General features: G+C 41.3%; 2 protein-coding genes across 2 annotated transcripts; one reads left to right on the plus strand and one right to left on the minus strand.

Annotated features, from left to right (window-relative positions):
- Window positions 1-20,156: 20,156 nt before the first annotated feature.
- On the minus strand, window positions 20,157-36,781 carry fbxo15 (F-box protein 15). Its single transcript, XM_070986009.1, has 14 exons — window positions 36,454-36,781; window positions 35,176-35,279; window positions 34,766-34,795; window positions 34,245-34,279; window positions 33,961-34,039; window positions 32,504-32,625; window positions 27,356-27,460; window positions 25,272-25,511; window positions 23,469-23,672; window positions 23,238-23,367; window positions 23,025-23,107; window positions 21,831-21,976; window positions 21,474-21,598; window positions 20,157-21,185 (listed from the first exon to the last, which is right to left on the minus strand). Exons 6-14 carry the CDS (start codon window positions 32,602-32,604, stop codon window positions 20,919-20,921), a joined length of 1,401 nt encoding a protein of 466 aa, XP_070842110.1. The 5' UTR covers window positions 32,605-32,625; window positions 33,961-34,039; window positions 34,245-34,279; window positions 34,766-34,795; window positions 35,176-35,279; window positions 36,454-36,781; the 3' UTR covers window positions 20,157-20,918.
- Window positions 36,433-39,758, plus strand: cbln2b (cerebellin 2b precursor). Its single transcript, XM_070986010.1, has 4 exons — window positions 36,433-36,823; window positions 37,242-37,800; window positions 38,464-38,583; window positions 38,689-39,758. The coding sequence occupies exons 2-4, from the start codon at window positions 37,513-37,515 to the stop codon at window positions 38,884-38,886; spliced, it is 606 nt and encodes a 201-aa protein (XP_070842111.1). The 5' UTR covers window positions 36,433-36,823; window positions 37,242-37,512; the 3' UTR covers window positions 38,887-39,758.
- The last annotated feature ends 32,331 nt before the right edge of the window (window positions 39,759-72,089 follow it).

Genomic DNA, 72,089 nt, shown 5'->3' on the forward strand with positions numbered 1-72,089 from the left:
ACGAGCCGTGACATGTTTGCTGACATTTTCAGAAACAATGGAGGCAATGAAAGTTCAGTTTGGTGGATCCTAAATTAATGTTTTCTCCTTTTAGTCCTTCGGTGTTTTTCTTCATAATGTTATAATTTGTCTGAGGAATATGTCAAAATGAAGAATGACAAGAGAATCACGAGGAATCATTTAGCGTCCATGCTGCCAATGCCCAGCGCTCGAACGCCAAACACATCTTGCACACGACCTCCCACGTCCTAACCTGGAGCTCACGAGCTGCATTTGAAGGCAGCGTTATTCACATTCACTCAGTCACTCCTGGATTGACCTATGACCCTTCTGTTAGCTTAAAGCAAACTATCGTTTCATCTCCTAGCTGTAAATGTGACATAAATAAAGAGAAACATGTTGATGTTTGCATCCACCAGTTTGATGAAAATTGAACAGGAATCTAGGTAATTTGACATATAAATTAATATATAAAGAAATTGTGAGTTAACATTCACTAATTGCTGATTCAATAAGTATTAGCTCATCATTAGTCATAGCCTCTTGAACATCTGTTAGTAAGCCTACAGTATTATAAAGTGTCACCAACATTTTGGATCACTAATGCTGTGGCAGCTCCGTTCATTTGTGACCTTTTATTTCCACAATAGCGGGACTAAAGCCAGCAGAAGCAGCATTCATAGAGGTCATATTAATGCATCTTATATATTAACATACATATTAACGAATCATATTTTCTATTATTTGAAACTTGCTTGTCTAGATCAAAATCAAATTAATCTGATAGTCAGAAGATAAGCATAAATATAGTTTCTTATGAATTATATTGTATCAAGCATCAGCTGTTTCAGCCACTATACTGTGCACACACAGTATGCTGAACTTCAACGGGGAAAAGAGATTTGTATTAAAATTCGTAGTCTGACTTTTCTTTCTGCTTGCTTGTCGATGTTGCAGGGGATGTGAACTGCACACTCTGTGTTAACCATGTCATACCGGTGAGGTAACATTATTAAATAATCAGACGATCAATATCAATCACATTTTATCACTGCAGAAGCAGCAGAGGCGAATGGACAGGGGGTTATCTCCGCTCTCTTTCTGAAGAACAAAAAAACACCTAATCCTGTTTATGTTTCAAACAGTTCAATTTCACTGTCAGCCATCTGCAATTCAAACAAGGCCCCGGAGGTGCTGGGAAAATGTTTCAGGCCTGCAGCAGGCAGCCGCAGAGCTTTCTCAGACGTTAAAGGTAATCAGTCAGTCAAGCAGCAGTACACCTCTTTTGATTCAAATAAACCTGGGCAGATTTCACGCGGCCATAGCCAATTGTATGCTCAGTTCGGTAGACGTCTTGGTGTCAGGACTTTGCTGAGCTGCATTAAACTTCTGTCGAATTTAAAGTCTCTCCCCCTCTGTCTCTGCTTTTTAAATATCTCGACTGTCTTGCACATCTGCAGACTGCATCCTCCCGAGGAAGCTGACAGATTCAGACTCTGTAGTGATTTGCTGACAGTAATTCTCACTTTTTACCAACCTGCTGCTGTCAGAGAGGTATTGGCAAAACATTGAGTTTATTGTCTCGCAAACACAAATGGATACTAGAGTAAAAAGATATGCTGTCATTCAGGGTGTTCACACACTCGCTGTAATGCAGTATGCTCTTAGAGGCCATGTATTATTATTAAGGCAGTTTAAGTCCTCAGGTATAATTCGCCAAATCATTTTATCTGTGTAGAAATATGCAGAAGTGTTGATATGCCACTAAGTTTGTGTCAGTTTGCAGCCACTTTATTTTGAGTGTTTTGCCCGATGGAATAACTCCCTTTAATTATTCCATTGCCTGTTATTTCCTATCAGCACTTATTAGCCGTTTCCAACATCAGACTCTTGTTTGGTTACACTGAGGAGCTGAGGAAGTGGACTTTATTTATTTAGCTTTGTTTATTTAGCAATATGTCATATTTGTGGGGAATTCTAATCAAAGTATAAAGCGCTGTTTGAAGAGATTTAGTGAAGCCGTGCATATAATCACACTGTGAGAAATTTGACTTGAGCTCTCTAACGACGACATCTAAACTTCATTCTAAATTTTCAGTCTCTTTTCAGCTCTGTTTTGGTCTCCACCAGCTCCTTAACGTGAAATATCTGGCTTTTAAGCTACTAGATATTTTTAATAGGTTTTTCCTGCTAGCAGCGGTGATAATATTGTGTTTGGTCGTCACTACTAGAGACAGCTTTTATGCCACCATCAGCGTCGCAGGATCGTGCTTCAGGGGCTTCAGCCAGGACTGTTTTTGTCTTCTGACAGAGGCAAAAATCCATAATTATCACAAAACCAGCCCCAGCCCTTGCTGTGTGTGAGTGTGTGTGGATGCAGAGACTCAGGAAGTGATTTTTTTTAAGTAGATAGTACGTTGCAAGATGCCTATTTTGTTGGAAAACAAATGAAATATGTTGTCAGTGAACATTTTCGTGGTACGTTCAGCAACAACAGTTCTTAAGTTAACAGCATATCCTCTTCACTTTAATAGAAAACGTAAATTGTTCAGCATGATGTTTCCCTGAAAACACATTTGCTTTTGTAAATGAGTTTTATATAAATGTAATTTCTAGGAAACCGAGCAGCTCATTAGCAGTTTCAACACTACAGCAGAAATGTAAGGTATAAACAAAAGAACACTTGTTCACAGACTAATGTAAATGAATCAAACCCAAACTATCAGTGATATCTGCTGCTGGTGTGTTCTTACATTGTTGCTGGAGAACATGGCTATACAATGAAAAATTTTTAAGATAATATCTGATTTAGTCATGTAGGTATAAATATATCATCCAGGATAGAGGATACTCGAAGAGTTTGGAACATGATTTTGAGAAAATCGAGATGATAAAAGTACCTGAAAATCCCTAAATGGTTCTACAAATAAACAAGTGTTTCAATTCACTCTGCTGTCATCAGGCTGCTGATATATTTTATTTGTACAGCACAGAGTGCCAGACATTATAGCAGGCAAATAAAAATGTAAAAAGAAAGTATAAAAGTAAAGTACCAATTAAACACTGGCGCCTTAGGTTTGAGAGTCCTCAGATGCCCTGTGGATGTCCGTTTTATCCAGAGCAATTGTCTTAACATTACCACTGAGATTTAATTTCAAATGAAATATAAGGTCTGCAGTAGTCTTACAATGCAGTGAAATGAGATGAAATCTACATAGTGGTGTTCCAGGCAGAACAGCAGGGACCACCCAGATGGCCTGGACTTAGCCTCCTCCACACGCGCCTGCACGCCACACATTTCATGCTTCGTTACTATAAAAATATTGATTACAGCTGCTTTACACTATGACAGACCAATGACCGACAGTGGAAGGTTAGCTCAATGCTTGTCCGTACATTCGACAAATGATTAATAAAGAAAGAATCCTTAGTAAATGAGATCGTGTTCTTACTCCAGTGCTGTGTCTCTTACAGCACATTGTCTTTAGTGTCCAGCACATTATCACAAAAAAGCTGAAATGATTCTGCTCTCCTCGTCTGACTGACGTGCCGAGACAAAAGATAAACAATGCACAAATGACAGGCTTTTTGTTTTTCTGTCTCACGTTATTAAACTCATATATTCACCTGCTGTCTTCTGCGGCTTCTCGTTTCTGAAACATTTCCAGGTGTGCGGTAATACACTGTAAATCGTGTGTCTCTATCAACTAGATTTCTTTTCTTTTCACCAGTTGTTTTCTGACAAAAGCCAATTCGAAACCTCCAAACAATACCTCTGTGGGACACTGCAGCAGTCGTCTAGTGTTAACATGCAATACATGCTGTTAAAGTGGTATTTCACCTCTTCTCAAGGCTGTTTTCTTTTGTCCCTGTCAGAATTAGAGTTATTATGAAATGCATTCATCATTAGAGGCAAAACAAATGCACTTGACGGATGATTCTTTATGAGTGAAGGTTAAAGCACTTTATCATATAATCCTGCTCTGCAGGCCCTCGCAGGATGGAGGGAGAATAATAGCCTCCCCCTCAGCTCAGATCACTCATAATACTCCCCAAACAGTAAAAAAATAGACTTACACTAAATCTTGTTAATAATTTAACTTTGGGGGACCGCTGAGGCACAATGTGTGCTACATTTCAAAGTGAAATACTTTCATGGATTCAATTAGCAACAACAGGTTAAAATAAAGTGCCTTTGCAGCAGCAGCAGATAACACAAAAAGCATTTGTAAGGTGTCATGTAAAATGACAAAAGTGTGCTATTGCAATATCGGAGGCCGTTTGTCAAGTCTGTCATCATTTACGTTGTGCATTTACCGAGAGCCGAGAAGCTGATGGAAGAGAACAAATGATGACGCCTGAAAGAGGAAAGTGGGATGATTTAAGACCAAAATATACAGCCTAAACAAGGTCTCACTGTTACAAACTCCTTTTTTTTCTGCTGTGAACGTAATACATTGCAAAACCCTAGAGGTTGACAAAATATACTGTATTTGAGTCACGGCCAGCCACAAATCACAAGAACATAACTCTTGTGCTAATTCCCTAAGATCTTACGAACTTTATTGGCCATAATTTAGAGACTAAACAGGTTTGGAAAGTTGCCCGTCTCCTCGGTCTGTGTTGAAAACATACTGCAAAGTTACGAACAGCAGATTCATTCACTTATCTCCAATAGGGCATTTGAACAAGAGTCCCATGTGAAAGCTTTACTGTGTGCAAATCAGCAAAATGTTGATGAGATTGATGGAAATCTGTTTTCCACGACATTGTGGGGCGAATGTTTCCAAGCTCTCTACCCCAGCATGACCTTTATGGGTCTTTTTGTGTCGATGTTGTACCATCAGTTCAGTTAAGCAGCTGTTAAATTTCTTGTGTTTGAGCCACCTGTGTGCAATAGTGTTGCACCATACGGATGTGACTCATTTTTCTGGATGTTGGAGCTCTCCATTTGTTCTCACAAACAATGCCACCATCAGATGCATCCATAGCTGGCAGTCTCAGTTCCAAATATGCAACATCTGCCTTTGGATTCAGAAAACCAACAGCTGGGATTCGATTGTTCAGCTCTCTCAGTCACCATCCTCCTATGCCATGAAAGATTTCCAGTTTGAAACTCAATCAGGAAAAGTCTCAATTTATAACTTAATTCTTGAAAGACTTGTTTGATGGCAGTATGACTTAAAAGTTATAATCTTCACAATCTCTGTCCTGGCACTCCTGGTATGAGTGGTTTTGCACACATCAGTGCTAACCTCATTAGCAAATGCATTGCATTTCCTGTGACAGCTTCAAAATAAAAGCCACGCTGTGCTTCTTGAGCTAAGCTGCAGCAGTTTGAAATGTTCGGTTAGCATTAGCAGTTAAATATGAGTGTTAACAGTGGGACTAAAATCAATTACAGTAGCACTGACTATCATGCACACACTGAATCATGTGAAGGCAATCTGAATCCAGTGTGGGAATGACAGACTCCACCACTACCATCAACAGCTACTAGCCAGAGAGATAATTACTGAATGCAAAAGAATTTAACAGCTACTGCTGAAAAAAATGAATGAAAACAAGTTTTCTAGCATTTACACACAGTGTACCTCTACGTCTAACCTGTTCACAATGGAATAACATTTTAAAAGCCTTAGACTCTCTGACCTTCAAGACGACAACAACAACAACAACAACAACAACGACAAATGGAAAATAGTAAGAGAATAAAGGAAATCACTGGACTCTCAATGCCAAACTGTATATTCTCTGAGATCCATGTGAGAGATCCATCTCTCGCTGTGTTTCTGTTTCCCTCCTCCTTTCTTATTCCCAGCCTCCTTCCCTCCATGTCTCAGGTTTTTCGGTCCAAGGTCAGTGGATTACATCGAGCCTGTCATCTTCCTAAATTCCAATTATGGTTTTGACCTCTGCTCCGAGGGTGTTGTGTGGAGTCCTTGACAGGCCCAACACAATCACCCCTGGAGTCATTATCGTATATCAAACACATTGCAGCATTAGTGATAGTGTCAGTGCTCGAGGTGAAACCTTCATTTTATGAATCGCTGTCCTGACAAGTGTCACATTATTGTGAATACAAATTTAGTCATATCTACCCAATGAATAGGTCTTCGCAAATGGGTTGTAATAGAATAATGGGAAAGCAATATGGAAGACGCAACCGTGTTATGTCTTCTTAAAATTAAATTTTGCGTGCAAATGAAACGCACGTAAACGAATTATCCAATTTCACAGCGATGTGTGAACAAAAAAACACTGCTATAAATATCTATGGTGTCTTATATAGTACAGCCTGTTTTAAAACGGGTTTGAAAGGAGGGGCTGCACAGAGGCCTTAGCTCTGAAAGAAATCCTCGATCTGTTCCTTCTTATTTGCTCTTTTCCTCTATGTTTCTGTTCATCCATCTTAAAGCAAAGCTCACCTTTGGCTTTCCCTTCTGATCTGTAATCTTTGTAAAAACTACTGTTTGTACAGTTGGGTAAAAAAAAAAAAATAGTATTTTTACAGAACTGTTTTTTTTAAGTGTCCCTTGTTGTGTGAATGGTTCTGAAACTAGATTAAAGGAATAGTATCGCCCTGATGTATTTGCAAACTGCTATTTTAGTCTAAATGACACCATGCTTTCAGCAAAGTGAAGTGTACACGGGATGGAGCAAGGCATGTAATGACTGTTTGGGATGCCAAGAGCCTCTAGTGGTGCGTGTGTGTGTGTGTGTGCGTGCGTGTGTGTGTGCGTGCGTGTGTGTGTGTGCGTGCGTGCGTGCGTGTGTGTGTGTGAGAGAGAGAGTGTGAGTGAGATGATGGGGGAACCTGGCCGACAGGGACAGAGCCTGTAGCCAGATGCAGTTCATGCCAAGCAGCTCAGGTCCTGAAGTAGGGACACTGATTACACCTGAACATGCAGGCCATGAAATTAGAATGAAAATGAAACATCCTGTAACACCCACAAAAACAGGTCAGTAACTGGTTTATAAGTATTTTTGTTGCTCATACCTAGAGATAAGATAATGAATGAGACATATGTTTACTTCCCTTTATTCTTATGTAGATTCTGCAGGAAAGAGTAGGTTAATATATATTGTACATTTCACCAAGGTTGGCCATGTTTCATGTCCTTTTTGACAAAGTTTTTATTGGTTTACGGCCCAAACCACCTACATTACCATTTATACGCATCAGAGTTTGCCGTTTGTTGATGCTGAGATTGGAAAAAAAATATGACTTTCTCAAGCTGTTGATGGATTTGTGGATATTTTTAAAATGAATTGCTCAGATTTTTTGTCATCCTGATGCATTGTGCCTCGATACTGCACACCTCACCTTTTCAAGGACAGAAGGGGTCGAAGAAGTAAAAACTGCACTATCCAAACTTGGCGTCATGTATAGAAGTCACTCACACAAAGGCACAAGCACACCGTCACACACAATACATGCACACCCTTATTTAACAAAATAAATGCTTTTAAAGTCACACTTCGGAACAAGTGAGATATTAGTGAATATGTGACTAACCACAGTAGAATAAACACATCTTGCTGAACAGTAAATGCACTTTGCAATCACAGATAACTTTCCATCTCACAGTCCATGAACTGTGTGGCATAGGCGAGAGATTTTTCTGCCTTTGCACACACACGTCATGCGCTGGCCTATAGGCACACACACACATTTTGACTTTCTCTCTCTCAGTTGCATGTTCCCTCAAGGTCACACGTTGCTGCCAGGTTTACTTCAGTTTATAGTCAACCGCACGAAAAATTAAAGAACCATCAGGTGTGTTTGGTTTCTTACTGTGTCTGGTGTGCTCTGAGAAATCAACAACACGAGCCATTTTTGCCAACTGGGCCTCAGGATGGATGATTTAGTACACTTTCCGCTCTCAGTCATTATGTCCAATACTAAATCTGCTGCTGGTCTCACATGGGGAAGCATCCTGACACTTGTCTCCAGGGCTTCATAAAAAGCTGCAAACACTCTTAGTCTTACACTTCCAGTAACCGTATGAGACACAAGAAGTCCCCAGGGCAACAGGTTAGCAGGGTGTAAATGCTTGTGTGATTTGTGGTGTGTTGAGTAGGTGGTTGAGTGTTTACAAAATCTTGTGCTAGCAAGCTGGACAGGTATGTATACTGTGATTATCCCAGGCTTTGGGAAGTGCCCTCAGCAGTGACAGTGCTCCATTGATTTCTGTAATCACTTTGAGGTAATTATGCAGGAATACGCTGAATGAGCTCCTCGGGGGACACCGCAGAACACTTTCCGTAGTGCGACTGTGTGATCGCAGCTCCCCAGTGACACCCGCCATGCTCTGCAGCAACCCTCTGCCACTGAAAAGCTCCGACTCGACACATTAAATATGGGCATTGAGGGATGGATCTTAATGCAACAGAGCAGCATCAAATACAGAGGGGCTCGCATACATTACTACACGCTTTAAAGTTTACTTTGTGCTCGTCTCGCTAGCCCTCTTCTTTCAAGTCAGGGGAACAACTTCAGCACAGATAGTACACACTCAGCCTGGGGTTTGGGGGGTGCTGTCAGGCTCCAATTACATTGACAAGTTTTATTTCAATGATCCCAGAATGCAGAAATGAACCGAGGAGGAAAGCAGCATGCAAAATGTTGTTAAGCTTTGGTGAAGGAGGTGAAGCTAAAGAATACAGTTGGCATCTAAGAAAGGGACTAGTATACAACAAGCCAATTTGTATAAGCTGAGTCACTTCTTTATTACATGCAGTTAAATGACTGCTGACTAAACTCTGCCCCCGAGCAGCAATTGTGCAATTATAGCTTAGCCAATGAGGCTGGGTAAGGCAGGTCTGTCAAGCTTCACCTTTCTCAACATGTTGAAGCAGTATGTGCAAGATTTATCGTGAGAAGGATGATCTGCATTTAAGGAGTTTGGAGGTTTTTTGTTTTAGCATTTTACAAATCAAAAACAAAAGTGTAAGGAACAGATTAAACAGTGTCCACTCTGAAGCGAGCCGCAATCGTTACCATATTCAGCTAACTAGTTCACTACCTAGAGTTAACAGAGTGCGACTTCCAAAACCAAAGAGCATTTTTTCACACAAGTAACAAGGTTACAGGATACATTAAGGTTTAAAATTAAAAAAGCAACCAACTTATGGAGCTAATGTTAGCTTAATAAGGTGATTAGCTACATCAGATAAAACCTGTCAGCGACAGTCATCATTAATAAATAACTTGTCACTGTTATTGTAAACTTGTGTATCATGCAAGAATTTAGAGCTTGACAGGTGTAGCAACAGTTAGCAGCTAGCTAGCGTGAGCTAAGTGCTAATACTAAAAGTGTGAGCTTTTTGAAAATTCAGCCTTCAACTGACTTTTTAATGTTTACATAAATGATAATGAGCCACAAGACTAAAGCTTCATGTCTAAGAAAAAAGTGAGCATCATTATGATGGTATAAAAATTCTGTGAATAAATACGACTGCAAGATACAAAGTAAGCATTGTAAAAATATATAACAGCAACTATTCGGGGCAGGGCCAAGCAGATGATCAATTAAATCACAGAGGAGCATGCACATGGTTTTGTTTAATAATAATGATAATCATGATATAATAATAATGATGATAGATGTGTGCTGACAGGGCTTGACAGAGCATTTCAGGCGTATGTGATGAACGGTTTCCGCTCAGTAAGCAGAGGTGATTTTGAGATGAGGACTGAGGCTGTTCCACCCAAGCTGTCACAGGAAGCTGGCAGCATCAGTTCCACTGACACATCTGAAATTGGCTTTGGTCTACCTGTGTGTATACACCGGGATCCACGTCGACCTTTTTTGCTGCGCTGATCAGCTAGAAGAAAGGGCAAAGTAGTAAAGGACAGAAGGGGAGATGAGTTGTAGTGGAAAACAACATGCTTTATCATGTTGGCTCACAAAAATAACCCTTAGTCATGTGTCATGTTTATGTGTGACATTAATATTAGAAATAAAATGTACAGAGGTAATTATAATCCACCTGCAACCTGTTTTAATAGCTGCTTTGTTCATTCTTGTGATTTTCATATGGAAAGTCATTTTTTATACACACATTTTACAATCTCCCATCTGTATCTTTCATGTGCTTTCAAAGGAAACCCAGTGTAGCTCATTTGCATAGGCTGGGAGGCTTTTTTTGAATATCCCAGTCATATTTAAGCTCCCTCCGTTTATCATGGTCCAAACACTTTCTTTCCCTTTTGTTCCAAACACTTATTCAAGACTTACACCTACAGTGTTCAAAATGCCAAGGACGAAGCTCGCTAGTTAAATTTCAAACAATAAATCAGATGCCATGATTTGTGAACGCATGCTGTCCTCCTGGACAGGACATGCGTGTTTGCACTTCTTAAATCAAAGTGGCTAATGTGATTTCCACTGCACTTGTGTGTTGGCTCTTACGTGGCTCTCTCGGATAGTGGGATCATTGTAAATTCCCGAGGGTGTTTTTGGATGACTGTTGTTCTTAAGAGGCTCTAAATAACATACAGCTCCCAGAGCCTTGTTTATGCCATGCCTGCCTGTGCTGATATTATAAGTGATGCAATGCTCGTAAACTAAGTGGACTTGCCACTCAGAATGATGGTAATATTACAGTACATCTGCTCATGAAAGTTTAATGTGTAACCTGCTTTTAGGCATGTTTGGTGTTGTGTTATGCATACATTTATTGCAGCCGAGAGTGTTTATATTTCAAAAAGGCTTTGGGAAACATTGACACAAGGTGTGTTTGCTGCAGATTTTCCATCTGGAAGGGGGCGATAGCCTCAGACCTCTGAATGTTTCCTTTTTGGCTGAGCTTTGATGGACAGAATGTCCTTAGGGGCTAATTCACTTTATAGATTTTAGGATGTGGGACATGAGGTTTTGCATTTTTGTTATCATTTCTGGATTGTATTTACATGCTGATAGGGGTGTTTAGCAGTCCATCAGCTGTACATGTGCATTCAACAAATGATAAAGAAATCTTATCTGTTATGGGAGCCTGCAGCTGAGCGGGTAAGGCAGCCATTCGTGCTTTGGTGGAGATTTATATAAGCATAGTATTTCCCTTATTTCATTACACTGGCCCATCAGCTCAATAAATGCTGATCGCAAGGCTGAGATGATTTAGTCCTAAATATTTTTCATTGTTGTATTGTTACAAGACATTGTCTGTATGGAGGAAATGATGAGGCAAAGCATTAAAGACAAAAAATGGAGAGACTATCAGTATTTTTTTTTTTCAGTCAAATCTTGCAAAGTGTCTTTAATGCAAGAACCAAAGCTGCACTCACACAATAGATGGATGCACAGTGACAGAATATTAGCCAAGTAAAACTGATAGCAGGACATATACATAGTTCATATCAGCAGAAATGTAACACTGGAGAACCTTGAAAGAGATACTGGGTATGTACTGCTGAGGTGGCACAGGTCGCACAAGGTACCCTGCGTTGCTGCTGGAACAACTGAAATGGACTTGGGGCACCCACAGAAAGAAATGCACTGCTGGCAAAAGCCCCGTGACGTTGATAAATGTTGTCCTCCGAGTGTTAGGTAATACTCTCTGATGAGATGCAGGGTGTGCTCCGGCCCACAAGGTTGTGAGTGCAGCAAAAAGTGATGACGTGAGGGTGTGGGAGCTAGCACAGCAAGGCCACAGAAGGGGGGATGGACGAGTCACGAGAGCAACGATAGAAACGATTTATGCCATCACACGTGAAAAAGCAGTCACGTAAAGTGGTTCCTTTTCCTTGGGCAGATAAATTTAGAGCGTTTCTGCTGCACTGAACTTTATGCTCCAACCATTTGAACATGTTTTTGGATGAGTAAACAAACCAAGAGTACATACAGTATAGTAGTGCACTCGTTTTGGAACATTTCCCAACACTGATGTTGATGTTATCTCGCTATAGACTTAGGTAACAAACAATAAGATAAGCTACTTATACTCTCCAGCGTGGTTGCATTCCCCTATGAATTCTTGCAGCAGTGTTGCTGTCTTAATTAATTCCTTTTGCCTTCTTGGAGTTTGTGCAAGCAAAATTTGACAAATCCATTGTGTAAGGTGTTATGAACTGATTACAGCAACTAATGACAATAAACAGTGTTATTCCACATATCTGCAGATGTCAGAACAACAGCCTAACGTTTCACTAAGATAAAAACAGAAAGGATCATTTGGCAGATGCTGAAGCTCGAACAAATTATATTGCGCTTTAGTTGCAAAAAACAAAACTCAGAGTTGGATCGTCGTGAATCATCATTGTCTTGCTCCGGCCTAAAGTTGTCTGGCAGGCGAAGCAATTTTCCCAAAGGCATGACTGTTTGAATGTTCATCTTAAGCACTGGGTCAGTACCAGGGTGGTTTTATTGAGCGTGACCAGGCAATCCCTCAAAACAGGCTTTGAGGGAAAACAACCGAACAGATTATAAAGAAAACTTTCATAGACCTAAAAAAAAAAAAGATTCTGCCAAGAGTTGGTCTGTACAGTCCTCAGAATCTACTCTAATAACTATCAGTTCATGGAATAAGATGACTGATTCATTTATATGTGGTATTTCATAAGAAAATATGCAGTGGAAACACCGTACACAAGACCAGAGGCTTGTTACTAGAAAGCCCTCTTGGCAAGTGGAAAAGGATGAGAGAGTCATGAGGCTCTTCAGCGCCTTCTTGTGGCCACTCTCCATTTCTTCCTCTTTCTTCAGGGCTCCTGCTCACCAGAGTATCACTGTCACAAAACTTATTATTAAATGCCTTGTGGAATACTATACTGTTAAAGGTTATGCTTAGACAAACAGGCAAATCCAACGTTTTTCCCTGTAATGCCCATGATTTACTGTGATTAAAGATAAAGCCTCTTATCTCAGTGCAAAGTCTCCGCTCAGCTTTGTGAGCAACAGGGGATGTTTACAACGTGACAAGGTATGCAAACATGAAAAATGATCCCTACCGTTCCCAGCAATCACCATTAAGCTATGTTTCCTCTCTGTCATATTTTTCCTTCTTCCTATAGTTGCATTCACGTGCGCGTAAGAGAAAATTACCTCTCTGGTTCTAGACAAGGAAAGACCATTCATCTTACTAATACCAGAGGTGAGTGATCATGAAGTGTGGAGACTCAGTGAAAAAGTTAGGACCTAACAGTATCAATCATCATCATTTCCGTAAATGGAGATCTCTCATCACACGCTGCACAAAGTAGGAGAGACAAACGAAAGCGCTCACCTCAACTGCTAGGCTACTAACTGCACTCATTAGTCAGATGTGTTGGTCATTATTTAGCGCGGCACCTTGAGGATTGTTGCAGTGGTAAAATAACATTCATCAATCCTGTGCAGATCTGACACATTCAATCATGGAGTGGGTGACTGAGTAAAGGGATATGCATTTGATTAAGATGGCTGTATAATGAATTGATGTGCACCATACTTGACCTTTCACATACACTCCACTTTGGTGGAGTGTGTGTTCAGACTGAATTAATTTTGTCACCATGTACGATTCTAACTCCACACTGCTGACTTCGCTCCCTCACATGTTGCTCTTCTGGTTTTAGCCCTCTTTCACATAACAGGACTGCTCTGGACTTGTCCCGTCTGGTTGCTAAAGGCTAATGTCAGCATGCGAACATGCTAATAATGACAATGCTAACATGCTGATGTTTGCAAATGTTTGCAATATTTACCTCCTTGGTTTAGCATGTTAGCATTTGCAAATTAGCACAAAATGCAAGCTTTAGTTTTGCAGGTGTTTAATTGTAAACCAAAGCTTTTTTTTTTTTTTTTTTTTTTGACCTGATGATGGTGCTAGATGAAAAATGAGTGAGTGTCTGAACAAAATTCTATTGCAATCCTTTGTATAGTTGTTTAGATAGTTTGCCCAGAACCACAAATGTGAACCATGAGGTTTGTACAATCCTCTGGGAACCATGATAAATTTTGTACAGACATTTGCCAATCCATCCAGGAGTAGATCAGATCGTGATGGACCGACCGACTGATAGACCAACGTTGCCCTCCTATTAGAGTAGCTAAAAACCAACAGAGGATCTCTTTCTCTGCAACTGGTTAGTGTCATGTACAATGCTTAGTTCTCTGTTTGGAAGAGAGCAGCATATGTGCTTCACGTTTTCCTCTCCAAAGGTCAGTATTCTTGTGCAAAAGCCAATGGCCAATGAGGTCAGAAATACTCAGGTAAGGGTTATTGCCATAGTAACAGCAGAGGTGAATCTCATCAATTTAATATGCCTCATAAAGCCAGATCCTGGCAGCAACATAAAGCATGATGACAGACGCAGGAGTCAGTAAAAGAAGACAGAGTACCAAAAGCAAATAAACAATATTATGGTGCCACTGGAGTTGATGGAAATTTTACACTGTACATAGTGACGAAGGCTTGCAGCCTGCGTGGTACAGCGGTTAGCCCGAATCAAAATGTTATGACTCAGCGACATCCGGATGAATTGGCAGGTTTCCGAGGAAAGGCCCAAGTATCACTGTGGCAGACTGCCCACATATCTGTCTTAATTTGCTTTTGCGACAGGTGCAAGTATGTGGAAATGTTATCCCAACCACAGTGACTGCCATCATGTTTAATGGGTGTCACACACAGGTGGCCCCACAACAGAGATGTGATTAAAAGGCAATCATAGCCTCGCAGAAAGCTGGCTCGGCTAAATGTGTGTGTGTAATAGAAGTGGAAGAGGCAACTTTATTTCCTTGCGGGTTCATCTGGATCGTTGTTTGCAATGTGAAATGATAAAACAGAGACGAACACAAAAACTGAAGGACAAATCTGAATAAATAAATACAAACATCAATCCGTAGACAGCAGACATACTTTGTGTGCGTCTTTCTGTTTTAATGCTTTCAGGTGTGACAGCGGAGTGCATTTCTGGTTTTCTAAGCAGTGCTACTGCTACACAGATCAACATCAGTGACCTCGCATGACCCCAGACAGCCTCTTTAATTTTTCATTTCAGTCAGAACTGTAAGCTGCCAATGAAGAACTCAGCATGGCACTTCACACCAACAAGTCAGACACAAGCGATGAGTAATGGTCCGCTGGGAGTCTTTTCAATGTCAAAAGTCTAAACAACAAACTACTATGACATCGATGCAACTAACCACTGGGTTTTCAATAATTCAGAGCCTTATAGAGAGAGTTTACAGAGGAGATCAGCAGTGCATGGTTGGCTGGATTTGACCAAAAATATCACTGATACTTCAATGAAGCACCAGATTTACCATCAAAATACACAGCTGCAGGTGTTTGGTTTTTGCACCCATGTCTATGGAAACCTCAGTGCGCTACTTCACACATAATGAGAGAGGCTATCTTTGTATGTCTCCAAATATGGCCTGTCTGTGTTTCTCTCCCTCTTTGGTTGGCCCCCTCTCTCTCTTTCTCTCTGTCTATCCCTCTTAATGGTGGTTCAGATCAATAGACTTAGCCTCAGGCACAGACCTTTGCACTAAAACCAATTGTTCCAGGAATTCTGTACAAGCAGAGCCCAGGCTGTTTTCTGTGAAGCCTGCCTGATTTTTGCATCCAACAAAATGTGCTGGATTGACATTTGCCTTAGTTAGAAGGAAAACATGTTTATTTTGCTTAATGCCATGGTCTTGTCATGGATACACAATGTCTACAATAACAGCGAGCTAGTTAGATAAAGCAGGTGGATGAATATAAATGGTTGGACTCACTTTGTTGACTAGAGTCAGATGAGAAGTGATAACAAGGCTACAGCCGACACTCGGTTAGCTTAGTCAATAAACTCTTATGCACATAATTCCCAGTAAGACCACAACTTGTAATTTGCCCGTTTTCCACTCAATATTTAGATGATTAGATTAGCTCAGCTCAAAGACTGGAAATAAAGAGACAACCAGCCTGATTCTGTCTGAATTAAGGTAACAAAATCCTCATTCCAGCAACTAAAAAACACAGTTTGTCTTTAAACCTTGGTTTTTGCACAGATTAAGCAAAGATAGAACATATTAATTAGTGAGCTTTAGAGGCGCTGCCAGGTGGACTTTGCCAGCAGCGGTTTCCTAGGTTTCAAGTCTTTATGCTAAGCTAACCGGCTGCTGGCTCCAGCTTCATATTTAATGTACAGACATGAGTGTGGTGTCAATCTTCTCATCAAACTCTCAGTAAGAAAGTGAATAAGTTTATTTCCCAAACTGTCACACATTCCCTTTTGGACAAAAAGAAATAGAGCTTTGTGTTCAAATAACCAGCCAATGCTTTTTGAACCCTTTGTTAACTGCAGCAGGATCAGAAAGCAGTTTGGACTGTACCTGCCTACCAAACATCTGCTCTGAGACCAGACAGCCCCTCATGTTACAGCGAGGGTAATACAAACTAGTGATCTGTGTGAAACTGTAGAAAGTGCTTCTACAGTACACTGGATAAAGTGCTGACTCATGCCACTTGTCTCACTCTCTGGCACCCACTCTGAGTAACTTGTGTGAGGAACTGAGAGAAAAATAGTTGCGAGTAATTTATTCTATGACACAAAGAACGCACCATCCAATTATCCAAAATTAAAAATTATGTAAAGAAGAGTAAAGGACATGGAGACCCCTGGGAGCAGACACTGTTCAAGGCTGAATGCTTTAAAGGCTTTAAAATAAATGTACTGTAAGTGGTGATGTGGCAAAGCAGGGGCCGAATTCACTTTTAATTTTAGCAAGTGTATTTCCTCTAACATGCCAGGTCCTCATCCTAAGAAAAGGTAGTAATACCTCAGCGTATAAAGCTGTATACTGAACCATGAGTGGCTTCTAAACTAGATGTCGCAAATTATGCATATGTACATGTGTCAAACTGAGATTTAAGGCAAGCACAGAAGACCTTTGCTTCTTCAGTACATGAAGGTGACGAAGCCTCTTTGTGTCAAACTGTGCAGATACTGTACATCATTCTGCACGATGAAGGTCAAATATCAGGCTGAAGTAACAGTTTTTAGTGATGGGGAGACTTTAAGTAAAAGCAGAGACATATTATCAGTAAATTAAAGGTACTTACAATCCAGATTTGCTCCTTCAAGAGCAGTTTCTCATTGGATTTATAGGACTGATGCAGTTCCAAGGCAGCAGCATTTTAACGTCATAGTCACTTCCTTATTTTAGTTGTTGATTGTAGGTTTTGTAAATCTGTCAGACAAATGCAGCAAAGTACAATATTGTAGTGCAATGTGGTGAAGGTAGCAGTATAATGCAGTGGAAAATGGAAATACTCGAGTGTACTGCAGGTGATCATCACTACCTGGACGTCAGGAACATGTAGGAATATTACATTTGCTCTGCTGTGTGTCACTGCAGACTGAGGCGACGCTGGCATCCCAGTCATATTATTCATTGGGCTCTTGGAGCCACAGGACGAGCTGCAGCTTTGATATAAATGGATTTCTGCACTCCCGTCTGGCCGTGATGCACCATTGAAAGGGGAGAATAAAACGGGGATCTTACTGGGCATCATGAGTCTATTATAACACTGTCACCCCTTGAAGTTTTCCCCCACTATCTGGTTCTCCTTCCCTTCAGGGCTCAAAAACAGTGAAGAAGTAAAGAAGGCGACTCAGAGGGAGGAGAGTCGCTGCTGGTCAGTAGCACTGGCTTCACTTCCAGAAATGTAAATGCTTGACCATCTGTTTTTTAGTGGCCTCGACAGAACACATTTTCCCACATTGTGCAGTTTCTAATGTGGCTTCTTTGGCATAGGTGCTTCAGATAGATGTTTTTCTGATCATTACAAGCGTAATTAACTTCTATGGCCTACAGCAGTCACCCAATGGGGTAATAAACGGGGAATAGTAGGGGTTAGGGATTGAGATGGCTTTACGCTCTGTGATTATCTCCCAGTCTTTTGGGAAATATAAATTGAGTTCTAGTATCTTTTAAGCCAGAATGTCATTGTAAATGAAAAAGAGCATGTATGTCGACTGTGTACACACAAACACATACACACAAACACATGCACACATGCAGCACCCTCCCGGTGAAAGTCATTAGTTGACTGTTTTCCTCCAATGAGAGGACTAAATAAGGACTGTGTCATTGGCTTCTGAAGCAGAATAGTTTGCGGACCCAGCTGGTCACTCACAAGGGAGAGAATTAAAGGCTAAAAATGGAAGCAATTTTCTTCCAAGATTAGCCTGTGAGGAAACTAAGAAAGATGAGTTTAATGAAGCTTTATGTCACTAAATTTACCCATTCAGTGGTTTGGATGTGGATTCTCTCTTAATCGTTATTTGGTGTTAAAGTCTTTTAAGTTTTGATTAACACACAGGCTTGCAATTACTGTGCAAAAGAGCAGAAAAAGAAAGAAAAAACAATACAAGGAAGAAAGAGAGCATTTGCTTTGTAGTGCAAAATGACCCACAGAAAAGACATTAATACTGTGCTGATAAATCCATTGCTATAAGTCATTTATGTGGAAGTTTCTCAGAGGCTGAAAGGATGGAGAAAATGTGAGGCACTGTGCAGTTTAAGGATTCTCTCATTGTTTACTAAAGAGAGCCATCTACTGGAGAACTACCTATATTAAACTATATTCAAGGAAAAGTACACTTGCATGCCCTTACAGTTGTTTTTGTGTTTCTTATTTTAATTCTTCATAGAAAAAAAAAATCACTGCAAGAGCATAAAGTTAATTCTTTCTGCAACCTCAGGGACAGAATTCACATGGTCCTTGCCCCCCAAATCCATGTTCTTTGTTTAGCCATTACTCTGACTCAGATGTTTGGATAACTGGCTTTATGTTCTTGCGAGTCCATTACCTGACCCACAGTACCCTTGGCACCTGGTTTTTCTAATAAAATGAAGAATGAAGGATTGGCAGTTTGCAGCAGCCAACATGACAGCAAACAATAGTGTGAAGGTCACTGTGATGGAAATGTGTTGGAACACTCTTGTAACCTGAAAGTCGTACATGTCACACATCACTCAGTCCATGTAATGGCCAATTTCATGTAATTTGTCAGTGTGTTAAGTGCCCAAGTCAGTAATCCAATGTACTACATGGCTTTCATCCATATCGCCGTACACCAGTCATATGTCTGTTCAGCAGCCCTGATATGGATCGAGTTAGCGAACAGAAGGCCTGTGAAATGTTGAAAATGTGATGGCATGCGAGTCCTTATGATTCAGACAGTCTCTATCATCATCATAGTTTTTTTTTTTGTTTGTTATGTGTGTCAGTCATGAGGCTTGTAACAAAAAAACTATTTGTCACACATACTGTATCCCATCTTTCCCCCTCTGGCTCATTTCCCCAAATGATTTTTGGATCCAGTGCCAATGCAGTTGGTGATGTGTTTGGACAAATAAGCATCTTTTCAAGGTGATGATGACCCTCAGCAGAGAAAAGGAAGGGAAGCCTCTGAAATCCTATTACCCAGAGGCCTGGCTTATTTTATTGCCATCAGCAGTGCTGGCCCATCAGCAGCACAGCAACTCTTTCCAACAATTGCTCCCACACTAATTCTATCGCTGTTGCCACACTTGCCCAGGGTGTGGACATTAAACTCAAATTTCATCTTAAAGTGATCACATTATGGTGTTCAATGCAATCGAGGTAATGTGTGTGTTCAGGTATAAATGCCACGAGAAGAGTAAACAGAAGTTCATTTGCATGAATCACACAAAAACTATCAAACTTTCATTCAATTTGCACAAGTAAAGCATGCTCTTATTTTGTAAAAGCACAGTGGCAAATTTCCATAAAAGAGCAATTAAGAGTTAAAACTGTTAATGAAATGGTCCATGCATAAAAAATCATTGTGCCTGCTCAGGGTTGTGAAAACATTGGTCTTGGAAATGCAAATCTTGGGACAAGAAAGAAAAATGGCCAATACATGAAAGATAACTATAATAAGATGGTTAGTGATGAAAGCAGCGATGAGGGAGGATGGCAGAGATAGTCTTAAGCTGCTGTGGGCCATATTTAAGAAAGCATCCGTGATGGATGCCCGTTCTCCACAACCTACTCCTCCGACCATCTGTCCTCCAACATGCGCACAAGATTTCTATATGCAAAGTGACACCCAGTGTAAATGGACCATCACATTCTGTCCCCTGGTCAAAAATATTTTTGAGTTATTAGTGGAGTGGTATTACAGTATAAGGCTGACAGACTGCAACGACCTGGATCACCTCTAAGTTTTATTTAAATATAGAGTAGAAAATGTATTAGGTATTCAATGGGCATTGTGCTCGGGACAGATAGAGCCTATTCTGTTGTCACCATGATGAAGATCCACATCTGCATGGGTCATCCAGCAGAGTCCCGCTCATGTAGTAACCGCTGTTCACAGCTGCATGTCAATGCTTGGCATAGATATGAAAACATGTGTCTTATATTGTAGAAAAATAGCCACAAAACACATTTATTGAACGTAAACGAAATCTAAATGAATGAACTGATCTCAAACCATCAATAACTCTTTCATTGTATCTAAATGAGGTCATTCAAAAGGACAAAATGGTCATTAACTGTTCCAATCAGCATATTTATGCCACCGTTCTGTCTTTATGATGTTAATAGTGAAACATCAGTTAGTTAGCACAAGTGGGTAAAAAGCAGGAGACAAATAAATGACGGGATAAACAGAACAAAAGGACACATTTTTAAATTGGAATAAAGAGTTTCAAAAATCTCACAGCAGATCATAAATGATTTTATAAAACCATTAACAAATTTATTCATCTCTTCAGCATTGAAAAACAAAATAATATGAAAGAATTATTACTTTGGCAAATATGTGCTTGAAATGCAGCATTTTCTGTATACACAAAATAAATCTCTTAATAAACTGCTGATAACTAAAAAAATAACTACACATTAACGTGTTGTAGATATAATATCAGCATGTAACATACAGACATGTTTCATTAAAACAGTGCAGGTCAGTACTCTCTGCTGAAATGCCCGTTGACTTTGGTAACAGTCAAAAAGACGATTAAGCTTATGAGGTAGAACTGCTTTTGTTCCTTCACCCATACAAGCTCCATCTTCACCTCACCATCGGGGTCCTGGTAGTGGATCAAGAAGTGCTCGCCGTCGTAGTCATAGGAGACAGGCATCTTTACCAGCGTCATGGAAACAGGAGAGCTGACGCACCAGAAGGGTTTCTTGAACTCGTCCAGCAGAGTCAGACTCATGATGCAGCAATTCTAGAAAAAAAAGTTCAGGAATAAACAAATGTCAAGACCTCCTCACTGAAGTTCAGTGGGATTCTGTTAAATATGTACACTCCGGTGTGCCAACCTGTGATGCTAGAAGTCAAACTGTCAAACTTAAAGGGAGGGAGTGATTCTAAAGTGAACTTTTAAAAAGGTTTGTGAGGATCACATTGAAAATAGCACTTTTTAGACAGCAACATGCTGATGATGTTTTGCATTTCTTTCTCCCTCCAACACACAGTGACACAGTGAGCAAGAAGCCAACAGCACACGGTGTACCTGCAATACGCCCTGCAGGGCCTCACACCTCCAGGGCAGGACGATGCTGCCTGACAGACGCGTGTGCTGCGACAAGTCTGTCCTGCTAATGGCCGTCAGTTGGATCAGGCTGTCACAAATCTGAGCTGCTCAAAGACAAGAACAAGTAAGTCTTTGTGTGTTGTTTAGTGTTGGGCCCCTTGATTTGTGAACACTAAAAACATAAATTTAAAATGTTTAGTCATATCACAAACATGGTATTCTGCATTCAGGCAATCACGAGATGACTAAAAGCACTGTGATGTCACCTGGATTTGAATCTATGTGCAATAAAATAATCTTCCTATTCCAATTAGATTATGAGTAGAAATAAATTACTTCGCCGGCAGAAGAGTTGGGAGAAGCGTCTGGACATGATCTCGCATTCAGTGTCATGGAGAACAATGTGTAATTGGTAACCATGGAGACCGTATTCAGGGTCTATGTCATCAAAAGGGGGTTTGACTGTTGGCTCCACGTAAGGGCTGGAGGAAGAAAAAGCCAAAAGATAAACGTGTGTCAGAGAACAGTAAGAAAAGGTTTTTCATTAAAAAGACATTTAAGAGCCTAATTCCTGTTGTTGACTGTAATAATAATAATGGACCATAACACTGTGCTCTCACAAGAAACCAGGAGAGGGGGCTATGACCACATTGTGCTGGAGTTCAAGACTCATGCCTTCAAGACCATACAGCAACTCCAGAACTAAAATTCAGTGCAGCTATGATTCTTTGTTATTTTCAGATGCATGGAAAATAACGTGTACATTGTGTGGTTCGGCCCAGTGCTTCCCAACCTTTTTGGCCTGTTAACCCTTAAGATAAGATCTATTTGTGACCCCTCATCACAGGTCATGGCCTCAGTGTGGATAAGAGTTCAACCAAAAAGTGATTGGTCTCTCTCAGACTGTTTTGTTTGTAGGATTTCAATGTCTTAAACTTGAAACTGAAGAATTTGACAAGCAAAACAGCCAAATCAGAGAACACATACTGTATACTGTTTTAATCAATATTGTACCCTGATTTTTTTATTTCCTGGGGCCTTTTGAGGGGTCCTGACCCCCCTGGGTTGGTCACCGCTGATGTACCACTGGTTTCTAATGAATCAATTTAAACATAACAGAAGCAGAGTTCTTAATTGTATTAAATAAAAATTGATTGGACGTTTTAAGGTGAAGGTGCTAATGAGTTCAAGTGTGCTCATGAGTTCTGCTTGGTGCAAATTCCTGCACTGTACTGTGTCCTGAAGGCAAAGGACAAAAAAAAGCTGGTCCTGACACATGAAACGAAGAACATTCTATATATACTGTATATAGATAAAACGTGTTACAGTCACATTATCCACTGAGGCAGTGGAATACAGGTGTCAGTCATGCTGAAGCTTCAAAGCCCACCCTGCTGTGCATCATGGATCGGTCAGATCAGGGGCATCAAATGAATCCTGTAGTCATTTGAGCCCTAACCAGCTGATGGTGATACACTGCACGCCAATGTGAGCATGTGCATAAAAGGTGCCTATTCAAGTGCAGCCTACCAAACACAAGATCCCTGGACGCTTCTTTCCACCAGCCTGTGGAAATGGAGGGTGAACACGACAAAGGCAACGGAGCTCTGGCCCTGCAAAGAGAGCCATCACTTCAATTCCTCCTGCTTAATCAGTTACTGTTAGTAAAAAAAAAATCTCAATCTCAGCTAAATATAATGAATAATAATTTAAAAATTCCATAGCTGCCTGTGAAGTAATTACCCTCCAGAGGCCGATGATGATGCCAGGCTGCAGCAGCTTCAGTTCAACCAGCCTGTCCCGGCCAATGACCTGCGCGCTTTTAGTCAGAGCCTGCATGTCTAACTCTGCCATGAGGGACCTCAAGCCAGGTCTGACAGAGCAGGCAAAGAAAACAGTGGCTTTCACTGAGAGAAAAGAGGAACCAGAGGCATGGAGACAGAGAGTGTATGAATGGACGCCAGGCTGTCTTACTTCTTTAGGCCTGGGCAGTTGAGGGCTATCCTCTTGACACCGTGGAGTTGAAGGGTGGAAATCTGCTGGTAGTTGGGCAGGCAGCCTCCTGTGCTCCAGCACAGAGTCACAGACGTCTCGCAGAACCGGGACCAGCTCAGCTCATGTGTGCCCTTGTGCCCTGACTTATCAGTGGCTGTCAGCTCCCAGGTGACATGCAAGTTTCTGGAGTAAGATAACACAATGCAGCAACAAGATATGACAGGGTTTCGCAATAAAAGCATGTACAATTGTTTATATGCTGTGTGGTTTGGTGGGAGAGAGGGGCTGCTGGTTCAAACACCAACAAAGCTGAGATCAACACTTTATACAGTCGGATATAACTCATGTAATATTCCCTAATGGCCACATGAAGACACCAGTGAATTGCCACTGCTGATCACAAATCAATGTTTTAAACATTAATTTGAAGTTAATACAATGCAAATAACTGGCAGTGTTGGGTAAAGCCTACTCTTGCTCTTTAAATCAGGAAAACTATGAGTTTAATGGCTATTACGTTTCTTCGAACAGCAGTGGGGAGTATTATGACTCCAGTTAAGCCCTTCTTAATGAAATGATACACAATGAATGAAATGAAAATGCAGCTGTTGTGATAAATCTCTTGATCCAATTCTGTCTAAACTGTGATTCAGGGCTGCCCCTACTGTGATGCAGGCGGTGTCTCGCTCAGGCGCCATCCAATATCAATTAAGTGGAGGAACAAAGCTAAAAACTGGAGCAGCCCAGGAGGCCCCAGATGACCCAGGGGATTTCACTCTGCATTGTCTGTATGTGTGATGTCTTGTGAAATGATTATTACCAAGGTACATCGCATGCTCCTCAGTGTCTCTAACAGACAAACCCCTACAGGGAATTGTCTGAGCTGGTGGGAGGAGGAAGGAGGGGGTAGGTGTGTGTGCATGCTTGTGTGTGTGTGTGTTGTGGATGAGGAGTTGGGTGGGGGCTAAGTAATTTATTTCAACAATTCAGACAGCCTCTGCAAGGAACACAATTATTTCTACTTCCCCTCTGTACCACAGCGACTGCCACAGAACTCAAAATTGAGTGCTGCACAGCTTCTAATCAGAGGTTATAAAAACACAGCAGAAACCGCGGTGGAGGCGATGAGGGAGCTTTCCCCTGCGTGCTGGCTTCCCCCTGAGCAGACACCGCATTCAGACAGAGACCTCCGTTCTCACCTTTAATAAGAAAGTGTCATTAAGTGCGATATGAAAAACAAACCGCGCTTTGTTTTTGATTGCCAGCGGCTTGAACTGTCCTCTGGTCTCTCTACCCTTGAACTTTCTTGACAGCGAGGGTGCATCTCCAAAGTTTTAGTGCTTGCTAACTGCAAACAGTGCACGGGTTCCCATGACACCTCACAGAGCTGCTTCCAATCGTAAAAACAGCTTAACATACCAAACAGATGGCAAGTGGCAGATTATAGCATGGTTTACTAAATCCCATCAACACACCTCTTTTGAAATGATATAAGAAAAGCAGGATACTGTGAAATATAGAACTATTTGACTCAAGGATTCCCCGACAATTGAGACATTTTTCTCACCTCAGTAGCTAAGGGGTCCAATTGCTTGGAAACACACTGTAAGCATTCAATTAGCTTAACCCACAAGCAATACTTGTCAGGCTACTCAAGTGTTGGTAAGTGAAATGAAGTGCCTGGTACATTAAACAAATCATACACTTCAGGTGCTTCATCTAAGTGGGTTTTAAAAAGTTTTTTTTTTTTTTTTTTTTTTTTGGCCTCGTTCCATCTCTTACCTGAGGATCCGCTCTGTTTGGCTGGGCAGCCCGGTGTGACAGCTGATGAGTCCAAGATGTCTTTTCCACTTTTTCATGTCACACGCAGCTACTGTCCTGAAGTACAGCCGCTTCCAGTAACCAGCAGCCCGATCCTGCACCTCCACTGTGTCCTTCTTCAGCAGCAGCTCGTCCACACACTTAGGTTTCAGCTCTTTATTCTTGCCACACTCTGCTAAGTATATCTTGCTCCACAGAACACTGCATTGATGTATCAGAGGGTGAAAGGTGAGTGACTGCTGAGAGAAAACTGACTGAAGAAAAAATCGTTGCATGATATTAAACATGTCTGGTATGTTATTTTAATCTGTTCATAATGTTCATATACATGCACATGACAAGTCTGGCTAAGGCCTTTTTTGTCGCAGTTTTTGTATTCTCTAAAGTTGGAGTAAATTGATAAAGGCCCTGTGTTTTGTTCTGTCTACTGGAACTGAGTGTTGCTGCCTCAGTATCTATAATTTATTGTTCTAACTTGGTGAGTTGTGCACATTTAGCTTTCATTCTCGTTTTTCTATTATTCATTTTATTCCACACAAGAGCTATATTTGCTAAGCTCTCAGCTGCTCCCTAGAACAAACAGTAGGCTGCTCTGGTTTAAGTAATAAACAGTTGTCAATTCATGATACATTCTCATCTCTTCATTTTAATACTTCACATACATTATTAACAATATTTCAGTAAATAAATAAATAATACCGCATGATAAACAGAAGGCTTCAAATAGACCCAGCGATCAGTGATCGGCATCGGCCAATAAGCATCCAGTGATCGGAGCACCCATTACAATGGACCTTTAAAAACTTTGCATGACATCTCATCAGGGAGTTGGTTTCCCCAAAGTGCAGTGTGCAGTAGCAGGTGGCAGTCAGTCTGGGCAGTTGTCTTATAATCAGTCTGTGTTTTATTACTAGCTTTAGTTCGCATTACGCCACTTTTCCCTCATGGCGAATTATTGTGTTTATGCAGGACACAAATTACAACCTGTCAGGACATGGAGCTGATCCCTGGACATGAGTTTCTATTGTGAGCAAGCAGCAACCTCTGGGGCTGAAAAGCCACCATGGAAGTGCCAAACTGCAGTTCCTCAAATGGCCACTTGAGGCTGGCTACAGAAGTGAGCCAATCCCCATAGACTCCCATATTAAAATGATCCAATTTTACAGCCAAAATAAACATGTTTGCCCAACCTAATAGAAAAATGGTTTTATTCTCTATAGCTAACTTCCCCATTTATGACAAATGTGCAAGGGGTGAATTTTTATGTAACTCACTAATTTCAATTACATTAAGGCTTAAAGTTGTGCATAATTATGGGCATGACCACTTTGAGTGACAGCTAGTGCTAGGTTGCAGCAGCCAGGCTTCATTTATCCAGCCTCAGCTTCACTCACACTCTACCTCTGTTCCCATTTTGGATTAGCTGGGAGTTAGGAGGCACCAGGCACTGCCAAGATGGAAATGGCTGGAGTCACTGAGCTTCACAGTGGCTCTTCAGAAACTTATGGGTGACATCATGGAGAGCGCGTCCATGTTTTATACGGTGTGTGGTGATGAGTCCGTTTGAGACGTCAAGTCCAGTTTCCCTGCTTCTAGATGTACATGACATTACAAAAACTAGAACAGACGTCATTGATGAATACATTTTGAAAATCAAAATTCTACATATTTGTTTCCACACATTATGGATGCCCCCAAAAAGTTGCTCTTCAAGTGAGCCAAGGACAAAAATCTCCACTCAATTATAATTTGTCTAAACTGAGTCCGGAAAACCTTATTTCATTTCAAAAACGTGAACAAATCTGCCATTTCAGTAAAATTTTTCAACCTGTTTTTCAAATATTGAACATCTGAAACATTTTAGACCAAATGACTAAACTGATCAAGAAAATGAAATGTATGAAAAAAACAATTGTTAGTTGATGCACAGACTCAAGTCCAGACAAAAAAAAACTTCCTGCAGTGCAGTGTCTCCACTTCCTGTTGGACTCATGTATTTAATGTACTGTGCGTGTGGCATTAACAAGACCTGGACGAAAACTTACTTATAGTTGGCAAGCTGATGGAGGAGCTTACTGATGTGGCTGATGGTGAAAAGAGCAGAGGCATCCAGGTATGACAGAATCTTAATCAGGATCTCCGATGGCAGTCTACGGAAAAGGTAATTAAACATCACTGCAAGGAAGTGGCACCAGTGTTTTCGTGCCACCTGTTGTTCAGCATGCAGTTCTTTGGAGACACCGGTGTATGAGACAAATGTGCTCTCGACAGACTGCTGTATTTGGCAATCTTACACACTTCTGGCATGAAAATTAAACGACCCATGTCGATGTTCTCATTGAGCAGGTTTGGTGTAAACAAACACGATATTAACTTCAGGACGCGCTGTTTTGTGAAACATATTTTCATCTTTTTAGTCTAAATGACAAAACAACAGAAGAATGGGTTACGTCCTCCGTGATTGACGCCTAACAGATTTGCTCAGTTAAAACAGTGGTGGCTGAAAAAGATCTTTCTCAAGCTGCAAGAAGTGATGAATTTAAGTGTGAGTGAGACCCAAACTGTGAACAAGCAAGCAGAGCAAGAAGAGCTCATCTGTGTAAAATCTCAACTCAACAATCTTTTATCTTTCTTTAAAAAAATATGAGTTTGTTTTGAGATCAAAGCCGAAATCTGTAATGTTTTTGTTCTTATTTTTACACCTGATTTAATGTGCTAAAACCCTTTTTCTTGGTTTGAGATACTCTTCGTATTTATTATTTTGAAATATTGATCAGGGTTGCCTGGTTGCACCTGTCCTTGTTAATGATTCCAACGTGGTCTAATTAAATCTCTTCAGTAAGCAATATACATTCATGACATGTTCACATTACCTGACTGGTCAATCACTGACTTTCCACTGCATGCCAACAACGAGATGAAACAACTTCTAAAACGTGACAGTAAATGAATAAATCATCTATGGTGCAGTTTTAACATGGGGAATGTTGCAAATTTTTCTATCTTTGAAATTCAAAATACTCAAATAGTTAACCTCTCACTGACATTTGGAAATGTCAACATGCAGAGGCTGTGTTTTAAATCAGTGCTGGCATTTCTGAGAGTTTGGGAAAAGTAGATGGCCCACAAGTCACAAGTTTGACTTTGCAATATATCCTCAACATTACCAGTAAACTGGCTCATACAGACAGCACTATGTTCTTCTTAAAACAGTGCACCATGAGGCAATTCAGGATTTCAAAATGATTATTCCATTCATGGATCAACAATGAATTAATCAGCACAATTATAATACTTTAATAATTGTTTTCACTTGATCGCCAAGACTAAGAGTCATGTGTACTGCAGCTGCCCTGACAAAGTTTGTACTGCTGCAAACAGTATGCAAACAATTGGGACATACTACTTAGTCATCAAATTGAGCCTTGAACTTTGACCTTCTTGCTTATTTAACTATCGCAGTCTGTAGCGCAAAATTTGAAGCAAAAGGAAAAACTATGTCATTTGGAACAAGTGCAAAGACTGTGCAGAGGATTGTGGGTTGTAATAGCCAGAAAATCATGCTGGTTTGAATACTGCAAAATGCAACTGGATGCAGTAGGACTTCCTGGTATTTCGCATTTGATGTAGCGTGTATTGTGTACCATACTACATAATGGTAGTATGGGTATTGGAACACAGCTAATGTTTAACATATTCATCTTAGCATGCTAATGTTTGTTAATTAGCACTAACACCAAGACCAGCTGAGACTGACTCATATAGTTTTGTAGATAATTAGTCATAAACCAAAGTAAATAAAGTGAAACGCTGACCTGATGAAAAGGTAAGGGATCATTGCATAGTTAGAAGTCACACTGAAGGGAACATGAATGTGTCCAACAAATTTCATGACAATCCATCCATCACTTGTCATTTCACTGAAAGCCAAAAATGACAACTTTCTGATTGTGCTGCAGATAAAGTCAGAGAAAGCACAAAAGTCATTCAAATTCATCCTGTGGGGAACATGAAAATCTATCAGAATCTACCCAATGCCTCTTAAGATGTCTGAACAGCTCAAACTTCTGAACATTTTTCTGGTTTCACTGTCTCAGAGATGAGGATCTGCTTTACTTTCTCTTTGGGCTATCATTGTAAATTAAATATCTCTGAGTGTTAAAGTGTCAGTCACTGTCCTAGACTCAATAATTAATCATTTAATTAAAAAATCAATAATGAAAATAATTGCAAGTTACAGCCCTAATCTAAACCACAGACTATAATAACACTAATGTCCCATGCATTTTAGGGCAAGTGACAGCATGTTTGCATTGTTTTGCTTTATTTGTCGAGCAGCTTTCAAACAAGAATTGCTGCTCAAAGTGCTTTACAACACATACAGAAATGTACTTAGAGCCATTTGTGCTTATTGGGGTCTTGAGACTTGAGTGTTTCTAAAAATATGAATTGACAAATGAACTTTCAGGGTGCAACGTAAAACAATAACCTCAATAACTAGACAAATTCCCCTCGGCGGGAAATTTGGAGAGTGATACAGTGCGCAAACGCCGGGCCGTGTGCCAAACGCCGGCCCGTGTGGCAAACGCCGGGCCGTGCGCATGCCTAGTGCCATCATATTAGCACGGCAGCCCGATATCACAAGTCAAACCCGTTCATAGGACCCCATTTCAGCATCGGCGACAATGCTAAGCTGACATTAGCATGTCAGCAAACACATTGAGAAGGTCTCAAACACCATTAGAATGCCTTTCCCCATCATTTTAATGCATGTTAGCATGTTAGCATTAGTATGCTAACATTAGCATGTCAAATAACACATTAAAAACCTCTGAACCACCATTAGAATGCCTTCAACAATCATTTTAGCCTAAGTTAGCATATTAGCATTAGCATGCTAACATTAGCATGTTAGCACACCAAACCGACATCAACAGGTATACCTCCAGGCACCAACAAGTTCATAGGACCTCATGTTAGCATTAGCATGTTAGCATTGTGGCTAATGCTAACAGGCCAACATCACTCATTACCTCACTAACATATGCAAGTCACCAGTAGGTAGCTTGGCTGTGGCTGGTTACCATGTCACTATAGAGCTTAATGGAGAACTGATCATTTGACTGAGCTGCACAGCTGCAGCTAAAGCTACATATGTGTGTGTATGGGAGAGGCAATCAGGCTCAGAGGTTGCCATGGAAACTTGAGGTGGCCTGATCCATGATGTCACCCACTCAGACACAGGTGCAGACCCACATGCATTTGATTGGAGTCAATGAGGAGCAGACACAGAAATGTCTAAATTTGGCCTCTGCGCACCCCTCGAACAAACGCTTCTCACACGAAGACCGAAAGTCCTATTGCCGAGATTTCTTCACCGTGAGAGCCACAAGGCTTTACTGTACACACTGATCACTTTGTTTTTCCGCTGGGGTCAAAAAAGCGGATTTTACAGCGAGCTAAAAACATGGTCGGTTTCTGTCTCTCCTGTTTTTGATTTGTATTGGACCTTATGGGCGAGGTCAGAGGCGCTCTCCTCGCTCAGAGGCTGAGAACTCAAAAACCGTGAGTCCTATCGCTTAGCCAGGAACATCGTGAGAATCAGCGCAAGCGGCACTACAACCTCGGAAAGTCTCATGCACGTAGTGCGAAATTTGTGCTTTGGAGGAGCGTGGAAACAAAAAATTTCAGACACTTTTCAGAGCGTCTCTCCACTCTGGCAGTTAATCACCTCCACTCTAGCACAACATCCTGTGCAATACACACCCATTATAAACTCACAATTTCTCCCAAAACGCTCACGGTCATTGAACTGCGACAGCTCAACAACTATACGACTTATCAAAACAAGAATTAATACACCAATACCCGAGACATGTGTCTACGTTTTAAAGTTGGAATGGCGTCTCTAGGTGAACGTATGCCAGAGCAGTAGTCCGTTGAAAAAGGGAGAGATTTTTTCGCTTTTTTTGGCTCGTCCCATTCATTTCTTATGGGAAATCAACGAGATGAGTCTGAGAAACGTCTGAATTTGGCCTCTGCGCACCCCTCGAACAAACGCTTCTCACGCAAAGACTGAAAGTCCTATTGCCGATATTTCTTCACCTTGAGAGCCACAAGGCTTTGCTCTACGCTCTGATCACTTTCTTTTTTCACTGGGGTCAAAATTGCCGATTTTAGAGCGAGTTAAAAAAACAGTTGGTTTCTGTCTCTCCTGTTTTGATTTGTATTGGACCTTATGAGCGAGGTCAGAGGTGCTCTCCTCGCTCAGAGGCTGAGAACTCAAAAACCGTGAGTTCTATCGTTTAGCCAGGCACATTGTGAGAATCAGCGCAAGCGGCACTACAACCCTGGAAATTTTCACGCGCGTAGAGCGAAATTTGTGCTTTGGAGGAGCGTGGAAAGACAAAAATTTCAGACACTTTTCAGAGCGTCTCTCCACTCTAGCAGTTAATCCCCTCCACTCTAGCACGAACATTCCGCGCAATACACACCCATTATAAATTCAGCGGTTGCCGTGCAACGAACTTTTGCGTTTTTCGCGTCTTACGACGCGAAAAACGCGTATTCTGTAGAGAAAAATAATAGCACACCGAGTCCGATCGAGCCGCACGTTTTGATATATAATTCGCCTGGGTGCTCACTATCGTTTTAGACTAGTAGCGAATCAAAAAAAGTACGGAAGATGAATAATAATCGGAAGAAGAAGAAGAAACACGCAGAAGAACAATAGTGGTTCAGTGCTTTGCACTGAACACAGCAGGGGCTTTGCCCCTGCTGTGTTCAGGCAAAAGCACTGTATCACTAATTATGAACATTTGTCTGCTTTAATAGCGTAACACCCTTGTTTGGCAGTTCATACGTAAGAAATAACAGACACAGCTGGTTCGATATGTAGTGAGAAAAGCAATAATATGCTGACATGCTACTGTGACCTGCTGTTTCATTGCTGTATTTACTGCCTACATTCAATGGGGAACGAATGAGATTGCTTAATCTGAACATATGGTGAAGTGTCTTCCACCTGTATTGATTTCTGCTGCGCTTTTATTGTGTTTTGCTGCAAACACAGTCCATAAATCCTTTTACTTAAGGGGCAATAAAGCCTTGACTCGCCACACTTTCTGAACACTGCCAGGCTGAAGTGCTGAATGCCACGCAGGTGAAAATATGAGCATGTCCTGATAGATTACCTTTCCATAAAGTTCTGAGAGGACGCTGGAGATGATTTGTCAGCTCTTTTGGACGTCCTCGCTGCCCGCACTCTGGAAGTAACTGCTTTTGATGCCGCCATTTGTTTCACTGGTCTTGACCCCTTCGAGACAGATACAAGACAATTTATATTTGTTAGGAAGTTAAGGCCATGTACGGCAAGAGCCATGTTTGTTTTACAGCGTTTTTACGTACAGGCCGCGGGGAATAACGTTAGGATACAAAACGCTCCGCCGTCACTATGTAAACTCCATCAGTTAGCGACAAAAACAGGGTTTGTTCTCCTTTTCTGTAGCCAAGAAGATCCGTGAACTATCCGCGTCCAGTCGCCATGGTGACGTCCGGTCAAGGATCTTACACGCGCAGAAACAAGTCTTCCGGTGGAGAGTGGCGGAAGTTACATTCAAAATAAAAGCAGAGAAGCCGTTCATTAGAATCATAACCTGTTATACTATAATATTCTAGTGTACAAACTGCGATTTGAATCATACCAAATACTCTTTCACACAGTTTGCTCGGCTGTCTTTCACTGACTACGTCGGATTTCAGCAGTGGTGGAAAGTAACTAAGTACATTTTGAGGTACTTGATGTTACTTATTTTTAATTAATTATTGTACTTTTACTCCACTACATGTATTTGATACGTTTAGTTTCTAGTTACAACACAGATTCTGATTAATGATGCAAAATTTTTATCAAAAAATAAAATCTGATAGATTATTATAGATTAACTGTTTCCTAGCAGTCTATAAATCATTAAAATTAGCCCCACTTTTACCACCTGCAACATTATAGTGATACATTAAGCTACTGTATCAATAATTATAATCCAGTATTATATATGACAGTAAAATGGGCCATTCGTAATGAGTACTTTCACTTTTGGTACTTTAGGTATATTTTAATGTTAATACTTATGTACTTTTACTGAAGTAAAAATTTGAATGCATTACTCTTACTTTTTTCCTGTGAGATCTGAGTACTTCTTCCACCACTGAATTTCTGCAGTGTTGCTGTGGTTTGACGGCCATTGAGTTTAAGAGGTACTTCAGTGATTTAGTATCAAACCTCCATAAAGCCAGGGGATTCACAAGAGACAGTTTAATAAACACACTGGTCAAAATTGAAACAGCAAAGGCTGAATTATGCTGAATTTCAGTTTCTAGTATGTGTTGATCTCTGGAAACGGGGGATCCTATACGTTCTCCATGATGCATCTTGATTTGTCCTTCATTAGTCCCACCCTGCCTTTAAAATTCCTCGCCCCCTGTTTGTAATGCAGGCTTTCTCTTACAGATTTCTCTCTTCTCTTACAGAGACAACTCTAAAGACATCATCAGCGTTACTGTCACACACTTGACAAAATGCAGCCAGGGCCTCAGAAGAAATTAAATCTGCATTCAAAATTTTACTTCATTAAATGTACAAAAGTCTTACCGTGTGTTAGATCCTCAATTCAGAAAGGCTGGATAATGGCTGCTCACCTCCCTTTCTGCTGAGTGTTTAGGGTCAGAGGCTCAACCGTTTAAAGGCATACAGTAAAAACAGTAAAATTAGATGAAGTAGCAGTATGAAATATCATAAAATCTCTAGTAAAGTTGAGTACCTCAGAATGGTACTCAGGTACACTATTTGTGTAAACGTGCTGACACACATGCACACATGCACTGACTTGCCTTCATTTCCTGTAGACTTAACCCTAACCCTAATTCAAGGCTTACCCTCAAAATATGATGGTTTACTGTGAGGGAATCTGCTTTTTGTCCCCAAACACACACAGACACAGGGAGAGAGAGATGGTGGGAGAGAGAAAGTCATATTTCCATCATTTTGGGGGACTTAACATAGACTTACATTCATTTCCTGCAAGCTTACTCTGTAATCTTAACCTTGACCCTAACCTTAACCCAAGTCTTCACCCTCAGATTTAATGATTAACATCACAAGGACTTGTATTTTGTTCACACGAGGAAAGCAAGTCCCAAGATTTTGACGGTGTAAACAGATTTATGTGCCCACGCACACATACACAGAGTAATTCCAGTTACAGTAAGCTCTAGCAGGCACAGTACGGACTGCTCTAACCTTTCTCTGGGTTAGCAATATAACTCTTCATCAGGGTGTTAGTCCAGCACTAGCGGGGGAGGATCAGGCAAGATTGATGTTATTTGCCTCCTCACACATGCTTGGATAGAGGTCACATCTTAGTCATGTAAGACAAGAGAGACATAACACAATCTACCTTCCTTTCACTCAGAGGCTCCTTGCAGGGCTGCAGTGTGAGAGAGAAAGCGCAGTCAAATGAACTTGTTTGAGGGTCTGACCTCATTTCAGATACAAAGATACAGAGTCATTTATAGCCACACACAAACAGATGGACAGGCAGACAGATGGACACACAGATATCTATTTTTGAGTGGGTATTTTAGACTGTGTGGAGCATATGGTGGTGTGAGCACAGAGAGTGGGACTTTATGTATACTATTTGTAACAGAAGCATTAAGTATAGGACAAACTGTATTCGGTATGGGGACTCCATGACAGTGAGATCACTAACACATGACTCCTGCTTCAAGTGAAAGTAAATCTATATCATGAGGGGAATCATGCTAGTACAAATGATTTATGCAAAAAAAACCCCACAAAACCAACCAGACCGACTTTAAGTCCTCTTCTTTGCAACAGCAGATGGCTCGCTTTGAGACCCACCATCATAATCGACCTCTCCGTTCCTGGAAGCCAGTAGGCTCCGCTAGCTGTCAGGGAAAATAACCATAACACTGTTGTCAGTCTAGCCGATCAGCTTCCCTGATGGAAGTGAAGTCCCTTTTAGGGCAACGGCAGCCCCTGGTATGGTAATGCCATGTAGGCTACATCCCTTCCCCTCGCATGTTCTCCCATACTTGACATTTGATGTTTTCTGTAGCTATGTGTCCTTCTGCAGGCCTGGGGTCAGTTGTGGCTCTTGGATACCTGATGTCACTCTTCCGCTTGGTTTGTCAGTCAGCTCTGACAGTGCAGTGTTTGTCAAATGGGTGTGAGAAAGGACGGAAGGATCACCATGATTAAGTCTAAAATACCAGCTTCTCTGTGTACTGCAAGTCTTGGATCATTATATAAGGGCATTGCATTTATGGAAGCAGCTGGTGGTCACATTCTGTATTTGTGTCAAGGCTTTTAATGCCTATTCATAGTGACGTTCAGTATCTTCAAGTAAAAGATTTTTTCCTCTCCCCTCCGATCCATTTGCTTGCATGCATTCAAAGTACAGATTCCAGTTTTGATGAATTATGCTAATGGAGAGGCAGACTTTCCCTCCCACTATTTACTTGAGCTGATCAAGTTGAAGACAGTCCATACAGTACCTTCCCCTGTTAATGCAAGCGCCATGCATAATCTAGCCAGTACCATATCTTAAAGTATGAAAATGACAGCTCATTAAAGGTCCAACGTGAGGGTTCACCTCTTGTGAAGCCCACTCTCAGACTCTTCAGAGGCATGGAGCACTGATAGGGACCCTCTACACGGCTCTTCAAAGGATGATGACATGTCAGGAATTAAAAAGAAAGGCTAAGGGTGGTACAGAGAGGTGCAGGTCATTCTCTGTGAAGCAGGCGTTTTCTGAAGTGTCACCTGCTTTCATCTTGCTTACAGGGTGTTTGGTAAGTGTGATGTGCATGTGAAATAATTTGCTGATGTGCTGATGTGCAAGTGCACGCCCATTAATAAAACACGCAAGTCATATACCACATAATTTTAATCACTTTTATGCTGCGATTTTTCTCCGTGTCTCTGATGCGTAGATGCAGCACATTCTGCAGAAGTGAACTCCGCCACTGGATGGCGCACAAGTATCTTTATTGGACTCATAAAAATGCTCGTTTAAATCTCAAATTAGTAACATATACTGTACATGCATGCTGAACGTACCGTGCAACAGCAAGGGTATCCGCTGCAGCCCGTTCATTTCGGATTAATCCGGGAGAGGCATGAGAAACCCGCAGCATATAGTGAATGACAAACATTGAGTCCAAGTGATCCCTGCCGTCCTGAGGGGCCCTTGAGCTCATAACATTGAGCTGATTAATATGTAAACAAATCCATTAGTCCACGCATGTGCTCTTGATTTTGGGATACTTCTGATGAGTCTTGTTGCAGTGGCTACACACAAAGAATGGGCGTGAGTTGTCCCTCGAAAGGGAGCCCAGAGACTCTTGCTTTTTTAGCACCAGCGATCTGAGCGCTCAGTTCACAGTCTGCGAGAGACGGAGAGAACATACCAGCGGGATGGAGAGCACAGGTAGGTCGTGATTTACCTTTTCTCAACAGAGATGCCCGCAAAGAACTTGTTTCGCCGGAAATATCAGTTAAAACGAGGAGATTAGATGAATGTTACATAATTTTCCAAAGATACAGTAATTTCTTAAAAAGTGCTGCGGTGCACAGTTAGAAAACACTCCGCAGTAGCACAGATAGTTGGTTTGATCAGAAACAGACGAGACGAGATTTTTTTTTTCTTAACAACATCAACGCGATTTTTAGATTTTGGTATTTACTGAAAACGACTGTCTTCAATTTTACGCACGACATTCGTTTTACGCACGATTGTCATTTTACGCACAGAGAATATACTCAAATTTAATGACTAAACTATATATGATTCAATTCCTGCTGCTGTCTAACATGAAAACTCTCATTTCTTTCTCTTAAACCATCAGGATTTACAACAACAGTTGTCTGAATCCCCTCCCAAAATCAACTAAGACGCGCAGGAGGGAGGGGAGTCACAGCCGGAGAGAGTCTGAGTGCGTCTGTGTGTCAGAGGGTGTTTGAGAGAGTGAGAGAGCATCACAGATAGAGGAAGAGAGAGAAGGGAAGAGAGAGAGAGGAAGAGAGAAGGGAGTAAGTCTGGACCAGCTGATCGAGTACTAACAAACCTCCAAGGGGCTGCGGGGTTGTATCAGTGTGCACGGGATCAGCGTTCCGACCATGGTGCCCGCGCGCAGCCCGGGACCCTGTGCCATGCTGGCTCTGACCCTCCTGTTGGGATGCGGCGTGGCTTTCTGCCTCGGCCAGAACGACACGGAGCCCATCGTGCTCGAAGGGAAGTGTCTTGTGGTTTGCGACTCGAACCCTTCTTCGGACGGAGGGGTCACCTCCTCACTTGGCATATCAGTCCGCTCTGCTGGGGCAAAGGTGGCTTTCTCCGCCGTGCGTGGAACCAACCACGAGCCGTCAGAGATGAGCAACACGTCTATGACCATCTATTTTGACCAGGTCAGATGTCCACTGAATTTAGCACCAACACAGTCCAGAAAAAGTCGAATATTAATCAGATGTGGGCTAATGTCCTAGCTCCATTAGTGTTTTCTCTTTTTATCTCGCTAAATCATCTATCACATCTATTTCCTGTGGGCGAGCAGAACTTGTTTAAGATCATGTTTCATTGATTTCCTATCACTGCTCACATTGTGTGTGATCTGAGCCATGACTATCTGTAACCGGAAGAACATAGTGCTGTTCCTTTGCAAACGGTTCATTTAATGCTGTGCGTAATTGGCGTGACATAGAGATGCGTTGCCGAAGCGAATGATCATCCATGCAGGATCATTTATCACATACGCGTCTTAGGCCTCGGCCGAATTGACACGTGCATTGTGCCGCTTTTGGTCGCATGTTCCAATAAGTTTTCACGGCTGAGGTCTTTGGACAGCGGCCTGTTATACGCATCAAATTGGGAACCATCCCAAACTGCGGCTGAAGCGCAGCCAAAACATTTGGCATACCAGAACCAGAGTATGACTGATGCGCCTCTCTGTAGGCACTACGCTTGGCAGAGAAAAACAATGCATTACAATCAAAACCGCTGTTATGTTAAGTGAAGCATGCAGATCGGGGGGAAAAATGCGCTGTCTCATTGTGCGCCCTTCTTGGTCACAGGTTTTAGTGAACATCGGCAACCATTTCGATCTCAAAGCAAGTGTTTTCCAGGCGCCAAGGAGGGGGATATATAGTTTCAGCTTTCACGTGGTGAAGGTCTACAACAGACAAACCATACAGGTGAGCAATCGTGTAATAGTTGGTCTGCATTCAGCATTTAATCGATTACATTTCAGAACTGCACATGAGGATAAACTCTGAGACTGCGTCTCTCCTTCCCTGCAGGTGAACCTGATGCAGAATGATTATCCGGTTATATCAGCATTCGCCGGTGACCAGGACGTAACGAGAGAGGCGGCCAGTAACGGAGTACTGCTGATGGTTGAGCGGGACGACCGGGTCTATCTGAAGCTGGAACGGGGCACCTTGATGGGCGGATGGAAATACTCCACCTTCTCAGGCTTTCTAGTCTTTCCTCTATAATCTAATCTGCGATGATCCACGTCGCACGGGACTCTGCTTACGTTGAGGAACAGAAAAAAAACATTGCCATTTATTTTTAACTTAAATAACTGTCAGCCAAGGAAGCCGACGAATATCTGTATACCTACACTCGTCCACTATCTAGTCAAATATGAACGTTTCCTTGGAGTTTCATATATTCAAATCCATCAGTCAACTTTAACGCAATCTGGATGATTAAACGTATTGATCGGCCAGTGGCGTGTGCTTGTCGGGTATGTGGATTTTTTCTCGCTTGGAAAACAAACTTTGCCAAAAGACAAACGGGTGTACCTGGGCGAAATGGACACGGGAGAAGATGATGATTGGAGGAACTGATGTCCTGGACAGGCCGCGTGTGTTATGCTCTATTTTATGTTTGTATAGCCTTAAAGAATTTATGGTTTCCGTCCAAGTGAAGTATATGGAATTATGGACAACCAGAGAAGAAGTGCTTTCACGCCCAAGGCATTTTTCTTTCCTCTTTCTTTTTTATTTTTCCTTTTTGCACGAGTGGAAGTTTTTACTTTCTGTTTTGTGCTGTCAATGGTGTTGCGTTTGGATGCTGAACATACTGAAAATAAGCCAAATGTAGGCCGCCGACGAGTTTATTAAAAGAGAAAAAAGGCGACATATTTCAGCCACCGGAGACGACTTAGAGCCCTTTTATTAAAAAAAAAGTAATAATTATATAATTTATAAAGTACATATTCACATTATTGTGTGTTCTACATTTCGGAATCTGCGTAGCTTTGACTGATTTAATGTCCAGTGACGTTGCTCACCAAATGTACATTGTGGAAATAATAGAAGAATCCCTATATGTCCCGCTTAATAAAATATATTGTATTGTATAGGCTGAGCGCATTTATCGCTTTTTATTCACACGACTTTGCATTTAAAGGGAGCAGACTGAAGAAAACTCTTTGTTCATTAGAGGTGAGCGTTTTGTAAATTAAGTTAGACGAGAGCAAAGGCCTCAGGAGGGAGCAGACTGAGACCGGCTCGCGTTAGTCGCTGTCCGAGGTGCTGAAATATCCAACAGGACTCATGCAAGAAGTCTCGCAGCACCACTTGTTACACGAGAGGGAATAAACACACCTACGTCTGCATATAAAGGAACAGAAAAGCAATTAAACGAAAAAAACGACAACTTTAAAATGATGATTGAAATGTCTTTCTTGTTGTTGCTGATTGGCACATGTGGTATCACTGCCGGAACTGAGCACCAAGTTGCAGCACAACACGACACTGGCGCGTCTTTACGCAGCGCACGGGCGATAGAAACTGCAGAGAAGCAGAGCAGAGACGAAGCCCCAAGTTAAAAAAAAAAAAAAGAACAAAAAAGAAGGCAAAACGCGTCTATACTGTAGTTTAAGAGCGCAAAGTTCCCCCGCCCTGCGACGTTCGTTTGTTTTTGTTTTTGTTTTGTTTTTTTAATCATATAATTGGATGCCATCTTGTCTGAAAAATCAACGTTTTTGGATACTTCCGCCCACACACTCTCAACACCCCCACCTTCTTTCAGTCCCTCCTCTCTCTCTCTCTCTCTCTCTCTCTCACACACACACACACACACACACACACACACACACACACACACACACACACACACACACACACACACACACACACACACACACACACACACACACACACTCCCCCCGCACTAAACTCAAGGCCAGGTCTGAATCTGAATCAAAGCAAAGAAATCACTGTGAAAGAATCTCTTAATGAATGATTTTAAAAAACGGCTTTCCTGAAATCAGACATTACAGCACACAGTTAAAGAGAAACATGTTGACTCAGAGCAGTTTACCAATGATATATTCATCAGCACTATTTCAGTATTTTAACATAGGCGTTCTATGGGAATTATACACCAAATGTAGAAAATATTAGAGGCTCTCGTCGGCCTGATGTTGCACAGTGATGAGGTGAATCCAGGTGAAAGGCTTTATTGATTTCCCTTGTTATATCAGTGCCAGTCGCAGATGAGTTTGCGGCAATTGAGATGTGGACTGAAAGAAAAAATCAAAAGCCCAGTTGCAGCTCAATGTCAGAAAGGTGCCCCCATACTGTTTTAAATACTTGTGGAAGTTGTAGTTAAGTTGTGTGAAATTTTGCAGGTTAGCGTACCGTAACTGATCTCTCTGATGTGGGACCACTGGGTCAGCGGGCAAACTGCATTAACTCGTGCTTAATCATAGTTTAGAAAAGGTCATTTTACATTGAACTTGTTAGTGCTGTGGAGGCGAGTGCTGCTGTGGTTGAAACTTTGTTGTGTTAGCTCTGGAGACAAGCTCTGGGACACACCTTTAAACTTCCTGTATGGATGCTGGGCTTTGGTGTGCATGCAAATGTCCGTACTGAGACAGGTACATCTGCAGGAGGAGATCTGGAAAGCAAAAACTAAAGGAGTCACTGCTGAATTTAAAGCATAGCTTCTTAATTACTTGTAGAGAAGAGAAGAGAAGAGAAGAGAAGAGAAGAGAAGAGAAGAGAAGAGAAGAGAAGAGAAGAGAAGAGAAGAGACACGGCAGAAATTGTGAAGTTTCCTATTGCTTTTCTCAAGGAGCTTAAAACAGCTAAATTCAGGCTGCAAAGCTTAAAAAAGCCCTAGCATTTATTTCTTCAGCCAAAGTTCTCAAGTGACTTGAAGGAGACCCGCTGATTGGTCGAAAATCATGATATCCGAACAGAGAGTCATTCTGAGAAAAACGTCATTTAAAACAAAGCCAGCAGAACATTGAGTGAAAAAAAAGTTAGTTTATGAGTAATGTGGTAAATATGCCAGAAGAGTTAAGAGCCTTATTGCATCACTTTATGATAATCCTTAGCTTGTTGAAACACATTCAAACATTGTGCTGTGTCAAACACAAACATAAGAAAACATCAGTTTGCTCATGTGGGTTAAGAATAGAATCCGACAGCTGTTGAGCTCGGAGAACCTTTGCATTTCAAATTGATCATATCATACATGTGAGCATCTGGAAACTTGAGGTTGATGGGTTGCTTCTTCTGTGCAGCTCCTCTTTTTCTTAATGACTATACCTTCATCTTGTGTATGACAGAAACCAACAGCTGAGAACAAAGAGAAAGACCTGCTGATAGCCTGCTGCTGCCAGCAATAGGACTGCACAAAGCAGCACAAACTGCCAGCAAATCAGAGTGATTTGGAGGGTGTATTAAATTGGCCTATAAAGTGCTAATTGTGCCCATACTGGAATGAAAAGTCTGTTTCCCAATGATTCCCTTAGATAATTAAGATAGCCGTCAAACATGTACTCAGTGCACACAGCGAATGAGAAATGAGACAAAACACTTCTTGGTTATTGCGTATCGGTTAGGTCTGGCTAAACGTATTCCATCATGTAAAGAATCTCATTTCCATAGATGGCATTACTAATGTGCAAGATGAGAAATGCTTATCAGATTTGTTTAACCTAGAAAGACTTTTTGCACCTTTACGGGACACATTTGATCCAAAATGTTGCATTAAAGACACCAGAATGCCTCCAGCTTACTCAGCCTAACCAGTATTCTCTGTCTGTAGCAGTAAATACAGAGTCAAGCACGTTTTCTGTTATGTTGGAGGACAATTCGTCCACCCCCAAAGTACAATCAGTCTTCAACTATGGGGTCCATTTTTTATGGAGGCACAGATGGCATTTTACTGAGCTTTGTAGGCTGCATGCAGATAATTACAAAACTTGCAGATGCCATTAAAAAGCCCCAACCTCATATGGCCTTTTTCCCTTTTTTAGAGCATTATTTGTTCTTCCTCGGTCTCTTTAGAGATTATGTCCTCATGAGACACACCTTTTGAGGGCTGGCCCTTTTATATGCATGTCTCTATAGGACACAGGCCACACAGTAAGATCACAGCTGCACTGTGGGCCCCTCGCATTGGGAAGGTGCAGCAGTGCTCTGTGCACTGGAATCTAAATGATCTAATAGACTCATCACATGGATGTCATCTTTGGTTGCAGACTCTCATAGAGAATGTCAGTTGTTCATTAATGAGGTTGTGTTAGTGTGTAAACACCCACGCAGGCTCCAACACGCTTACACTTTTGAACCATTATGTGCACACATGCACACACATCACAGAGCGTAATTCCCGCTCATTCGGCCTTGAACAAAGTGGCTCGTGTTTGGAAACATCTAAACGCATGTTCATGTTCAATCCGCTGCAGACAGAACAACATTAAAACCGCTTCAGCAATAAAAATTAAAGTTGTCTGGTGTTGATTTGAAAGCTGTCCTCTGAAGATCAAGACAGCTTTGACATTCATTTCAGCTCCTCTTGTAGTCTCTAAACATCTAAACATTTAATTACGTTGCCTTTGCATATCTTCAGAGGGCACTTTGTTCAGTTTTAGCAAGGATGATAGTTGGCAGGTAAAGTGTCATCTTTTCTTGGCTTTTTTACATGTTAACAAGGAAAATGAATTTATCATTTGTGCAAACAAGATGAATGCCTACCCCCCTTCCTCCCCACCCTCCTGCTCCTCCTTGCATCAAAACATCATTACAGTTTGTTTCTTAAGTTCTAGGGAATTTCTTTGCTGAAAAGGGGAATTTTAAAGATTAAACCTTGCTCTTGCTTGATGCTGAAATAGGTCACAATCTTGCTTTTTGTGGTACAAACCTGTCAAAAGAAATTTAACTCTGACATGATGCACCATTTATTGCAACATAGATTGTTAATTTGGCTTCACACCAATGTTTTTTTTCCTCACACGTCAATAATACTATATAGTCTCAGATCCGGTGCTAAATATACCTAAAACAAATGACGCAATCGCTGATATTGGCTAGATTTGCTCTACTTTTTTTTTTCAAAAAAGTATAAATAAGTTGGCACTTTCACCTTGGAATATCTCTTCCCTCGTTTGAAGTGTTCAGTCTTCAGCGATTCCAGTGTCAGCACATACTGAGGATAACCTCAACTGGAGACTTTTGTTTTCTGTTATACAGTGAGAAGCTGTCTCCTCCAGACCCAACATTTACTTTTCCATTCACCTGAGGTCAAGAAAATATGTTGACACTTTTGACACACGGTGAGACCCTTAAGAGATAGTTTCCTGACCCATCTTGAAATCCCAACTCATAGTTTTAAAGCAGAGGACTTGAGCACTTTGCTCTACTTGCTTCCTCACAGAGCCACAGACGAGAAGTGTGGGGGTATCAACCAAAAACTCAACAATCTCCAAGTGGCAAACCTCTGAATGTGGCTGGTCAGTTTGACTAATGAAGCCACGTTTGATGCAATATTTGCGTTTGGAAAGTTCCTGAGTTTCTACACCTCTTTCTTATTTTCTCCTCCATTGGAAGCCAGTGTGAGGACGCACATTGACACACACTGCCAAAGGAGAGAGACCCTAACAAGATTTTCAACCTTTCCTTTTGATTGCAGATGAGCTAAATACATTGGTATGCATGAGGGGGAAAAAACCCTCAGAAAAGGTGTCTTTTACCATAGATTCATTTTCTCCCAGTCCTAGTCCCTGTTATGGCTGAAATTGCCTTATGTGTGATTGTGAGTGTGAATAAGCCTTTCACAGCATTATTTTTATTCAAGCTGTTCCTAGGCAAACCTACAGGCAGTTCCTTTTGGGTCTGAAATGACGCTTAGGGGCCCACTCAATCTAATATCTAATGTGGCTGCGAGTTAAAAAGGAAATGCATATTGAATGTCAGGATTTATCACCACTTTTAATGGTCCAGACCCCTTTATATCATTTATAAAACCTCTTTCCATAGGTTTCCTTCCAAATGAGCCCTGCTAATTTCATAGGCCACGGTAATGGCAGCATTTTGTCGGCAAAGCATGGAGACATAACCTGCATAAGACATAAAACCACCTGTGCCCTCTTCTACCTGGGTGCAAGACAGACTTTAGCATTTGCAAATAGGAATATTCTTTCCTCAAATATTTTTATTCTTAAATACAAGACGATATCAGAATACATACATAAGTCATATATCCTTTGAGTCAAATTTCACCTTAGGCTTCGGTATTACAGTTAAGGTTCTGCAGTGACCTAGCTAATTTGCACTTGAATAGAAAGACACTGATGCAAATGGAGAATATACTGAGAGGATAACATGTGGCAGTGGCTTGTTAATAATACATTTGTCTGCCAAACAAATAAATAGACGCGCAACACAGACAAACATCAGTCACAGAACCGCCTCTGTGAACAGGCCCATCCCTGAAGAAAAGGGGGGAGAAGAGAAAGACAGAGAAAGTCTGTTTATTCCTTCTGCCACAGCCTGCAATATCCATACTGCTGAAACACGCAATTCCCCAAAGAAAATACAACCTCGTCCAAGCCCACCCCTCAGCAACCCCCCCACCCACCCACCCGCTACCACAACCACACACAGACAGTAGGCAACACAGAGCCAGGCAGCACAGGCTCATATGAACAACTCCTTGATGTGATGGTTTCCAATACATCATCTGTCTACACATTAGATTCAGGCGCAGCAAGCCTGAGAGAAAGCATCCTGGACCTCAGCGCCTAACCAGTTTAACTACATTCATTAGAATGGGGGGAAAACTGTGCCTCAGCACAACTAGCTGGGGTGGATGAAAAAACACACACACTGAGAATTGTTGATCTTTTGAATCAGACACACACACACACACACACACACACACACACACACACACACACACACAGAGAAATATATGCACTTGTGTTGCATGTGCAAAGTGACAAACATGCAGCCATACAAAGCAGCAGCAGCAGCAGCAGCAGCAGCAGCAGCAGCAGCAGCAGCAGCAGCAGCAGCAGCAGCAGTATGATTATTTTTACAGGTGTGGGTGTGGATTCTGCTTATGGTAATTTTCTAGATCATTTGGAAGGGATATAACACTGGGTTTAATAAGGTTACATTTCTTGCCTCTGTAACTGGAAATAGACAATCACCAACCACAGCCAGGGAGCCAATATATGTCATATTGCTAATGGAAACCCATACATAACTCAATATTTGAGGGATTTCATTCACAGTTTGTTTTCTGAGCACGTGAGTCCAACCAGACCATAAATCAGGTGTCACGTGTTGCAAGTTTTTTTTTTTTTTTTTTTAATCTTACATGTCTGGATATTTGTAATAATTAAAAGTGTGCTTTTTGCAAAAGGTACTGTGAAACAAGGTGAAAAAAAACCCAACACATCTTATGATGGGGTTATACCAGCCACAATACCCGTCATCATATTGATATATTGATGTTCAGACCCATGAGTACTCAGTAGTCATTACTAAATTATTACATGGGTTCTCAGTAGTCATAGGTCGGACCACACCCATGTTTGAACGTGGCCTTCATTTTGATCTCAACTACATACCTGTAAAGTTTCATTACTGCATCTTGCACCGTTGTGAAACTGTATATTCCTTGTATCCTTGTATATTGGAAATACTTAGCAAAACGTGTCAATACTCGGATAAGTTCCAAGTTGACCACATGAGGAAGGTCAGACATACTGAATAAATGTGACATTCACCTGTTTTGCCAAACTCACTTGTCTCATGTCATGTGATCCTTTGCATCATAACACACTGGTTTGTAGCTGGTGTGATTCCATTACAAGATGGTCTGTGGTTTGACCTAATGTCTAAGGCCGGACAAGAATCATTGAAAAAGGGATACAGTGACCCCTGACTTAAAATGAATGTTGGCCAGGGGCATAAAGTAGGTGGTCCAATGGCCCCTTCCCTTCTTTCTACCCCTACTTCCAGCATTCTTCCTTGGACCACTTCCATCTTCAAACTCAGCCTTCATTTTGATCTCAACTGTACACCTACAAAGTTTCGGGACTGCATCTTGCATGGTCGCAAACAAGTGGCAACCTCCGGCACTGAAAAATGAAGCCAATGCAGAAGACTGCAGTTCCTCAAATGGCCCCTTGACACTGGCTCCAAAGGTGAGTTGATTGCATAGACCCCATGTTAAAATTCTTATCTTTACAGCAGAAATAAATTACAGTCTGGTTCAAAAACATTTTTGCTCTCTGCAGTTAATTTCCTCATTCATGACAACTTTATGGGGGGGGGTGGATTTTTATGTAACTCTCGCGTTATATTAAAGCTTAAAGTTATGCATAATGGTAGGCAAGGCCACTTTGAGTGACAGCTAGCTAATTTTCAGCAACCAGCCTTCATTCAGCCTGCATCAGCTACATCCACGCTCTACCTCTTTGCCCAGTTTTGGATTAGCCGCGAAATTGGAGTCAGGCACTGCCAAGATGGCGAGAGCCAGAACCACTGTCACAGAGCTTTATCATGGCTCTTCAGAAACGTATGTGTCATGTGACAGAGACTACGTCCATGTTTTATTCAGTTTATGGTTGTGATGCCATCACGCTCTCAAAATCTGCCCACAGACACGCAGACATATGAACAGCCTGCAGAGTGCTCCAAACCACTTCTGTGGTAGTTCCCACAACAGTGGGTGTCTCCAGACCTACATTTTCACATTTTGTAATGATGACACACACACACACACACACACACACACACACACTCAGACTCACAAGGTGGAAACAATACCAAACGCTGTTGTGCTATACCTACCAATACCTGTCACCAATCACCAATAGATCTGAAACCTCAAACCGTCAAAAGCATGTCAAACATTTGTGTGAGGCTGACGAACATCTCATGAGATCCCTGTCTCCCTACAAATGTCAGTGGAATTAACCTCTTAACAAACCTGTATAATCCGCCCAAAACACCTATCCACGGCATACCCAAAGAACATATAAAGCTCTTCGTGAACCATTTGAACTGCATGCATATTTTTGGTCTCTTTTGAAATTTAACACTGCAGCTTTATCTCCAGCATTTGGAATAACTGTAAGTGCTACACATTGAAGTAGAAGGTTTTTTATTTCTGCCTGCATATTTTTTGCAAATACATGCCTGCAGATGACTATTTCTGGGCCTTATTAGCTGGAAAACACAATGGAACCACAGCATGAAGCTTTACCCTAGTCCAAGTTCAATAAAAATTGATAATGATACAACCGAAGATACATGTTTTCCAAACAATATATCTAGGCATTCTCCATTTACTATATTTATCTGGATAACTACTTATATTTACATTTAGGCAAACACCATTTAAGGCATCTGCATTTATATTTAGGCTATCTATAAGTATATTAAGGATATCTCTTTTTATATGAAGGTCATTTATTATATTTATCATTTCAAGCCCTATGTAAAATCCCTATTTGCGCTGAATTCCTTGTTTTGTGGCTGTAAATTACCCAGTGAAGCAGCATTTTTTGGGGAATTTTTTTGGTTACATGAAGCGCCAGTGATCTGCACGATAGATTGCAATTGGCTCAATTCTTTACATAAAAGAAGAGAACAAGGCACTTTCTTTCAAAGCAGATTCACGTTGGCTATTGCAGGTTGTGGACATGACATGGAAGAACCTATTTTGTCAAGGGAGGTATCAGTCAGAAGGTCAGAGTGCAGCAGCCCTTTCCATACCAACATATTGCTTTCGCATACATGCTTACTAGAGGAATAATGGAGAAAACATGGAAGATTAACATGTCTGCCAGCTAATAAAAAATGATAAAACATCTTTCTGTGGATTATTATAGTATTTCGGACTACATATGTAACCCCCTGGGTTATTTTGTTAACAAAAACCTAGGCTATTTCCTTGGTTTATCTGTTAAACCATATTTTGGATAAAATCTGCTTAAATGTCAATTTCGTTAAAAGTTATGTGATTTACTACTGACACCGAATGCATCATCATGCGTTTCTCTACATTTTGCAACGTGGAGAGCTGTTAGAACCTAAAAGCTAGTTTGCATCTTACGCTGTTTGCTTGCGTCCATTTCTAATTAGTCAATCAAGAGGCAACGTCAAGTTCCTTGGTTTCTGATTGGTTAGGGGCGGGATAACTGAGGGCAAGGGTGTATGAGAACACGCTGTGTTTTGGTCTGTTGGAGTAAGGTCAGATACAACGATTTGATATTCAGTTCGTCAGTATATGGTCTCTGAACTTACTGTCGCTGCTTTTGTGAGTTGAATGAAGAGTATTAAGACTGTAAGAGTTAGCATGAGCATTCAGCTAACATCAAGCTAACAGCTGAACTAACATCGAGCTAGCACGAGGCAGCCTTTAACGTCATTATCCTGGAGGCTAGCCACCACGCTTCCATCAAGTAAGCTTTTTCGGACATTGAACTGTATTAACCGAAGTGCTAGCCGTTAGCTAGCACTCGAGAGGAGATCAGCGACCGTAGGTGAGGAAACCAGATTGCGCACTGGGTGACTAGGTGGGCTCAGTTGCATCTCCAGCGATGAGGAATGAGAGACTGACTTTTCTCCATGTTGCCGGGGATCATGCTTGGGAGCAGTTTTCTTCAGGGAGCCAGGACTTCTGTCAATCGCATGATGAGCCGCTCTCCGGAGACATTAGTCCAGAGCTAATACCGATGGTGAGTAGCCCACTTCTCGGCCACATTTGGCGGCAGACATCAGGCCTGCAATGGTGCTTGATTAACAGTATCATTGCCGGCATTTTTATTTTGTCTAGTAAAGTGTGGGCCTTGTCTAGTAAAGTGTGGGCCCTCAATTTTTTATGTGTATTGTTATTGTTAAACATTGGGTTTGGTGATGTTTTTTAAGTGCTGTTAATGCACATTTGCTATACATAAGAGTAGTTTGAGTTTTATTGTGATTTAATGTGCCTTTCATCCTCGTTATTGAGTAATATTAAGGTGGATGGTATTTCAAGCATCTTGTGGTAGTTTTACTAGTCATAAGTTTGTTAGTTGTTGCTGTCATTTGTGCCTGTTTTTGTGATTGTATCAAGAAATGGTTTGCTTCAATTGAATCTTAGCTCTCCCACAATGTACTGTATGACTACATCTTAAATATAGTCGTTGTGCACATAGACTGGTGGAGGACTTAGCACAGATAGCCCACAGACATGCCATAGATTATTGCATTCATACAGTGATGGCATGTGGAATATGTACAACTCTATGAAACCTGTTGTTCTGCTCTGGTGGAGACGTGCGCTGTTTGGTTGTAACTCTCTTTATTGCTTTATAAGTGCAGACAGCTACCCCTTTCAGACTGCATATGAGCAATTCAAAAGCTATCTATTTTAATACGACACAAGGTACAGTAATAATGAGTATCTGGAGAATCAGAGGTAAAGGAACACATGCGGTCGATATTTATTTTATCCCCACATACAGAGGTGGCAGGTTTTTTTTTTGTTTTTTTTAATGTTTGGTATCGTGTGGGCTCTTACCTACATGAGAACCAGATTTAGTTGAACTGAGAACCTTTCACAACATAGTCAAACAATGAAAATGACATTAATGTATGCAAAGAGGATACTTATTATCCCCCTGACACAGGAGGTGTTCATCAGTCGCCAAAGTTAGGTTACATCTATCAGCCTGTCAGAAGGAGCTTCCTCGCCTTGTGGAGAGTGATGCTTGTTACGGCATGTTTTTAGTGTACCATATATAGGTCTAACATCAATCTGTGGGCATTGGATCCAAATTAATCTTCATAAAGCAAAAGCTGCATGAATATTTGAATATCTGACAATAGATTGCTTGTAGAAAGAAGCAGGAATTAAGCACTGCATTCTAATTATTAACATCAATACCATGGACATATAAACTAACAGAGTCTACAATATAGAGGCCTTATAAGGAAAGATGTTGGCTGACTGGTTTAGATTGTCCAGTTAGGTTACTACCAGTGACAAAACTAAGCTTGAATGCTGTTTTGTTGTTTGAACACACAAGTGCCAATACTAAGCGGGCTGCGCAGTCCTGCACAATCATAGTTCTGCAGCTAACAAGACAGGCAGCCGGCGATGAATTACAGGTGCTGCTCATAGTCTTCACACCATCTGTCATCATTCACTGCAACACATCTGTACACCAGTACCAAACATATAGCATAGTGCTGAAACTGTACACAGGATTTCTTACCATGTGGAAAACCTCAGGCATCATTATTTCTGTCTTTAATAAGCTGTTGTCTAGGACCCCTGGATGATGCTGCCGTTTAATGATGATACCAGCTCTCCACTTTCTCCATACACTGCCTCTACCTGCTTCTGGAGAATTGTTTACGGACACATTGACAGTGACACCTATGGTGGTATTTTAGACAATGAGATAAGTTATGAAACATAGGGGATTATCTAGAGGATTTAACAGATATTGCAGCTAAACCTGGAAATTTAATCGTGTCCTGGAACTCATTAAAATATACAAGTGCTTTTGTCATGTGGACACGCATTTATTGGCAGATTTTAGGTCCCGACCCATAGTACCAGCATGCAGTAAAGTACACAATACTCAGAGGAATTGTAAGTGAAAGCAGAAATAGGAAGGATTTAAGGAGCCCATGTATTTCTCAATAAAATATTTTATAGGGAAAAGATCAATTTCCAGAAAGTAAGTGTCATATCTTTTCATTGGACTTGGAATTCATGACATTATACCTTGCATATACTTTTTAGGAATTCCAGTATTGACAAATTGCAGGCTGCTGCAGGTCAGATCAATGCCTCGATGGAAGAGGAAATAAAAGCCTGAGCATGTCAAGCTCAGCTTATCATAAACATATGGATGGAGAGCCTTGGTGGAGGGATTGAACTGAACCTCTGTTCATCTGAGTTTCTCCACAGCCTCAGGCATCATGGGGGACCTTGAGGAATGCTACAGGCACGTTTAAGGGTGAAAAAAAAGAGTGTTTCAGTAGGTTGGAGAGTTGAAGTCAGTCTGCAATAAGTCCACTGCAGCGATGATGAAAATTCATCTCACTGTCAATAATCACCTTCATTTTCCCCCACCTGACACAAGAAGCTCAAGGAGGGAATTGAAGGGAAATGAAGGTCATTTTAATGCTAGAACACATGTTTTAATTTATATTAATCATGGGAGCATTCAGAATTAGTAGCACAGTCCTTCATCTTTTTCTTTGTCTCCAAATCCACATGATGCACATTACTGTTCCGGGGTCTGGAGTCTTTGGTCACAAAAGCTTGATGCATTTCAGTCAGATGGCTGAGAGGCCCACTCTATACTTCTCAATAGTCTTCAATGCTTTTAGGTTGTAGAAAGTCTTCTTTGCAAATAGGTGTTTTTTGTTTGTTTGTTTTTTATATGGTTTGCAAAAAAATGTTTTTTACATCAGGAACAAAACACCGTACAAAGACTCAACCAGAGTGACAACTAAAAAGGCAGACAAAGAAAAAGATACCTCTGAGCAACAGTTAGATAAGAAATAATAAATCAGTCATTGGTAAAAGAAACAGGAAACTTGGCATCAACATCTGTGCAGATTTAAATAGGAACAGTTCCCTGTTTTAGTGTCATCTGCACAATAAATACCAATAACAAGCTGGAATTAACAGGTGTGTCGCTTTAGCTAAGCTGTTCTTAAAACTTCACAACAGAAATAAAAGTTTTGTTTCGGGTTAGCACTGCTAGAAGAGACCACAGAATATCCGCTGAACATACATTGAACTTTGTTTTTACTAAATATATGCTTATTCTGAATTTGATGCCTGCAACACGTTCGGGAGGTCTGGACTGCAGCAGGCCAACCAAGTACCTGAAGAAGAAGCCACTCTGTTGGAACATGTGCAGGATGTGACTTGGTGTTGTCTTGCTGGAATATCCAGGGACATCCTGGAAAAGACGTTGTCTTGATGGCAGCATATGTTGCTCCAAAGCCTGTCTGTACCTTTCAGCATTACCGGTTGCCTTCACAGATGTGCAAGTTACCCATGTCATGTCCGCTAACACACCCCTATACCAGAATCCACAGATGCTGGCTTCTGTACTTTGTGCTGGCAACAATCTGGACTGTCCTTTTCCTCTTTAGCTCAGAGGACATAATGTCCATGATTTCAAAAACAATCTGAAATCTGGATTCATCAGACCACAGCACTCTTTTCCACTTTGTGTTAGTCCATCTCAGATGAGCTCAGGCCCAGAGAAGTTGGCTGTGTTTCTGGATGTTGTTGATAAATGGCCTATGTTAGCATTTATAAATGCAGCAACGAACTGTGTTTACGACAAGTGTTCCCGGGCCCATGTAGTAATATCCTCATGTCTGTTTTTAATGCAGTGCCTAAGGGATTGAAGGTCATGGGCATTTCTCCAGATTCTCTGGATCTTTTGATGATATTATCAATTTTAAACTATGAAATTCCAACATTACTTGCAGGTGTGCATTGAGAAATGTTGCTCTGTTGGACTGTTGGACTACTTGCCCATGCAGTTTTTCACAAAGTTCTGATCCTCACTCCATCGTACACCTGAGCCTTTCGTGGATACCCAATCATGACACAATCACCTGTTACCAATGAACCTGTTTACCTGTGGAATGTTCCAAACGGGTGTTTTTGGAGCATTCCACAACTTTCCCGGTTTTTAGTTGCTCCTGTCCCAACATGTCTGAAACATGTTACTGCATCAAATTCAGAATAAGCAGATATTTACAAAAATCAACAAAGCTGATGAAGTCAAACATTAAATATAAGAGATTTCAAATCAAATGTTATATATATAGCACTTTTCTTACATATTAAAATGCAACACAAAGTGCTTTACAACAGTTAAAAACAATATAAATGAAAACAGAACAACAGTGAAAACCCATCCCTCCCACTCTCCGTTTGTACTAACACACACCCTCAACTACATGCACGCGCACACACACACACACACACACACACACACACACAGACATTCTCACCACAGACAGTAGAGAGAATAGCGATTTAATTGAGTACATGTCAAAAAAGATTAGCAAATGATCACTGGCCTGTGAATGGGCTCATGTTTACTCTTTGTGTTCTATGGCTCAAGTTCACATTGGCTCAGATAACATGTTTAAAGGATGCGTTAGAGCCAATCCACTTTGGGGAGAACCTTGTGCAGGATCAATGCTGGCATACTGATGAGCTTTGCTCAGGTGTTGCCAGAGGCACCATGATAATGGTCAGAGCATGCAGAATCATTTCATGTGCACTGATAGTTCAGGAGGAATTAATGAAATACACACCAAACCACACATGCTCACGCTGCACACGAGCTTGTCATTGGTAACGCAGTAACATCATACTCCAGAGTGAGAGTTCAGAGCCACTTTCTCCATCCAGGAAATTGAACACAGAGCTCACAACTGACCCCGAGACTGCAACTCCAGAGCGGCGAGCCCTCCACACCGAGCACAAACACAGAGGTGCTCTCCACAAAGTGTACAATCCCGCGCTGAATTTCATCATTTTGAATATTTTAATATTCAGGACATTCAATAAAAACTTAATTCAGAATTATTTAAAACCATTTAGAATTACATGACAGCAGAGCGGCAGAGTGCTTAGGAAACCCATTTTGTTCTGACGCTCGTGTCTGGTTCGTGTTGAGATTTGCCCAATCACAGTCCCTCCCCATCCACTCTGCCCCAGTTCTCGAATAGTCCCCATCTGGTTTGACAATCTGTTTTGATGGAAATCAGTTGTTTTTTTTTTTTTCTGCTCTTCTCTCATCTCCACTCTCTGCTCTTGCGGTTTTTACTTGAAGTTTCCCTGCGATCACGGCTCAGAAGCTTCAGATGAAACTTGGGCATGATCACAGCCTCTCTTGCGTCGCCACCAGTGCCTCGCAGTGCTCGCCTGCCCCGTGGGAATACGGCCTTGTACAATAAGATCCCTTAAATTTCACCTAAAATAGGGCTGTGAGATTACTGGGATGGAAATCTAAGTGTTCGGTCTCTGTGCCACTGTAAAAAGAGGCTTTTTTACCATCTGTTAATTTTTAAAATCTAGATTTTTTTTTTTTTAATGGGCTGTTTCATCTTATTCATCTTACAAGACCATTAGTCAGGCTAATGGTCTTGCAGATCTTTATAGGAGCTGGATGATGTGTTCTGTTTTATCTCCTTTTATCTCAATTTCTCTGAAATACAGATGGTTTTCATTGTTCTCTTAAATAGCTAAGTGATTGACAAGTTAGCTCCTGACACTTTCATCTCTCTATCTCCCCTCATCCCAAAAACACAGGATGAAATTATGATACAGCTTACTCATTGTTACACTGAATTGTCTCATCCTGTTTAGTTTTGTCTGGATTTAATACTAAATAAATGCTGAGGGAACATAAAGGTTAAAAAAGCACAAGTTAATGCACCAAAAACAGCGCTAAATTTCAGCTGGCAGGAAAGTTTTTATCAGTTCTGCATACCTTTGGATGTCAGTGTTGAAAGAGTAAACACAGTTAAGAGAGTCAGCAAGAAAACAAGAGAGGGGAGTCGACTCCCCCTCATCGCCCCTCCCTCCTCCATCTCCATGGAATAACTGTGACTACCATCACAAACTCTGTCTCTGTCAACAACTGCCAATGCATCTTCAGACGGTAAATCGTGATCAACGTGGAGAAACTCTACCCAGGCAGAGAGGCGAGGAAGCAGAAGAAACAAGGTTTTTTTTTTTTTTTTTTTTCGCGGCATTGTGAATATTCTTTTGTGTCCTGCTTTCCTACTCCTGCCTTTTATATTGCAAAGTTTTGGAGTGTTTTTAAATGCAAAGGTGGTGTGCTTTTTCTACTCCCCAAGTGCATTCCCATCCCAAAACACTTCTGTATCTATCTCTTCCACCCCCCTCGTCTCTCCCTCTCTCCTCTTTCACCCTACACTTCTTGATTTTCTATCTCCCACAGGTTCATCAGATGATACCACTGCCTCGATGTTCTTTTCTTCCCTCCTTCCCATCTCTGCACATATAATTTTTTGGGGTCTGACTTTACTTCAAAGAGGTTTTAAGGCAAGTGGTTCTACCTTTCCTGTCTTTCATCCGAATGCGCATGAGGAGGATACAGCCAGCTGCTCAGACTGAGCCTCTGTGCATTGAGACAATAGAAAAGCCTTGCAGTCTACTGCTGTCGAACCCACACATATACAGGACATATACACATGTGTGCAAAGACATTCAAAAACCTCTCCAGTTGCATATTTCTGGCGTTTTTTTGGCACTGCTTTTATACATCTAAAGAAAAGGAAAGCCAGCTTTCTTTTAGTCACTTCTTAGCCTCCTTCAAGCCTCATATGCTGAGGAACAGAGGGATGGGGGTGATAACACACCACACATGAACCTTGAAACATGTCCTACATCAAAAGATTCTGTTCTCTTCTGTATTGAACCCCTCAGATTCTTAGAACACAGTAAAACTGTTGAGTTAGCGGTGGGCAGAAAGGAATAAAAAGAGCGCTTGATCCATGTTCGGCAGTGTGGGCTGTATTTAATCCTTGCCACAGACTATACAAGAATCCTGTTATATTCTTCAAAATAGCAGGATTTTTAGGGTGGCGCTTCCACCGGTCCCACCCCCTTTCTTTCTCAACTGTGTATCCTCCTTCATGGGTTGTCCCAGGTGTTCCTGCGTTTATGTGATTTAATAATCCAAAAGAAAGTGCAGAGGAAGAAAGGGAGTCCTCGTGGCCACTCCCTGCACCCTCAGGCTGCTCTTCTTTTATCTCAGATTGTACTTCCTTTGCTCCACAATGTGTGTGATGCTATTCTTTACTTCTCTGCTGTATAGGCTGTTTCTGTTCAACTAACAACAGTCCCCTGGTGAATCAAATCAGGAGATTATAAGAACATTCAAAGAGACCAAATTGGCTTCCAGGAGAGCTTAAATCAATCTAAACTTAAGATTGCAGAGAAAGAAGCCTTTGGGATATTTGTGGAAAGAAGGGAGATCTAGACAGGGAGGGTGGTGGTGGAGGAAAGGAAGGAAGGGAGGGAGGGTGAGAGTAAACCCAGGCTGTTTTTGGGTAATATGAGCATGAAATGCCACAGCATCAATTACTGAATGATTGAGGGCAATCTGACTGTGTGTGCTGCCATTCAGCAGGAGAGAGGAGGATATAATGGATAAACAGTGATTATGCCAAGTCCAGATTGAGAATGTTCATATTTACAGTGTGACACTGGGACAACAACAGCTGTATTACTGCCTGTCATTTCTGCAATATGTATTTCATAGCAGCATGTCTCCAATTACCTCCTTCTTATACAGAGCACAATACAGTGAATCCTGCCGAGCGAAGCTGATAGACTGTGGGCTTTTCAGGAGCGCTATTGTCATTCATCGCTTTGTGTTCAGTTCAATGAGTAAGATGTTGACTTATTTTCTCTTAATGGCTAACTGATTGACCCGTATGCCACATTACTACAGCAAGTCATGGTTTAATACGGTATCTGTCATTGAAATAATGCTTTAAATCTGCCTCATTTCTGCCTGAAATCCTGAAAGGACAGCTTTCATCTGCCAGAAGCCAAAACTTACACCATCCCACCTCTGTCTCCCTCTGTTTCTGTCTTTGTCTCCTTTTCTGTCTAACCCACCACCCCCTGCTTAGTTAAGCTTGCTAAGTGATAGGCCATGGCAGGGGCTGCTTCGTTCAAAAGACAGGCACATCATTAGGGAGCTGAAGAGTGCAGTTCCTGGCCCCAGGGGAGGGATGACAGTCCATCACCGCCCTGGGGCTTACCTTACTTTGGACTATGGAAATCAAAGATGGTGCTGTGAAATTTGAATAGAATAGGATGAAATACTCACATTGCTTTCTTTTTTTTTCCTCGTCCAGAAATTCTGTTGTTGGAGGAGAGGTAAAAAAGCTCAGAGCATTTTGAAGTGATAATGATAAATCATTGAGTGAAGGCCAGGCCACTTCACAGTGAAAGCATACCTTTGAGGTGAGCAAATAAATGAAATTTGAGTAAATGAGGAAATGCTTGTGCCACACTCAGCCAAATGTGTCTTAGTAGGAATAATATATTGATAATTCACAAGACCTTTAACTCCACAGACTGTTATATTCCTCCACGTGTCACAGAGGAAGACGAAATAAACAAACCTTTTGATTGTCTTACAAGGATTGCCTTGAGTTAGCGTGGTTCAGCGTCTCTCTGGGTCTCTGTTGTTGCCTTGTTCTGTCACTGCCGTAGTTTTACTCAAGCTTCTGTAAGGTACAGTACGGATCTGCCACTATTCATGCCAAACAAAGACTGTAATTTCTGAGTGAACTGCAGCACCACAGAGAGCACAAGTTTGGATCACAGACCTTGAATCACGTTGCTATTGTATGGCTCCCTTCACTCCAATTACTCAAAGCACTTACTGGAGAGGCTCATACATATGCAAATATCTTGGATATGAGAATGTAAGTGCATGTGTTGGTAATGCTTTGCAATAAAGGTACACAAATCCCTGAGTAGTTGGCTTAGCAAATGATAAAACATATGGGTGTTGATATCAGTGGAAATGTGATCGGAATATGATGACTTTTTCTTAATTTCTGCACTCTGGTTTGTGCTATCCATAAACTACTGCTGCACTCACAGTTAGAACTCATGCTGCTTGGCAGTGTGATAGGATTATGCACTACTTGACTTGAGCAGACGCATTCGTAAATAAGGAAATCGTGATGTAATCGTACATTCCTGATGATTTCAGCGTGATGCGCACAAAATATGAACAATAAAATCTAAAGAAAAACAAACCTTAGCTTTTGCTTATGTGCTATTTAACACATAATTACAAATGTTGTTTTCCCAGCTGCTGTGTAACGCACTCAGGCGCTTATGTAGTCAAGTGGCTGGAGGATAAGGCTGGTGATACTGTAACAGTATTGTCTGTGTAGCCAAAGCCTGAAAACTACTGAAGACAAAAAAATGACCAAACTGTTGCAGCGGGTGACATGTTTTTTCATTACAATGAACAGGGGTGCAGTAGTTTATCTCGAGCCAGCCCCACATGCACCCCACATTCTCACCACTGAACCAAATATATATTAATCCATGGCTGAAAATAAATAAATAAAAACACTAATTACTCCTCTTTGACTCATTTTTGCTGAAACTATAGTGCCCAGCTGTTCCAGGAAATTACTTGTCTTTTTATTTAATGAAAGTATATATTTATGACTCCTTTTTGATCCATAGATTTAAATTTGCCATCAGAGTGTCACAAAGAGGGTGAGGAAGTTGGAAAATAGTGACATTAACACATTGTTGGTTTTGGTCTTTTCATGGAATTTGTTGACAAAAATAAAAATTTAGAATAATGTTCCGTTATGCAAATGCATTTACTGTATGGCTTCAGGACATGGTGAAACAATATGATTTGATAAGGCTAAGTTGCTAACACGATATTACAATAAAACCCAGTTTATTCTTGCATACATGGCAAAGCAGTTTACTGCAGGGTCATCTGATCATCTACACACAAATTTTATTGTTAGCTCGTACATAACCTTCGAATGCCTTTTGTACAAACCAGTATTCAGCTGCATGTTTAAGTAACCCTTTTGCCTTTGCTTGCGTCACATGAATGCTTCCTCCTTCCCTTTACTGTTTCCCAGCATTTAATTGAAACATGCCACTGAAAAGATAACCCATTACTCGCATTTTTCTGTTGATTTCAGTGCATGAAACCTGAACAAAAACAGCAGGACATATCACCTCTTCTGCTAAGAGTTTTTTTTTTTATTTAATTTTTTTTTTTTGCATCCTCTGCCATAAAGTTGGCAAGCTGCAAACAGTATATATAATATTGATTTCAGCTTCAAGGGAGATGTTCAGTGGATTCAAAGATCTGAAGTGATCATTAGACAATGCATCATTACCATAACATTGTATAATCATTTAATTTTAGTTCTGCAGAAACAAGTTCTTAATTATTCATGATAACATACGCAAATGTTTTCAGTTCACGCAGACTATACCTATACTTTAATGTATGCATACCACAGCAGCCTACAGACATGAGTACACATGGTAATTTAACAAGGTGAGCAAAGATACACAGACAGCAGGCATATACGTATGAATGTTGCTATCTTCCACCACTGTTTCTTGATTTAAAACATTTTTCTGTGGAGCAGTGGGGATTAAAGGCACCCCCATAGTGTGATCCATTTTGGCTCCTAAACAGAAATATGGTGTCTGGGCGGTGTTCTGTCTGCCTGTACACATGGGAGTCTTTGTCAATGCTAATTGGCCAACCTACCGACCAGTGAAGTGAAACACAGCTTCCCAAACACATCACGCGTTGTTTGTTGAGTGAATCCAAATGGTACTGTGCCTGTGGCACTGTGGAAGCCACTGGTAGCCCCAGGATCAAACAGGGGAGTTTAACCTGTAATTTCACAACTATATGCGGCACACTGGTCATTGTGGAAGTCGTCAGTTCACTGATTGCAGGTTGTAGGGGAAGAAAAGCCCTACCGGCTCCCCAGCTCCTTCACTAATAGCAAAATCTCAATTCCCTGACAATCAATTTATCTCAATTTATTGTACATTGTTTCCATGGAGAACCTATTAGCACATTAGCTGTGTGCTCATTCTAACTGCCTCAAAACACAGTGAGAATAGATTCCTCTCAACTATCTTGTGGTACTCATTGTAACTGTTGGAAGCTGCTGGTTGGTGGTAAGACAGCAAATGCCCCCATTTAATGTCTAGTGATTCTTTCTGTGGCATTTTGCCTCCTCCTGTTGTCTCGCCTCTCTTATTAACATGCACTTAAATTCCCTTTGTTCTCTCAAGTGCTCATTAAAGAATTCAGTGCCTTCTGATGTCTATAGTTTTACATAATTAGAACCCAAGAGGGTTCCACATGTGCACTAAAGTTCTCCATTTGTTTTACTCTGCATTAGAGGAGCAATTTGTTTAATTTCTCTGGAGTTTAACCTTGCTGACTGTGATGGAAAAGCACCTGCAAATCTTGTGTTCAGTCAGATCACTGGTGAGAAAACACGACTTGCGAGTATTGTTTTCCTGTAGTGTCTGCAAAATATTATATATCCAAGGCAGTTTTATATATTAGAATTTACAATATGAAAGAGTCATGTCATTGAAATTATTCATTTGTTTTCAGCCTGGTTCTGTAAGGTTCTATCTCTGAGCCAATCAGCACGTGTGCACAAGAGGACCAATCAGGCTCTGCTTCTTTGTCATGTCGCCACACTGCTAGTGGAAGAGATGATGTCAGAAAATGTTAGAAGAAACCCCAGGATTGAGGATGTTATTGATGGTTTTGTGAGGGACAGCGGTGCAAAAACCATACAAGTTGAGTCTTTAAATTTTTTTTTTTTTACTTCTTGCTGAGGAGATTTTTGAATATCTACCACACTAGCCAGCTAATGCTAGCTTTAGCTTGCTTCCTAAGGCTAGTCCTGCAGCTAATGCTAACACAAAGAGGCTGGCACTACCTCATCTCATTAGCAGTTCACCACAATAGCTGTTTACTGTCAAACCCAAAAGAAATGTATGCAAATTTGTCCTTGAATAACTTGTCTAATAACCAACCATATTCCTACCTAAAATTGACCTCTGCTTCACACAAAATATTAGCACTGACCTGTACACTTAACCAACGATGTTTTGTTTTGTTTTTGAATAAGAAAACCTATTTTATTCCAAACAGAAAGAGAGTTATTAGAATTAAAATGCTCTATCTGTATTTGACTTATTCCATTCATAGATTTGATAGGCTGTTGTTACTGTACTTTTAGTATACATGTAGGGTGTCTGTCATCTCCATATATGAAACAGATTTGTCCCACATATTATTTTTGCTATGGGCAAAAGCTTTGAAGCCTAATATCTCAAAACAGCTCGAAACACAGACAGAACCGTAGAGTTTCAAGGTGGCGACAGGCTGTCACCACAGACACTGAGTCATACTACGTCCAGCTGCCAGGCCTTTTGTGCTATGAAGGGAACTGGGAACTCTGCAGATTTGTCCCCTAGGAGCCTTTCATTTCCTGAGCCAATATTGCAGACTTTCTCCTTGGTAAACCCTAATCCAGGAGACGAAAAGTGAGGTTTGTTTTCCATCCTCCTCTCCTCATGATCCTGCTACGGGAATGGAAGAAAAACATTTGGCAGTGTTTGCCATACTACCACTGATGCCAACATGAGAGACAAGGACAGAGAATTTATTCAAAGCCATGCCCCCGTCAGCATCTTGTCTTTTTTTTTTTTGCCATGATTTTTCTACCATAGATCCAAAATGCAAAAGCCCTTTGAGCCCATTCCTTGTCTTACAGCTGTACAACGCTAAGGGGTGAGAGCAATACATGTGTGCCTGTGTGTGTTTATGTGCGGTCGAGCTTGTGTACACAGAGCTTGACTGTAGTTTGTGTATATGTCAGGGTATACGGAGACTGTGAGGTGGGGAGGGCTTGATGTCGTATTCCAAAGTGAGTGGCCCACTGAGGAAAACAATAAAGCACGAATGACAGGAACAGATGGCCTTCTTTATTGTCCCCTGAAATGCAAACACTGAATGTCTTTGCTTGGTGGGTGGTATTATTATATATTTATTTTCTCCCTCCTGTCCCTCTCCGTGCTAATAGCGCTGGTGGCTGGCACCCACCCACATTTAAGACTAAAAGGCCTGATAAAGGGTTGGAGCCAGATGCTTATTATTGGTTGCTCAAGATTTAATGGGCAGAGACAAAGAACAAAGACGACAAGGGGTGGCACAACTGTCCGAGCAGTTGGACAGAAGAGCACTACAGTTAGGGCAAAAAATGTCGTAAAAGCAACAGTCCACCATTAAAACATACACATACACTGTATGAAATCACTCTGTGTTTGCTAGTGCGCCCTATTTATTTTCTGCAAAATGATGGTTATGTTGTCCAAAAGCTTATAACACACTGTAGAGTAAACTAAGTGTTTATGATATTGTGAATGAAGGAAAGATTTTGGTCATAATATGTCAGTTAAATATTTGATTTTGCTTTGCATTTATCCAAGCAATGCTGAGCTTCAAAAAATGTTCCTCTATATTCACTTCAATTTACCACCTGATGTGTGTTTGAGGCTGCTACAGTCAGCATAATCAAAAGGTATCTAACACACAGCAAAGAGACAAAAATCTGCTACGCTTCCCTCTAATGGAGGTGTCGGACAAAATAAAAAACAGACAGGATGTGTTTGTAGACTCTTGTGTTCTGAGTTTGCTGAAGGATCAGCATTGTCAGGTGTTAAATCTAAGAACCTATATTTCACAAACATATATTTCACACTTAAAAGAAATCTTTCATGAACAAAAACAAGTGAGAATTAGTGATAGCTGAGACCACATATGGGCATGCATCCATATGTTCATGCATTCACACACACACACACACACTCACACACACACACACACAACCTCACATGGCATGAACAGTTAGCTTGTCTGTGAATCCGATTGAAAGTTAAGTGCCTGTTGCAATAGGTCGCTCCTGTTTGTTTATCATGTGTGGTCGGTGGGCCAACAAAGCGCAGGACTTTGATCGCACACTGAGGTTTGGCATCATATTAAGGTTGTTGCAAGATTTTTGCGTAAGGTCCGTCACAGTCTCTTCAGTCTTCTTGTTAAGAAATTAGATTGTGGGCAGAACACCAAGGTGTCCCACATGTGGTCTCATCGGCCATTAGGGCCATGACTCATGTACTTGATGATGGCGTTTGTTGTGTGGGTGGGTATAAAGTCATGAGTGAAGAAGGCACTCTGGAGAGGGCCCAGCACACATCCCTGAGGAACACCAGAGTAGGGATGCTTTCCTAACCTTGGAGGGTCAGTAAGAAAATACAGACTCTAGTTTCCAATGGTTGTGTTCAGACTCTTCCTTTTATTGTGATGCAGAATTCACCAAGCATGGGATTGTGTGCCTAATAATGGGGAACGTGAACAAGGCTTACACCATTGTGAGACGGGTTAGTTTTATCCTACTTCCAGATGATGCAAGGCAGTATGGGGACTAAGGCTGATCACAGTCTCTGTTGATTTGTTTGCCTGGGAGCCTTGGTGCTGGTCCTAGGTGGCAGGGATGGTAAATTTGTGGCAACTCATATTTTTTGTTTTTGGATGGTCATGATAGATTTGAGGCATGTCAAGACAACAGCGTGAGTCTGGGAGGGGTTGAAAATCTTGGTGAAGACCCCCACTGGATGGCTGGCGCATGACCGAAGCACACACCCTGGGATGCCATCAGATCCAGCTGCTTTTCTTGTATTGACTCTTTCAGCTTCTGTGCCCAGCGGCTCATGGGGTCATAATTCTTCCATGGCCAATCATGCCTGTACTGGGTCCCACGAGCAGTTAGCTCACAAGACGGACATAGGTAGCATCACAAAAAGAAACAAAGGAGTTAATCTCTTTCTGTAATGTGCACCATGTACAATATAACCACCTCTAATGATACTGTAATGAAAACAATTACTGACAGCTTTAATTTGGATTAGGGAGACACAAGTCTAAGCTTTTCATTACGGAGTCTAGAGCAGAGACAGCTTCCATTTCGCTGTGGTAGTATGAAAGAAGGATTCTCAAACTCTGACGATATTCAATAGAGCAGAGTTCAAAAAATGTCATAAATACTTTGCTGAAGCTCTGCCCTCTCACTGCTCTTTGTTAAATCATTACCTCATTTGTCTCTCTTACTCCTCCTTACCCTTTGCTCATTTCTCTTCCTCCTCTGTAACTTTTGCTCGTCTGTTTCGTACGACAGCCTTGCTCCCTCTCACTTTGGATTTCTCCATCCTCCTCCTCCTCCTCCTCCATCTCTTATCTTCTGCCAGCTCCCCCCACTCTTATCTCGGCTGCTCTCTCATTGCCCCTCTCCATTTCCTACCTCTCTTTTCGTCCCTCCCCCTCTTCTGACACCTTCCCCTGCTCTCTCTCCTCTCCATGACCATAATACAGCCGTGGCCGCCCCAGTTTTTGCTGGGTTCATCGCTCCTCTCCCTGATAATTCCCCTGTATTAACTGGCTGGAGTTATTACCCGTTATATGAGATGTCTATGTTGAGAGCGCTTTATGAGATCCTGGTCCCTGTGGATAAGATGATGGAGTTGGTGAGTGCTGTCATCCCCCAGCCGTATAATGGCATCAGTTGGGAAATACACAATACCGTGGATTATTGATAGAGCCATATCTGTACTTTTGCTGACAAATTCCTGGCCTGGGTTGAAGGGGCACATAATCCTGAAGAATATCTCTGCTAATATGGCCGCCTCCATGCAGTAACACCTCTGCTCTCTTTGGGGTAGTTTCTCCTCCCCCTTGACAAACCATCAAGCATTCCCAGTGATTCAAATGAGAGAGTCAAGATTTATTCCCGCAATAGGCTCTCCCACACCGTCTCACATTGAAATAAGTATCACCCGATTGAGGAAACTGTCTTGCCGCTGCTGCGACTCCCAAACACCAAAAATGTGATTGTATTTATGACGAGAAGCAAGAGAGAGTGTGAAATCGAATGGGGAGGACATGCAGAGTTGAAAGATGTATCATGATGGCAGCTCTTAAGCTCTCACAGGTAAATTCTAACAAGTACTGAAAGGTGATAAAACAGTTTGGCAATGGAAAGATACCTCATCTCATTAGCAGTTCACCACTCGTCAAAACAAGTAGCTAAGAAAGAAGGTAAACAATCCTGCACCCCCTATAAATAGAGTGTAGTGATTCCCCTGGCTCTCATTACATGCCTCCTCCCTCTCTTTTCCTCAATCTGTCTGATGCGCTGTGGTGGGATTCGGGCTCAACAGTGTTTAGCCGGCGTGAAGACCACAGGCTGCAATTCTCAGTTATGGCCTTGATTTCTGATCCCAGATGTAAGGATTGCTCTCGGACGCGTGGGGGAAGCGAGAGACAATAACTGATCAAATGCAAGCGGTTAACGAAGCTACCCAGGGACACTATGGGTCCAATAAAAGAGGCCTCCTCGGATGGTCTGAGGATGTATCAGAGGCTGCTGTGTTTACACAAGGCTTAGAATACCTCCAAAGTAAACTAGTCACAGCACATTTACGAATTTGTTTGAGAAATTGTATGTAAATGATTGAACAGGCATGTTGTTGTGGATTGCTCTTCGCTGCTCATCTCGAGACTCAAGCCTCAGTAGCCATGTTGCTTTTCAGAGGAATATGAAATTACTATCACATTGAGGGAAATCAAAGTCTTGTTCTGCTGCAGTCCTCTGGGCAGCATTGTGCAGTATTGCTTTGGAAACGGGCCTAATTGGTATGTGTGGGCCAAACTCACCCCACCGCCTGAAACTAGCTGGCTTCATGTTCACAACAATTGGATTTGGAATAGCTGCCCTAGATTGTTTGTGTTTCGCAGTTAGGGTGTGTATGCAACATCAAGAGTGCAAAGCTAATCCTAGTCTCTCCTCTGTCCATCATATTAGAATGCATGACTCTTGTAATTGCTTGAAGTCTATTGTAGCCACCAGCGTCAACCATGTATTTTTAAAAAAGCGGTGGGTGGCCGTGGTCTCCTCAAGAAAATGGAGGGATTTGAGCTGAACAATTAGTGGCAGCTCCCATCTGACAGACCGCATTTCTGCCTTTTAGCTCAGTGTATGGCCTGGCAATCCACCAGAAAGCAGAGAAAAAGGAACATTAAGTCACCTATAATTTGCTTTCCCACAGTCAGAATGTGAAACAGACACATGACAGCTTAGTGATTCATCTAGTCTATGCACCATATCTGCCTCCTGAACGATGATTGGCTCTGGCACAGGGCTCGCCTCCACCGTGCAAGCAAAGCACGCGGGTTCCCGAATCAAAACCTGCGATGTCGTCTTCTTTACTATGCAGTAAAACAACTATTAACCCAATATTTCATTTTGAAATATGGAGGCAGGGAGTTTCTTCTTTGCATGTGTCCGCATTCTGTGGTCTCAACACAACCTTACCGTAAGGGGGACATGTTGAGTGAAAGCTCCCCTGCCTGCCTCTCACCTCTCATTTGAGGGTTTAAATTCACAATGTGTTAATAATTCCGGGAGCATATTAACTCTCATTCTGTTGTTCAGCAAAACCCTAAGCACTGCTGGTAATGTGCACTGTGCTCACCTCCAACATGGAGGTTTGCCGAATTAGCTTGCGCCAGTAAGTTTTTTCCTCCCAAACGCACCATGGTGCAATATAGGGAGAGAGAGAATGTGATTACAAACAGTAAGTTATTGCCTCGGGCACAATTAAAACTTTGCAGACGAGCATTCCTGATTGCAAACTGAATCAGGTATGGTGTTGGTGGGGCATGTTGCTTGTTAATTGGTTAATTACGGAGCAGGAAGGCTTGCTATACAAGTATTAACTGGGAAATCTGCTCTACATTTTCTGTCAGTCCCACATGTAAACCAGACACCAGGGCAGCCCCTCAACTAAAAATAAGCTCATCAGCAATTTGGAGCTGTGTGGGCTGTCTCTCATCATGATGGAAGAGCTTTCACAAACGGGCGCTCGCTGCTCACACACCACAATGCTCTTCTTCAAAACCTACAATCTCGCTGAATGTATTTGTTGCCATAGACTCAGTGATGCAGTTATATTTGGAGTCAGAAAAAAAGGCCTTCATCTGCATAATTAGGCAAAAAATGAGTTATAAAATGAGTTCTACAAGTCTCGTTGGGTTGTTATTGCGGTAATTTTGAAATAAGTAAGAGGTTTGAAATTCATCTTGGAAATTATTGGAGGTTATTTTTGTTATGAAGCTGTTCTCTGCGAGATAAGGAATAAATCTGGTTAACTATGGACTGGCCCAAGGACTGTGAAGTGCACAGCACCAATGACTTAACACCATGACTTGCAGGTGTATTGCTTCATGCCACATGTTTCTGACAAAGTCAGGAAAAAACAGCCCTGGGCACAGACTGGCCACAAGGACAGCCTGCACACGTACATGTACACACACACACACACACACACACACACACACACACACACACACACACACACGCACATGCACACCTCATACCTCTGGAGGAAATGTTGCGATTTCTTAGTCAATGCCCTCAACGCCACAAATCCTACAGGTCTTACTCAGAGCCAGTGTTCACTGTTGCTTGAATAAATCAGAAGTGTTTTCTGACTGCAACTGCATTTGGCTTTGATTAAAGCAAAGCCACAGGCTAAAAGCTGTCCACATCCCTTTATGAGCATGCTTTTCTGACCTTTCTGTTCAGCAAGTCTTCTTAGGACTGAGGACTTGACACAACATGACATGTTGCCAGGTCAGTAAACATGGTGTTGCTGGAGATGAAATAGCAGCAAGCAGAAAGCAAATTGGAGAATTGATGTACGTTTTGATTTCTTTTCATCCATTATGTACAGACAATGTTGTTGATTGAAACCATGTGTGGGTGTTGTAAATCGTGGAGTACATTTATTATAGGTCATCTCTAATCTCTCTGAAAATCATTTCTAAATGGAGCCGCAATCTGGTTTCTGTAGTTAGTCGTGTATTACCTAGGCTGATTTTTTACAGATATGTATGTCAGGATAAAGGTGACAAAAATACCTCTTTTTGTGCATTTGCTTTTTTTATTTATTTTGATGTCGGAAAAGGTTTGAATTTCTGACTCATCATACCTTTTTATTCATGCACCTGTTCATGAATTAAGGAAAAACATCAGTGTAATTAATCAGTTTTTAACCTCGCGAAAGCATGTCAAACACATCCTGCACCTCAGCTTTGTAGAATGTTTTAACATTTCTAAGTGAAAGAACAGTCTTTTGTATCAGTAACAATCTGTAACATGGTTGCTATTTATCATAATAAGGTTCAGCTTTTTTTAAGCAGCACAATCTGCAGAGCGCTGCATAAATTCTGGTTCTGTGAAGTGTTTTTAATCTGTGTGTGACCGGAAATATTTAACCCTTACGTGCATAGGTCACTGGAACCTATACTCTTCGTGAATGGGTCCAAAATGACCCATAAAATTTATATATGCTAGTATATGCTCCTCATAATTTGGCTCAACAGTTGAGTTCCACACTAGCATTATGTAACGTTTGCAATTATGTCACTTCTATCACTGCATTAGTCAAACTTGCAAATGAAAGAGTCTATCACACTAAGTTATGCCACCATGCAACTAACCTGGCTAACCTGCAAAGCTAATTAGTTAGTGTATGGCAACAGTTTATGTTATGTTAGCTTGCTAAATAAAGCGGGATAATTTAATTGATCATGTTGTATCAAGTGTAGAATTATCTGGTGTGAAATGCAGTGATGATGCTTCACACAGTGTGGTTTACATACAGTAAATACTATATTCAACTAATATGAATTCTTTTGACGAATTTCTATAAGAATTTTTCATTTTTGACCCACTTATGAAAAACTGGGTTAATAATGCAAAAGTTTTCTTGATGAGTAAAAAGGTAAATAAAATAAGTCAGATGTTATTTACTGTTATATCACAATGTTTGCCTCAAGGGGCTTCACAGTCTACACAGCATATGGGAAGAGCGAGTGAGGAAGAATCCCTTGAGGACAATACTAAGAATATGAAATATATTTGTCACCTAGAAAAAAAAATTTAAAAAAAGCAGCTGGGTCCCCCTACACTCTGAGAGTTTACGTACATTTAAAGATCTCATTAAAAAAGAGAATGATTTCTACGGGTTTACTTCTATTTTAATTATTGCAAGATTCTTAAGCTACATTTAATTATATTTCACAGTTGTCCATGTAATTGGTTGCACCCCCTGTGCTAGTATGTTTTACAAAATGAACGCGAGTTTAATGCCAACCATCCACTGGTTCATTACCATTACTGACCTGCATATGTGTTCTGTCATTTTAATAAAACTGTGCTAAATAGTTGATACTTTATTTTTCCGGCATGGATGCAGAACAACATCCCAGCAAGGACATGCAGCTCCCTTCTAGTATCCACTGTCTTATTTCAGTTACATTATAAGTAAACAGATCAGTAATTGCTGGTAAATGATCAAATTATTTGTTGTAACATCTGTTTACTTAGCTTTATGTCACATTAATCTGCCTCTAATGTGAAATAGGTGAGAGATTCAAAGTTAATGAGGCTTGACAATGGAAAATTAGTAGCCAGGAAATGGACAGGTAGTCTTAATGTTAAATGGGAGGATTGCATTGCAGATTTATGTGGGGGACAAAGATGGATGTGCTGTCTGGTATTCACATCACTTTGGCAAATACTTGTTTGTGGATGTTGGCAGCCAGACAGTAGCTAATACTAGGGAGCAAGCAGATTAATACTGTAACCTCTCCAAGACTTCCACCACTCTGCCTCCCTCCTCCGCCTCTGCAGTCAGAGCCTGAGTTATTATTTCTACATTAACGACATAAAAATGAAAAGCGTTCTCCTTTGTTTTCTTAGGAAATTAAAGAAGAATCTCTCTCCACCTTGGAAGCAGCTCTCAGCTGATCCTGATCGTGATGATGTCTTTGCCAGCCGGTCTACAGTCTGGCAGTGTCACCCACTGGCCCACCAAGTCTGGGTTGCACAGGTATGCCAAGGAGCCCACCACCCACACATTCCTTTTATCTATCGCCAACTCGGCTTGGATGAAGCAAAACTGCTGTTATTTCACTAAGACAAGCCTGGAGGTATTGACGGGAAGGAAAAAAGGTAAAAAGATGTTTCATAATGAATGAAAAGAATTTGGTGTTTGCAATTTTCTTTTGGCAGTGCACACACAGCTTGGATTCATAGTGGAAATCTGAGCTAATATTTGCACAATAAACTGTTGTTGGAATAGGTTGAAGTCTGAACCTGTTTACTCTAAATATACACAGTAGCTTTGTGTTTGACAGTCATGTCCAGAATCTTGAATTATTTGTCCTTTTAAAAATAGAAGCGTCCTCCTCTTGTTATACGCTGACCTCTTGCTAACACACTATTTTACCTTTTTTGCGTTTAGCAAAAAAGGCTAAACGCGGCCAATCGGGTTGAAAACGGTGTCGGCTGAAGAAATGTGTTATTTAAACAATAAGATGTGAGTGCAGATGGGGGAGTACTGGCTGGGGTCTCCAGATTTTCAAACACTATCCTTTGCATGAATTATAACCCCTTTACAATTAGTCTTCTCCACAGTTTTGTTTTCTGATTCCCTCTCCCCCTCACACACTCTTAATCACCATGCTACCACCGCCACAACAACAAAATCTTAAGCTTGAAATCACACAACCCACACAGAGTGCTATCATCAGATAAAAGCATTAGATGATGTGAAGTAATTTATTATGGCACTTGCTCATACTGGCACAGAGGGTTACATCATTGGCAGTATGAACTGGTGCCTTGAAGCTAATATCCTGTAGATTGATAGGATATTTTCTCCATGTCTGTCTGTGCCTTTGCTGCCTTCCCTTAACAATGCCAAGAGGGTATAGACGGTTGAGATTTGTGCACAGAACAAATCATGCTGTTGTTCTAGTGCTGTTTGACAAACATCCAAGAACTCGGGGTGGATTGACTCAGACTTGCATATCATTCTGTGGTTTTGGAGACCAAACGGAAATTGCCAGGGGTGAAGTCGAGGCAGAGGGCGCCATGAATGGGCAAACTGATTTAACAAGCACCGGACAGACAGATGGTGTAGCGGAACAAAATCGCGGAAAAAAGAAAAAAAAAAACAAAAAACAAAAAGGTAATAAGAGTGAGGCCCACATGAGAGGGAAGGAATGGCAGAGAATCCCCCTGGTGAAAAGTTGTTGTGCACCACAGTTCTCAGATCTCTCGTCCAGAAAACATCTTCAAATACAACAGGAATAGCAACACATGACGGTCTCCAAATGTTGGAGATTGTCATTATCCTGATCTGTCACTGCATCAGTATTGGTTGGAATCAAAGTCAGCGCCCCTGACTGAGGTGAAAAAGTTGCGATTCAAAACAGGAAAGAGGGAAAAAATAGCCCTCTTCATACGCAGCATATTTTAGGAATCCATGATAGCAGGATGTTGTGGCGACCCAGGGGACGTATGAGGCTTCACAGTTAAAGTAAGAGTTATGAAATCAAGCAATGGGGAAAACACAAAGTGGCTGTAATAAAGAAGAGAGGCAGAAACTGTAACTGCAGATTTGTAATGTGTCTGACATTGGAGCCAGCTCAGCTACAGTATGTCGTTGGTGGAGTCTATCATGGTGGGCTGTGGAGTGCTGTCAGAAGCTCACCTCATAGCTGATATCAATGTCTCCATAATCTTGAGCCACGTGGCGAAGACCTTGTGCATCATCAAGGCTGCGTTCCCTGATTGTAAACGCTGGTGTGAGGAAACCTGGCCAGAGACGATGATTGTTATTAACA

The sequence above is a fragment of the Chaetodon trifascialis genome, chromosome 18 (assembly GCF_039877785.1).
Source record: "Chaetodon trifascialis isolate fChaTrf1 chromosome 18, fChaTrf1.hap1, whole genome shotgun sequence".
Taxonomy (NCBI): domain Eukaryota; kingdom Metazoa; phylum Chordata; class Actinopteri; order Chaetodontiformes; family Chaetodontidae; genus Chaetodon; species Chaetodon trifascialis.

Coding starts and splice junctions, on each gene's coding strand:
- fbxo15 (XM_070986009.1), bottom strand. CDS start 32,604: ATGGCGGCATCAAAAGCAGTTACTTCCAGAGTGCGGGCAGCGAGGACG. Junction 25,512..27,355: donor CATCAGCTTGCCAACTATAA/GTAAGTTTTCGT, acceptor ACATCAATGCAG/TGTTCTGTGGAGCAAGATAT. Junction 23,368..23,468: donor AACTGCCCAGGCCTAAAGAA/GTAAGACAGCCT, acceptor CTGCTCTGTCAG/ACCTGGCTTGAGGTCCCTCA.
- cbln2b (XM_070986010.1), top strand. CDS start 37,513: ATGGTGCCCGCGCGCAGCCCGGGACCCTGTGCCATGCTGGCTCTGACC. Junction 37,801..38,463: donor TGACCATCTATTTTGACCAG/GTCAGATGTCCA, acceptor TCTTGGTCACAG/GTTTTAGTGAACATCGGCAA. Junction 38,584..38,688: donor ACAACAGACAAACCATACAG/GTGAGCAATCGT, acceptor CCTTCCCTGCAG/GTGAACCTGATGCAGAATGA.